Source organism: Notolepis coatsorum (assembly GCF_963971535.1).
Source record: "Notolepis coatsorum genome assembly, chromosome: 12".
In the NCBI taxonomy this organism is placed as follows: domain Eukaryota; kingdom Metazoa; phylum Chordata; class Actinopteri; order Aulopiformes; family Paralepididae; genus Notolepis; species Notolepis coatsorum.
The window spans coordinates 127566552-127638312 of record NC_140176.1 but is presented as its reverse complement, the minus strand read 5'-3'; the positions used below and the strand labels follow the sequence as shown (position 1 = coordinate 127638312).

The window sequence follows — 71761 nt, the reverse complement described above, 5'->3', positions numbered from 1 at the left end:
AGAGAGAAGAGCTGTAGGAGGATGTAGATGGTGCTGAGGTCAGAGAGAAGAGCTGTAGGAGGATGTAGATGGTACTGAGGTCAGAGAGAAGAGCTGTAGGAGGATGTAGATGGTACTGAGGCCAGAGAGAAGAGCTGTAGGAGGATGTAGATGGTACTGAGGCCAGAGAGAAGAGCTGTAGGAGGATGTAGATGGTACTGAGGCCAGAGAGAAGAGCTGTAGGATGTAGATGGTACTGAGGCCAGAGAGAAGAGCTGTAGGGTGTAGATGGTACTGAGGCCAGAGAGAAGAGCTGTAGGAGGATGTAGATGGTACTGAGGTCAGAGAGAAGAGCTGTAGGATGTAGATGGTACTGAGGCCAGAGAGAAGAGCTGTAGGAGGATGTAGATGGTACTGAGGCCAGAGAGAAGAGCTGTAGGAGGATGTAGATGGTACTGAGGTCAGAGAGAAGAGCTGTAGGAGGATGTAGATGGTACTGAGGTCAGAGAGAAGAGCTGTAGGAGGATGTAGATGGTACTGAGGTCAGAGAGAAGAGCTGTAGGAGGATGTAGATGGTACTGAGGTCAGAGAGAAGAGCTGTAGGAGGATGTAGATGGTACTGAGGCCAGAGAGAAGAGCTGTAGGATGTAGATGGTACTGAGGTCAGAGAGAAGAGCTGTAGGAGGATGTAGATGGTACTGAGGCCAGAGAGAAGAGCTGTAGGAGGATGTAGATGGTACTGAGACCAGAGAGAAGAGCTGTAGGAGGATGTAGATGGTACTGAGGCCAGAGAGAAGAGCTGTAGGATGTAGATGGTACTGAGGTCAGAGAGAAGAGCTGTAGGAGGATGTAGATGGTACTGAGGCCAGAGAGAAGAGCTGTAGGATGTAGATGGTACTGAGGCCAGAGAGAAGAGCTGTAGGAGGATGTAGATGGTACTGAGGCCAGAGAGAAGAGCTGTAGGATGTAGATGGTACTGAGACCAGAGAGAAGAGCTGTAGGAGGATGTAGATGGTACTGAGACCAGAGAGAAGAGCTGTAGGAGGATGTAGATGGTACTGAGACCAGAGAGAAGAGCTGTAGGAGGGTGTAGATGGTACTGAGGTCAGAGAGAAGAGCTGTAGGAGGATGTAGATGGTACTGAGGCCAGAGAGAAGAGCTGTAGGAGGATGTAGATGGTACTGAGACCAGAGAGAAGAGCTGTAGGAGGATGTAGATGTACTGAGACCAGAGAGAAGAGCTGTAGGATGTAGATGGTACTGAGGTCAGAGAGAAGAGCTGTAGGAGGATGTAGATGGTACTGAGACCAGAGAGAAGAGCTGTAGGAGGATGTAGATGGTACTGAGACCAGAGAGAAGAGCTGTAGGAGGATGTAGATGGTACTGAGGCCAGAGAGAAGAGCTGTAGGATGTAGATGGTACTGAGGTCAGAGAGAAGAGCTGTAGGAGGATGTAGATGGTACTGAGGCCAGAGAGGAGAGCTGTAGGATGTAGATGGTACTGAGGTCAGAGAGAAGAGCTGTAGGAGGATGTAGATGGTACTGAGACCAGAGAGAAGAGCTGTAGGAGGATGTAGATGGTACTGAGGCCAGAGAGAAGAGCTGTAGGATGTAGATGGTACTGAGGTCAGAGAGAAGAGCTGTAGGAGGATGTAGATGGTACTGAGGCCAGAGAGAAGAGCTGTAGGATGTAGATGGTACTGAGGTCAGAGAGAAGAGCTGTAGGAGGATGTAGATGGTACTGAGACCAGAGAGAAGAGTTGTAGGAGGATGTAGATGGTACTGAGACCAGAGAGAAGAGCTGTAGGAGGATGTAGATGGTACTGAGACCAGAGAGAAGAGCTGTAGGAGGATGTAGATGGTACTGAGACCAGAGAGAAGAGCTGTAGGAGGGTGTAGATGGTACTGAGGTCAGAGAGAAGAGCTGTAGGAGGATGTAGATGGTACTGAGGCCAGAGAGAAGAGCTGTAGGAGGATGTAGATGGTACTGAGACCAGAGAGAAGAGCTGTAGGAGGATGTAGATGTACTGAGACCAGAGAGAAGAGCTGTAGGATGTAGATGGTACTGAGGTCAGAGAGAAGAGCTGTAGGAGGATGTAGATGGTACTGAGACCAGAGAGAAGAGCTGTAGGAGGATGTAGATGGTACTGAGACCAGAGAGAAGAGCTGTAGGAGGATGTAGATGGTACTGAGGCCAGAGAGAAGAGCTGTAGGAGGATGTAGATGGTACTGAGACCAGAGAGAAGAGCTGTAGGAGGATGTAGATGGTACTGAGACCAGAGAGAAGAGCTGTAGGAGGATGTAGATGGTACTGAGGCCAGAGAGAAGAGCTGTAGGATGTAGATGGTACTGAGACCAGAGAGAAGAGCTGTAGGAGGATGTAGATGGTACTGAGACCAGAGAGAAGAGCTGTAGGATGTAGATGGTACTGAGACCAGAGAGAAGAGCTGTAGGAGGATGTAGATGGTACTGAGACCAGAGAAGAGCTGTAGGAGGATGTAGATGGTACTGAGGCCAGAGAGGAGAGCTGTAGGAGGATGTAGATGGTACTGAGGTCAGAGAGAAGAGCTGTAGGAGGATGTAGATGGTACTGAGACCAGAGAGAAGAGCTGTAGGAGGATGTAGATGGTACTGAGGTCAGAGAGAAGAGCTGTAGGGTGTAGATGGTACTGAGGCCAGAGAGGAGAGCTGTAGGAGGATGTAGATGGTACTGAGGTCAGAGAGAAGAGCTGTAGGAGGATGTAGATGGTACTGAGACCAGAGAGAAGAGCTGTAGGATGTAGATGGTACTGAGGCCAGAGAGAAGAGCTGTAGGATGTAGATGGTACTGAGGCCAGAGAGAAGGGCTGTAGGAGGATGTAGATGGTACTGAGACCAGATAGAAGAGCTGTAGGAGGATGTAGATGGTACTGAGGCCAGAGAGAAGAGCTGTAGGAGGATGTAGATGGTACTGAGACCAGAGAGAAGAGCTGTAGGAGGATGTAGATGGTACTGAGGCCAGAGAGAAGAGCTGTAGGAGGATGTAGATGGTACTGAGACCAGAGAGAAGAGCTGTAGGATGTAGATGGTACTGAGGCCAGAGAGAAGAGCTGTAGGAGGATGTAGATGGTACTGAGGCCAGAGAGAAGAGCTGTAGGAGGGGATGTAGATGGTACTGAGGTCAGAGAGAAGAGCTGTAGGATGTAGATGGTACTGAGGCCAGAGAGAAGAGCTGTAGGATGTAGATGGTACTGAGACCAGAGAGAAGAGCTGTAGGAGGATGTAGATGGTACTGAGGTCAGAGAGAAGAGCTGTAGGATGTAGATGGTACTGAGACCAGAGAGAAGAGCTGTAGGATGTAGATGGTACTGAGACCAGAGAGAAGAGCTGTAGGATGTAGATGGTACTGAGACCAGAGAGAAGAGCTGTAGGATGTAGATGGTACTGAGGCCAGAGAGAAGAGCTGTAGGAGGATGTAGATGGTACTGAGGCCAGAGAGAAGAGCTGTAGGAGGATGTAGATGGTACTGAGGCCAGAGAGAAGACCTGTAGGAGGATGTAGATGGTACTGAGGCCAGAGAGAAGAGCTGTAGGAGGGTGTAGATGGTACTGAGGCCAGAGAGAAGAGCTGTAGGAGGATGTAGATGGTACTGAGGTCAGAGAGAAGAGCTGTAGGAGGATGTAGATGGTACTGAGACCAGAGAGAAGAGCTGTAGGAGGATGTAGATGGTACTGAGACCAGAGAGAAGAGCTGTAGGAGGATGTAGATGGTACTGAGGCCAGAGAGAAGAGCTGTAGGAGGATGTAGATGGTACTGAGGCCAGAGAGAAGAGCTGTAGGAGGATGTAGATGGTACTGAGGTCAGAGAGAAGAGCTGTAGGAGGATGTAGATGGTACTGAGACCAGAGAGAAGAGCTGTAGGAGGATGTAGATGGTACTGAGGCCAGAGAGAAGAGCTGTAGGAGGATGTAGATGGTACTGAGGCCAGAGAGAAGAGCTGTAGGAGGATGTAGATGGTACTGAGGCCAGAGAGAAGAGCTGTAGGATGTAGATGGTACTGAGGTCAGAGAGAAGAGCTGTAGGAGGATGTAGATGGTACTGAGGTCAGAGAGAAGAGCTGTAGGAGGATGTAGATGGTACTGAGGCCAGAGAGAAGAGCTGTAGGATGTAGATGGTACTGAGGTCAGAGAGAAGAGCTGTAGGATGTAGATGGTACTGAGACCAGAGAGAAGAGCTGTAGGATGTAGATGATACTGAGGCCAGAGAGAAGAGCTGTAGGAGGATGTAGATGGTACTGAGGCCAGAGAGAAGAGCTGTAGGATGTAGATGGTACTGAGGCCAGAGAGAAGAGCTGTAGGAGGATGTAGATGGTACTGAGGCCAGAGAGAAGAGCTGTAGGAGGATGTAGATGGTACTGAGGCCAGAGAGAAGAGCTGTAGGATGTAGATGGTACTGAGGCCAGAGAGAAGAGCTGTAGGAGGATGTAGATGGTACTGAGACCAGAAAGAAGAGCTGTAGGAGGATGTAGATGGTACTGAGGTCAGAGAGAAGAGCTGTAGGAGGATGTAGATGGTACTGAGACCAGAGAGAAGGGCTGTAGGAGGATGTAGATGGTACTGAGGTCAGAGAGAAGAGCTGTAGGAGGATGTAGATGGTACTGAGACCAGAGAGAAGAGCTGTAGGAGGATGTAGATGGTACTGAGGCCAGAGAGAAGAGCTGTAGGAGGATGTAGATGGTACTGAGGTCAGAGAGAAGAGCTGTAGGAGGATGTAGATGGTACTGAGGTCAGAGAGAAGAGCTGTAGGAGGATGTAGATGGTACTGAGACCAGAGAGAAGAGCTGTAGGAGGATGTAGATGGTACTGAGGCCAGAGAGAAGAGCTGTAGGAGGGTGTAGATGGTACTGAGGCCAGAGAGAAGAGCTGTAGGAGGGTGTAGATGGTACTGAGACCAGAGAGAAGAGCTGTAGGAGGATGTAGATGGTACTGAGACCAGAGAGAAGAGCTGTAGGAGGATGTAGATGGTACTGAGGCCAGAGAGAAGAGCTGTAGGAGGATGTAGATGGTACTGAGGCCAGAGAGAAGAGCTGTAGGAGGATGTAGATGGTACTGAGGTCAGAGAGAAGAGCTGTAGGAGGATGTAGATGGTACTGAGACCAGAGAGAAGAGCTGTAGGATGTAGATGGTACTGAGGTCAGAGAGAAGAGATGTAGGAGGATGTAGATGGTACTGAGGCCAGAGAGAAGAGCTGTAGGAGGATGTAGATGGTACTGAGGCCAGAGAGAAGAGCTGTAGGAGGATGTAGATGGTACTGAGACCAGAGAGAAGAGCTGTAGGAGGGTGTAGATGGTACTGAGGCCAGAGAGAAGAGCTGTAGGAGGATGTAGATGGTACTGAGACCAGAGAGAAGAGCTGTAGGAGGATGTAGATGGTACTGAGACCAGAGAGAAGAGCTGTAGGAGGATGTAGATGGTACTGAGGTCAGAGAGAAGAGCTGTAGGATGTAGATGGTACTGAGGACAGAGAGAAGAGCTGTAGGAGGATGTAGATGGTACTGAGGCCAGAGAGAAGAGCTGTAGGAGGATGTAGATGGTACTGAGGCCAGAGAGAAGAGCTGTAGGAGGATGTAGATGGTACTGAGACCAGAGAGAAGAGCTGTAGGAGGATGTAGATGGTACTGAGGTCAGAGAGAAGAGCTGTAGGATGTAGATGGTACTGAGGACAGAGAGAAGAGCTGTAGGAGGATGTAGATGGTACTGAGGTCAGAGAGAAGAGCTGTAGGAGGATGTAGATGGTACTGAGACCAGAGAGAAGAGCTGTAGGAGGATGTAGATGGTACTGAGACCAGAGAGAAGAGCTGTAGGATGTAGATGGTACTGAGGCCAGAGAGAAGAGCTGTAGGAGGATGTAGATGGTACTGAGGCCAGAGAGAAGAGCTGTAGGAGGATGTAGATGGTACTGAGGCCAGAGAGAAGAGCTGTAGGAGGATGTAGATGGTACTGAGGCCAGAGAGAAGAGCTGTAGGAGGATGTAGATGGTACTGAGGCCAGAGAGAAGAGCTGTAGGAGGATGTAGATGGTACTGAGGCCAGAGAGAAGAGCTGTAGGAGGATGTAGATGGTACTGAGACCAGAGAGAAGAGCTGTAGGAGGATGTAGATGGTACTGAGGCCAGAGAGAAGAGCTGTAGGAGGATGTAGATGGTACTGAGGCCAGAGAGAAGAGCTGTAGGAGGGGGTGTAGATGGTACTGAGGCCAGAGAGAAGAGCTGTAGGAGGATGTAGATGGTACTGAGACCAGAGAGAAGAGCTGTAGGAGGATGTAGATGGTACTGAGGCCAGAGAGAAGAGCTGTAGGATGTAGATGGTACTGAGGCCAGAGAGAAGAGCTGTAGGAGGATGTAGATGGTACTGAGACCAGAGAGAAGAGCTGTAGGATGTAGATGGTACTGAGGCCAGAGAGAAGAGCTGTAGGAGGATGTAGATGGTACTGAGACCAGAGAGAAGAGCTGTAGGAGGATGTAGATGGTACTGAGGCCAGAGAGAAGAGCTGTAGGATGTAGATGGTACTGAGGCCAGAGAGAAGAGCTGTAGGAGGATGTAGATGGTACTGAGACCAGAGAGAAGAGCTGTAGGATGTAGATGGTACTGAGGCCAGAGAGAAGAGCTGTAGGAGGATGTAGATGGTACTGAGGCCAGAGAGAAGAGCTGTAGGATGTAGATGGTACTGAGGCCAGAGAGAAGAGCTGTAGGAGGATGTAGATGGTACTGAGACCAGAGAGAAGAGCTGTAGGATGTAGATGGTACTGAGGTCAGAGAGAAGAGCTGTAGGATGTAGATGGTACTGAGGCCAGAGAGAAGAGCTGTAGGATGTAGATGGTACTGAGGTCAGAGAGAAGAGCTGTAGGATGTAGATGGTACTGAGGCCAGAGAGAAGAGCTGTAGGAGGATGTAGATGGTACTGAGGCCAGAGAGAAGAGCTGTAGGATGTAGATGGTACTGAGACCAGAGAGAAGAGCTGTAGGAGGATGTAGATGGTACTGAGGCCAGAGAGAAGAGCTGTAGGAGGATGTAGATGGTACTGAGGCCAGAGAGAAGAGCTGTAGGATGTAGATGGTACTGAGGCCAGAGAGAAGAGCTGTAGGATGATGTAGATGGTACTGAGACCAGAGAGAAGAGCTGTAGGATGATGTAGATGGTACTGAGACCAGAGAGAAGAGCTGTAGGAGGATGTAGATGGTACTGAGGCAAGAGAGAAGAGCTGTAGGAGGATGTAGATGGTACTGAGGCCAGAGAGAAGAGCTGTAGGATGTAGATGGTACTGAGGCCAGAGAGAAGAGCTGTAGGATGTAGATGGTACTGAGGCCAGAGAGAAGAGCTGTAGGAGGATGTAGATGGTACTGAGGTCAGAGAGAAGAGCTGTAGGATGTAGATGGTACTGAGGTCAGAGAGAAGAGCTGTAGGAGGATGTAGATGGTACTGAGGCCAGAGAGAAGAGCTGTAGGATGTAGATGGTACTGAGGCCAGAGAGAAGAGCTGTAGGAGGATGTAGATGGTACTGAGGCCAGAGAGAAGAGCTGTAGGAGGATGTAGATGGTACTGAGGCCAGAGAGAAGAGCTGTAGGAGGATGTAGATGGTACTGAGGCCAGAGAGAAGAGCTGTAGGAGGGTGTAGATGGTACTGAGGCCAGAGAGAAGAGCTGTAGGAGGATGTAGATGGTACTGAGGCCAGAGAGAAGAGCTGTAGGATGTAGATGGTACTGAGACCAGAGAGAAGAGCTGTAGGAGGGTGTAGATGGTACTGAGGCCAGAGAGAAGAGCTGTAGGATGTAGATGGTACTGAGACCAGAGAGAAGAGCTGTAGGAGGATGTAGATGGTACTGAGACCAGAGAGAAGAGCTGTAGGAGGATGTAGATGGTACTGAGGCCAGAGAGAAGAGCTGTAGGAGGATGTAGATGGTACTGAGGTCAGAGAGAAGAGCTGTAGGATGTAGATGGTACTGAGGCCAGAGAGAAGAGCTGTAGGAGGATGTAGATGGTACTGAGGCCAGAGAGAAGAGCTGTAGGATGTAGATGGTACTGAGGTCAGAGAGAAGAGCTGTAGGAGGATGTAGATGGTACTGAGGCCAGAGAGAAGAGCTGTAGGAGGATGTAGATGGTACTGAGGCCAGAGAGAAGAGCTGTAGGATGTAGATGGTACTGAGGCCAGAGAGAAGAGCTGTAGGATGTAGATGGTACTGAGGTCAGAGAGAAGAGCTGTAGGAGGATGTAGATGGTACTGAGGACAGAGAGAAGAGCTGTAGGAGGATGTAGATGGTACTGAGGCCAGAGAGAAGAGCTGTAGGAGGGGATGTAGATGGTACTGAGACCAGAGAGAAGAGCTGTAGGAGGATGTAGATGGTACTGAGGCCAGAGAGAAGAACTGTAGGAGGATGTAGATGGTACTGAGACCAGAGAGAAGAGCTGTAGGAGGATGTAGATGGTACTGAGGCCAGAGAGAAGAGCTGTAGGAGGATGTAGATGGTACTGAGACCAGAGAGAAGAGCTGTAGGAGGATGTAGATGGTACTGAGACCAGAGAGAAGAGCTGTAGGAGGATGTAGATGGTACTGAGGCCAGAGAGAAGAGCTGTAGGATGTAGATGGTACTGAGGCCAGAGAGAAGAGCTGTAGGAGGATGTAGATGGTACTGAGGCCAGAGAGAAGAGCTGTAGGAGGATGTAGATGGTACTGAGGCCAGAGAGAAGAGCTGTAGGAGGATGTAGATGGTACTGAGGCCAGAGAGAAGAGCTGTAGGAGGATGTAGATGGTACTGAGGCCAGAGAGAAGAGCTGTAGGAGGATGTAGATGGTACTGAGGCCAGAGAGAAGAGCTGTAGGAGGATGTAGATGGTACTGAGGTCAGAGAGAAGAGCTGTAGGAGGATGTAGATGGTACTGAGGCCAGAGAGAAGAGCTGTAGGAGGATGTAGATGGTACTGAGACCAGAGAGAAGAGCTGTAGGAGGGTGTAGATGGTACTGAGACCAGAGAGAAGAGCTGTAGGATGTAGATGGTACTGAGGCCAGAGAGAAGAGCTGTAGGAGGATGTAGATGGTACTGAGGCCAGAGAGAAGAGCTGTAGGAGGATGTAGATGGTACTGAGGCCAGAGAGAAGAGCTGTAGGAGGATGTAGATGGTACTGAGGTCAGAGAGAAGAGCTGTAGGAGGATGTAGATGGTACTGAGACCAGAGAGAAGAGCTGTAGGAGGATGTAGATGGTACTGAGACCAGAGAGAAGAGCTGTAGGAGGATGTAGATGGTACTGAGGACAGAGAGAAGAGCTGTAGGAGGGTGTAGATGGTACTGAGGCCAGAGAGAAGAGCTGTAGGAGGATGTAGATGGTACTGAGGCCAGAGAGAAGAGCTGTAGGAGGGTGTAGATGGTACTGAGGCCAGAGAGAAGAGCTGTAGGAGGATGTAGATGGTACTGAGGCCAGAGAGAAGAGCTGTAGGATGTAGATGGTACTGAGACCAGAGAGAAGAGCTGTAGGAGGGTGTAGATGGTACTGAGGCCAGAGAGAAGAGCTGTAGGATGTAGATGGTACTGAGACCAGAGAGAAGAGCTGTAGGAGGATGTAGATGGTACTGAGACCAGAGAGAAGAGCTGTAGGAGGATGTAGATGGTACTGAGGCCAGAGAGAAGAGCTGTAGGAGGATGTAGATGGTACTGAGGTCAGAGAGAAGAGCTGTAGGATGTAGATGGTACTGAGGCCAGAGAGAAGAGCTGTAGGAGGATGTAGATGGTACTGAGGCCAGAGAGAAGAGCTGTAGGAGGATGTAGATGGTACTGAGGCCAGAGAGAAGAGCTGTAGGAGGATGTAGATGGTACTGAGGCCAGAGAGAAGAGCTGTAGGAGGATGTAGATGGTACTGAGGCCAGAGAGAAGAGCTGTAGGATGTAGATGGTACTGAGGTCAGAGAGAAGAGCTGTAGTAGGATGTAGATGGTACTGAGGCCAGAGAGGAGAGCTGTAGGAGGGTGTAGATGGTACTGAGACCAGAGAGAAGAGCTGTAGGAGGATGTAGATGGTACTGAGACCAGAGAGAAGAGCTGTAGGATGTAGATGGTACTGAGGTCAGAGAGAAGAGCTGTAGGAGGATGTAGATGGTACTGAGACCAGAGAGAAGAGCTGTAGGAGGATGTAGATGGTACTGAGGCCAGAGAGAAGAGCTGTAGGAGGATGTAGATGGTACTGAGGTCAGAGAGAAGAGCTGTAGTAGGATGTAGATGGTACTGAGACCAGAGAGAAGAGCTGTAGGATGTAGATGGTACTGAGACCAGAGAGAAGAGCTGTAGGAGGATGTAGATGGTACTGAGGCCAGAGAGAAGAGCTGTAGGAGGATGTAGATGGTACTGAGGCCAGAGAGAAGAGCTGTAGGAGGATGTAGATGATACTGAGACCAGAGAGAAGAGCTGTAGGATGTAGATGGTACTGAGACCAGAGAGAAGAGCTGTAGGAGGATGTAGATGGTACTGAGGCCAGAGAGAAGAGCTGTAGGAGGATGTAGATGGTACTGAGACCAGAGAGAAGAGCTGTAGGAGGATGTAGATGGTACTGAGGTCAGAGAGAAGAGCTGTAGGAGGATGTAGATGGTACTGAGGCCAGAGAGAAGAGCTGTAGGATGATGTAGATGGTACTGAGACCAGAGAGAAGAGCTGTAGGAGGATGTAGATGGTACTGAGGCCAGAGAGAAGAGCTGTAGGATGATGTAGATGGTACTGAGACCAGAGAGAAGAGCTGTAGGATGTAGATGGTACTGAGGTCAGAGAGAAGAGCTGTAGGATGATGTAGATGGTACTGAGACCAGAGAGAAGAGCTGTAGGATGTAGATGGTACTGAGGCCAGCCTGCCATCAGACACAAAGCTATAGTTAAATGGCCTAGAGGGCAAATTAAAGGAAATAATGGGAGACCCTTAACAGGGATTTGAAAATGGTGTTAGGTGGACTTAAAGGAACAGTGGAAAATTCAATCAGCCAATAATAGAGAAAAGAGATTTACATGTGGTATTTTTAGACCTGGCAAATGCGTTAGGTTTGGTAGCCTTATTTGGAGTGCGTTTGATTTTTTTTAGAGTGCCAGTGGTGGCACTCTAAAGGCAGTTTGGTACTTTCTCTGGTTACTCCATTAACTGGGAGAAAAGTGTGTTCATGCCCATCTCAGGGAGCCTAGACTCTTCCTTTACTGACAGCTTACCCTTTAAAATAGAATATGACCACTTCACCTATCTGGGAGTAGTTATACCAAAGGATCCCAAACTCCTATTTAAACTGAACTTTGGTGAAATGGTCTCAAAATTGAAGAAAAATATGGAGAGGTGGAGAATTTTGCCAGTGTCTTTGGTGGGGCGTGTGAATGTCATAAAAATGGTGGTTCTCCCCAGGTTCCTTTGCCTTTTTCAGAGCGTGCCTATTTTTTTGACTGCCTCTTTCTTTAAACAGATAGACACTATACTTCTGCCATTTGTCTGGGGCTATAAAGCACATCGTATTTCAAAAGCACACTTGCAGAAGCCAAAGCATATGGGGGGGCTGGCCCTGCCGGTATTCCAGCACTACTACTGGGCTGCTAATGCAAGGGCCATGACCTTCTGGCAAGATTACTTCATAGGTGATGCTACAGTAGCCATGGACGCCCCCAGGTGGCTAGACATGGAGGCGCATGTGAACCTAAAAAGCTCTCTTCCTGCAATGTTATTTTCTAAGTGTGATACGATTAATAAGATGGCTCTCAACAATTTTATCCTTCGGAACTCACTGAGAATATTGAGTCAAATCAAAAAGGTTTTCAAAGTACCTTCAACCTCGGCATATGCTCCAATATGTGATAACCATAATTTCCCCCCTGGTCAATCTGATATTGTTTTTTCATTATGGAAGGGAAAGGGACTGGCCACTATTAAAGATCTATATGTTGATCGTCACTTTGCCTCATTTAACGAACTTAAGTCTAAGTTTAATCTTACAAGCTCACACTTCTTTCGTTACCTGCAGGTTAGAAATTATGTCCGCAGTAATATCCCAGACTTTGAGACATGTCCTGCTGACTACCAGTTTTATAATCTCATGAGCCGATCACCAGTTTCAAAACACCTGATCTCTTATTTTGTTTCATATTTCTCTGTCCAATCTATGGCTTCCTCCGACCACATTAAAGATGTATGGTCCACAGAGCTTAGTATGGAAATTTCTGATGAGATGTGGGAGGAGGGACTTAGCAGGATACATAAATGTTCTATTAATGCCAGAGTCCAACTTATACAGTTTAAGGTCATTCACAGACTACATTACTCTAAAACCAAACTGCATAGAATCTATCCCTCTGTATCGCCTATCTGTGATCGTTGCATGTCCGCAGAGGGTAATCTTTCACATATGTTTTGGTTTTGTCCCAAGCTATTTAAGTACTGGGTAGACATTTTTGACTGGTATACCAAGGCGTACAAAAGAGAGATTGCCCCAGACTGCCTTCTAGCTTTACTCGGCTGTTCAGCTAACACTGCAGAATTACCTTACAATGAGCAGGAGGCCCTGATGTTTGGTATGGCTGTGGCCAAAAGAATTATCCTGAAGGAATGGAAAGATACGTCGTCTCCAAATTTTAAAAGATGGCTCACTGAGATGGTCTCCTCTCTGCAGCTGGAAAGCATTCGTCACAGTAGGTCTGAGACCTTGAACAAATTTGAAATGATATGGGGTCCCTTTTTGGAATGCTTAGCTAGAACATAAGTGCTTCTCAATGTCCTCCTGTGTATTTTCTGTACTATGTATTGACAACACTACTATGTATGTGTGTATATATATATGTATATATATATGTATGTGTATATATGTCAGAGAATCAGCCCCTTGCGCCCTTAGTGTATAGCATTTGACATGGTGTATGTTTGTTCATTGATGTGACAGTGTCTGGCAACATACTGTTTGTGTTCTTTTTATTTATTTTTTTATTTTTTTTGTGTTTGTGATTTGTCTTGATGTATGTTTGTGAAACTATAAAAGCTGAAAATAAAATATTATAGAGTGCCAGTGGTGATTGTAAACAAGTCTCCTGAACACGGAGAGACCAATCCCAAGTCGATCGGCACTTTCTCGGCCGAGCTATAGTCACTTGGGATTGGTCTCTCCGTGTTCAGGAGACTCAGGCGTATAAAAGTCTATTGGATCATGTCTCTAGCACCCCCACAGCCGTAGCTACAACCACTTACACCAAGGCTCTCATCCACATTCATTGTTGCGGTGGTCTATGTTTCATTGGTCGCCATGCTGTTTAGTGGTGTAATACATAACTTGACCAGCGAGTGGCAGCAAATCCCCCAGACCCACCCAGGCCGTCGGGGTTGAAGCAGAACGAGTCGGACGGCGAGGTTTCAAAAACAGTTCTAGACGGTTTTGATTGATTGATTGATTGAAAAGTTTATTAACAGATTGCAGAATGGGTACAGTACAGTACGGCTCAATACATACAATTGTTAAGAGGATGCAGACCTGAGAAAGACTTTCGTCTTGTTTACATCAGGGTCCTCGGCAGGGGCGTAGCTGGGGGGGGGGGGGGGTAGCTTAGGATGATTCCAAGGGCCCAGCACTGGAAGGGGGCCCCAAACATTTTTTTTTTTACTAGACATCACTCAGGTGTATTATTGATGCTCTCATTGATACTATGTTTGTTTCTGAAGTGTGTGTGTGTGTGTGTGTGTGTGTGTGTGTGTGTGTGTGTGTGTGTGTGTGTGTGTGTGTGTGTGTGTGTGTGTGTGTGTGTGAGATATATATAGAGAGAGGGGGGGCTTTGGTAGACTATTGCATTGGTCCATTCATTGAAGATGAACGCAATGCGACATCCTTTACTAGGCTCACCCACCAACAGTGCAGGTGCTGAACTCCTGATCCGAATGTATAGGTAAAAACCATATTATGCGTTTTCATCAAATGACAAAAAAAAATCCGCTTGCGCGCTTACATTCACTGGGGGCCTACAAATACATTCTTTCATGGGGCCCAGAATCTGGAGCTACACCCCTGGTCATGAGTGCGTGGTTTTACTCGCCTAGTCGCCTGTAACCTCGTTCCCAGCTTTACCCGTGCCGAGGGTGTTTTATAGCCACAATTTGAATGGGTCCGAACAGAGAAAAGTGGAGTCTCTGACCCTCCGAACAAGTGCTTGAAAATCCTACATTGAACATTCCGGTGTGAGTCTCTCTCACAAGTGCTGTAAAGGCAGCAATGGGAATATTTTGTTTGATAAAACAATTGTCATCATCACCTCCGTGTGTGTCTGTGTTTGTTTGTTTTCCCCCATTCCCTTTTGCATAGCAGCAGCTATTCTTCCTGGGGTCCAATATTTTTCATGGTGATGCACCAAAATATCCATTCTCATCACAATATATTGACAATGTGTGTGTGTTGTGTGTGTGTGTGTGTTGCAGCTTGTGAAAGGAATCCGATACCTCATCACAGTGGAGCTAAGCAACACTCAGTGTAAGAAGTCTGCGTTCTTGAGTACCTGTGACTTCTCCCCCGAGCTCCACAAACTGAAGGTATGGTGGTGTGTGTGTGTGGTGGGCGGTGAGTCAAGGCAAGTGTCAAGTGTTCCTTGGAGAAATTCAGGTGTCATAGTAGCATATGGGGAGGGGAGAGGGGAGGTACAGGCAGAAGAGGTAATAATAGTAATAGTAATGAACATAGACATAGTAATAGCACATAGTAATGATCAGAGGTGCGTTGCTCATGGGACGGGGTCGTGCAACCGGCTCTGTGAGCAAAAGCACGCGCCCGCACAACCAGCTTTGATAGCAATGCAACACTGGTAATTATGATAATAGTAGTGGAATGGCAGGATTCAATCGGTCAATAATAATAGTGATGATAGTAGCCTACATGGTCCATAACATAGCAGCACACTGCACCAGAGTCCGTGCAGTGTTTAGTAAGAGTCAGACAGTCCTAACAGGCCAAGAGAGAGAGAGTTCAGTATTTTGTGATAAAAGCTAACCATTTCACAACAGAAAGTTAACAAACTGGCTAGTGTGTGTGTGTCAATCTAAGTTAAGCATGCATTTGTTCAGCTTTAGTCTTGGCAATATAATGTGACCTTGATCTTGTGACGAAGGCCTTCTCATGACTTGGATTGCCACACACACACACACACACACACACACACACACACACACACACACACACACACACACACACACACACACACACACACACACACACACACACACACACACACACACACACACACACACACACACACACACACACACACACACACACACACACACACACACACACACACACACACACACACACACACACACACACACACACACACACACACACACACACACACACACACACACACACACACACACACACACACACACACACACACACACACACACACACACATTTCTCTTTTTACTCCCATGTTCTCATGATATTAAGGGAACTTGCCCCCTCCAAAACATGCCCCTGAGGTCTAAACTGGTGAACATTGTGTTAGTCTGGAGCTGATGTCAGCAGACAAGGAAGAAGAAGAGTTTCAGTCTAAATTGAGATATGAGGCTGCATTCGTTCATGGTTCATAGGTGGGAAGTTGGAAGTCGGTAACATGCCATCTCCGACCTACGTCTACAAAGTCTGAAAAACATGGGTGTTCACGCTAAGCGCTTTATTGAAATGTTCTTACAATTTGTCTCGCATGAACTACAACTCGCAAACGTTTGTACGATGTGAGTGGCCATGTTGACATGACGTCAAATGATGCTGAGGCTTGAACTTTGGGTTAGGAACTCCAAGTTGACATTTATTTAATAATTGACAATTATTCTGTATTTTTTCGGACTTTTCTTCAACAGTTTGTATTTATTAGGTATCATAAGGCATAGGGTTTAAGGCCATTGTTTGGATTTAATACATTCTACTCAGGTAATTTGTAATTGTGAAATATATATATATATTTTTTAATTTTATTATTATTATTATTATTATTATTATTATTATTATTATTATTATTATTATTATTATTATTATTATTATTATTATTATTATTATTATTATTATTATTATTATTATTATTATTATTATTATTATTATTATTATTATTATTATTATTATTATTATTATTATTATTATTATTATTATTATTATTATTATTATTATTATTTTCTTTTACCTTTATTTAACCAGGCAGGTCAATTAAGAACAAATTCTTATTTACAATGATGGCCTGGCGAGAGGACACAGGGATCTCTCGAAGAAGGGTATACAGACCAAAAGCAAAAACGAAATACTGTAGACCAAAAAAACAAAAAGAACAATCCAGATAAGACTATTGGACAAAAACGATACATACATTGCAGACTAGAGGTAAGGGAAATAATTAAAACACCAAACAAACAACCAAATAACAAGTTCAAGTTTCTTTATTAGTTGTCATACAAGAATACAGAATACTTTTATATGAAATGCTTTTTTCTGTTTTGCAAGGTATGTAAGACATGAAGCAGAACAGACTATTTACATAGTCAGATAAAAGGCTGGGTGACAATTGCAGGTGTGTGTACAACTCTGTGATAGAGTCCTAGTCCTTAAAAGTAGTGAGGGGGGGTCAAGTTTATTTTTATTTATTTTCAGCAACGTGTATGTTTTTATGGTTCAGCAAAGCCTATTAAGTTTGAGGGTCTGAAAAAGCCAAATCAAATTACAATTGAAAGTGGAGTTTTCAAGCTCTTGATCAGTTAAGATAATACCTTTATTGTCTCAGGGGAGAAATTGTCTTCTTGTGGACGGCACCACAGGGCAATGAATAAATAATAATAAAAATAAGCAATAAGATAAATTACACATCCCTACTCCATTTCTGACAAAGTGATGGCAACTCATGATGGAATATTACTGACCATATTAGCCTGATAAAGACATTTAGGAAATCACTGTCGTTTTTTGAAAAAGCAATAAACAGGATCAGGTAAAGTCATTACAGCAATTAAAAGGATTGTGATCACTATCAGGATAGTAATTTGGAGTGACTCATTACTTTTGGCTGCAGATCCAGGATGATGATGTTTGATATTCGTTTTATAGACACGTTATCCTGTGTGTTATTATCTTCACAATGTTTCCAACATTCTTATGGACACCTATATAATAGTAATAAATAACATTAATAATAACATAACATGGTGATGTGTGTGTGCGTGTTTGTGTGTGTGTGTACCAGACAGAGGTTTGTGTGTTCGAGGTCTGGGATATTCCATGGCAGGGGACCTCTACTCTGCTGAAACAGAAATGCCAGCCAGCAGGTCAGTCAGTGGGCGGTTTGGTGTGGTATGGTGCCGTGTGGTGCGGTCTGGTGGTGGTATGGTGCTGTGTGGCGTGGTTATGACTCATCACATAAACACTAAGACCCCCAACAAGGAAGGGTTTTAGTGGGTTTGTACTGCTGTGTTTAGTCTTGCCACAACGATACAGTATGTAACGAGTTGGTTAACCTATGTTTACATTTGTCAGTTCAATCATGTCTGACAGGGTTAGGCAAATTCTAAAATACCTGCTACATTAGTATTGTTTATTTGCTCTGACACTCATGATGAATTCAGATCTGTACAGTAGCTGTTATGTTAATTCGCAGTTACTTTGTCTTTTTCATTGCTTCTATTATCAGTTGAGCCTCAGTCCAAAGAGACCAACAGTGTCGGTGACCTGCCTCGCTCCACCAGCCAACCACAGGAGGTAATACTGAGATTAATTAATTTGTTCATTCATTCAATCTTTATTTTGAATGTACACTGAGGGGCAACCTTCATTTACATGTTACATAGTCATCATAAATGTCATCAACAATCATCAATTAATATGCAAAGTACAAGAAAGAGAGATAGATTATTTGTATAGATTAATTCAAAACATTACACACTCTAACACAATTGAAAAACCATTACAGATTGTGGTGACCTGCTTGGTCACCACCAGTGCTCTAAATCGACCCACGGACACTAGTGCACCTCATTTCAATGTTCCCTGCAGGGAATTCCATGATTCAGGAGCAGAGAAGCTAAAGGCAGATCTACCAAGTTCAGTACAAACTATGAATATATTTATCATATTATAGTTTGACAGCAACACTGCTAATAAACTACACTGTTATGTTGTTTTATTTCCATTGTATCTGACAATCGAAGATGAAGTATGACTGATATATATTATATTTGCACTGAAAAAAAAACACAGATTTGGATGTACTTGATGAAAAAGACTGCACATCAGTTCAACAGTGCAACAATATTCAAATGTTTTATCAAAACAAATGATCTTTAATAATTTGTGCTGATAAAAACACATTCTAATGCACGCAATTATCTTCGGTAAATTCAGAGGTTTTTTTCTCAGCATAATAACAGTATAGTAACATGACCACTGGCGGACACAGTGAAGTCACATATTTTACTTCCTTTTTGTGTTCTTTTATTTACGTGCATTGTAAAGCTTTTTTTTTTCTTTTTTTTGTTGCTGTGTAAAAGCTGCCGTAATAATAAACTCCCAACATGAACTTGATAAGATTTGTGTTTTTGATGGTGAGTCTGTGTGATGTGATCTGCAGGAGTGTGTGGTGCTGCTGGGCCAGTTCAAAGAGTTCATGGTGAAATACAACAAGCTCTACAGCAGTCAGGAGGGTGAGTTATTGAGACATACGATATCATATTTATCAAGGTTGGGATCTACTTACTTTCAACGGAGACCTTTAACAGAACGTTTAGAACATCCATTCGTCCTTCATGTAGGAAGAAACAATGGTTGCTATGTGCAAAGCAACAGTTGCTATGTGTTGATATGAGAAATGTATCAACAAAAACTTTATAATTTGTTCACGTATTTTGATTATGAAATTATGAAAATAAAACTCACAGTGGAACAGTATTATCATCTGTGTTTTACCTATTCTACCACTGCACAGAAATGAGACATTTTCTTTTGAAAGTGGCAGCCATGTTGGAAGGTTATATGTTGTGGTTATACTGGGCAGCTCCCTGGTGTGAATATATGTAAATGTTTGAATGTTAACCAGGGTGTTGCTGAAAAAGAGCATCTGTGCTCAGCGAATCTATACTGGGTAAATAAAGGCAAATAATGTTGTCCTATGAATGCTAAATTCAAAGGACAAATCCACCATTGCATTTTTTTTTACTTTCAGTACAAGAGCTGATATGTAACAGTTATACACACGTTATTAATGTATTGTATGCTGTTAAATGTTACTTAAATTACCTTAGTAAAACATAGCTAATCAAGAGACAAACGAACAGGCACAGAAAGAAGGATTCATTTGTTAGTAAATGGCAGATAAGACATAACCAATAAGTCAGTATGAGATAAGGATAAGAAGGATGTCTAGCTGAGAAAATGGATAGGAGGTTGGATTAGTTCTCTAGTTGGAATGAAACCCCTAACCCTTGCAGTGTTGGTACCATGTTCTCCCTTTAAACCTGGCAGTGTTAGTACCATGTTCTACCTTTAACCCTGGCAGTGTTCATGATTAACAACAACTGATGTGATCCAGGCAACGTGAAGGAGCTTTCAAACCACTGCTCCCCAAACCTGGAGAACATAGCCATAAAGTGCAGACCATTCTTTCTCCCGAGAGAATTAACGTCGGCCATTTTGATTGGAGTGTATATTCCCCCCCACGCAAACACGGGAGCGGCACTTTCAGTTCTTCACGACGAGGTAAACAAACTCCAAACAGCTAACGTTGACGCTGCTATTGTGGTTGCGGGTGATTTTAATAGCGCTAATCTGAGGAAAGTGTTGCTAAATTTCTATCAGCATGTGACTTGTTCCACCAGAGGCGGGAATATCCTAGACCATTGCTACCGGTACTCGCAATTTAAGAACAGGTACAAGTCTCAAGCTGCTAGTGCATTCGGCAAATCAGATCATGACGCCATCTTTCTTTTACCGGAGTACAGACAAAGTCTCAAGCGCGCCCCTGTAGTAACGCGAGAGGTTAATCGCTGGACTGTGGAGTCAGAAGAGACGCTCCACTCTGCACTTGAATGTACAAAATGGAGTGTGTTCCGCGACAACACAGACAATATTAATGACTACACAGAAACAGTGCTAGACTTTGTTTGTACTTTGGTAGAAGAAACAATCCCCTCTACCACAATTAGAGTACCAAAACCAAAAGCCTTGGCGAGATACAACGTAAGGAGGACAGTAATAGAGACAAAACGGCGCTACAGGGATACAATTGAACTTCAATATGAACAGGCTTACTCTAGAGGTATGTGGCTGGGCCGCCTGAATACTTTCCACAACAAATTCGTGTTTTCCGCTTCTCTGATTGGCCACGCGCGTGTGACATGTGCGCCAATCGTGGGACCGCACGTTTTTGGATGGTTAAGCTTAGGCGCTCTTTCGAAGTTGGTTAAGGTTAGAGTTTGTCTTAGAGCAGGGCGATAGAACGCATGCCCTGATTCCAAACTCTAACCTTAACCAACTGCGAAAGAGTCGCCTAAGCTTAACCAGTGATAAACTAGGCGTTAGGTAGTTTGCAGGCTGTTAGACCCGGAAATAGGCGCATAACTTGCCATCCCACGATTGGCGCACATGTCACATGACCTGGCCAATCAGAGCGCAAAACTCGAACGCGGAAACACAAATTTGTTGTGCTTGGCGTAGACGCGGCAGGGCCTCAGAGCGATGACAGACTACAAAGGCACCTCCCTCAAGCTGAACAGTGACATCTCCTTAGCAAATGATCTCAATACCTTCTATGCGAGGTTTGAGGCTGTGAATAACAACACCAGCCTACAAACCACTGCAATGGAGGGCGGGGGGGCACTGCCGATGGAGACTCAGTGTTCAGGATAACAGAACATGAGGTGAGGAGGACCTTTAACACTTTGAGTGTCACAGACGCGTTTTGTCGTTAGTTCATGCCGACTGTAGTGCCACCAACGCTATATAGCGTTTGTTTGTCGTATTTTTTTTTATTAGCGATTTGAATTCATATTTCATCAATCGAGCCTCACGCTAGTACTGCAGACTCTCTGAGCTCCATTTGGAAAATACCGCCCCCTATCGTCTCCGGACGGTACTGCACCCCATTGGATTAGACTGATGGGGGGGGGGGGGGGGGGGGGTCCAGCCTCCTCATTTTACTTCTCCGGCGAGGCATCCGAAGAGACCCAAGTGATCGCCGAGCCGGAAAACGCGTGGAATACATATTTACAGTACCCGGCGCTGAATCAATAAACGCAATTTATTTGACCAGTCTTGGGGTAATCGGATCTATTTTCACAGAGATATCAGCGTTTGCCCCATGTGTGTGTGTGTGTGTGCGATCAGGAAATTAGAGAATATATTTTTCAGATCGCTTCTCTAGCGTGCATAAGTACACTATACTATCGATCATCTAGCGTTTATTTGAAAACTATTCATAAATAGGCCGAAAAATGACAACGTTTTTTGTGTATTCCAGAATATTCCAGTAAATGCCGTTTATCACGGAAAAGTTATATTTTCCTGAAACGTTCAAGAAAACAAGGGCTTTTCAAAATGCTATAAAACGGAAATTAACCGATTTAAAAAAACAATCCGTTTCGACAATGTTGACTGCAAACAATCATTGATAAGCGACGGGCAGATTAGACACATAGCCATAATTTAAGACAGAGATTATGCGTTCACAAATATGAGAACGCTATCATTGAAGTGGGTGGTGGCATTCAACCATGTTTTACCATGTTAACCAATGGCAACCAAAGTGTTAAAGGGGAACTATTTTACTATTTCTTTCACTATTTGGGCACTTTTACACAATTCCTGTGAGTCTATGGAACACCTCTGTAATATATATATATTTTTTATTCATTGTTTTGTATTTCTAATCAAGTCCTCAAAAACAGCATTTTTCTACCTCAAGATTTCGAGCTGTTTTGAGCCTGGGCTTCTAAACCACTGTGTGTGGCCGTGTTCGCCTGAACATTAACATGCAGCAGTGACTATATGACATCACATATAGGCACATTTTCAAACGACTCAGTTCAGTGAGGGTGAATATTGTGAGAGGAGAATTGGAAGAATGCGCCAATATGAGCATTTTGAGACATAGATCATATTAATATAAGTTCACATAGCCATGGCCGCCTAGTTATAGTTGAAAGTGGGGGTGCAAGAATATTATTTTGATAAATTTTTTTTTTTTATTAATTTTTTTTTCTTTTTTTTTTGACAGGCAAGGGGTGGTTTGGAGGGGGTCCGGCACGAGCCCCTCCATGGCAGACTTTTTTTTAAATGTAATGAACCTGTACGTGCAATTTCCTGCAATATAGAGCCTTCAATCTTGACCAATAAAGCTGCTCTTTTCACTATAAAACTCAGTTTATATTGCAGTATGATAGCCAATTACTATAATAATAATATATTATACTGTATATACACTGTATATTGATTTTTCGCTCATTCATTTTTATTAAATCAATCTCCTTTCAAATAGGCCAAGTTTTTAATAAGAAAGAGAAAAAAGATATATTTCCATTACCTGTAAATCTTGTGTCTCTTTCTCTCCTTCTCTGCCTCCTCCCTGAGTCTGCAGTGCACAATCATGACATCGATCTCAAAAAAAAAAAAAAGTAAAAAAAAAAAAAAAAAAAAAAAAAAAAAATGGAGGGCCCCCGTCACTATAGGCCCACGGGCCGCGGCCGTCGTTAATCCGGCCCTGCTCGTCTGCCATATAGATAGCGTTAACGTTTGCAAATGAAGTCAACGTCATCCAGCTCACACCACATATCTAGATAACGTTAGCTAGCGGCTAGCACTAAAGCTAATGCCAACCAGAGAGGGAAACGTTATTATTATTTATTCGAGGAAACCGTATGACCAGATCGCAATTCGGGACCGTGAAACACTTTTATTGTATTGCGTGGTAGAACCGTAGAAGTTCTACTACCACTCAATAGTAACTTATGTCTAACATAATCCTTTTATTTGAACAACTTACTGGAAAAGCCTGCCTGCCTGGTCTGCCACCAATATTATGACACACTCTGTGCGCTTTGATATTTACACTCAGCCTACCTGCAGCCAGACTGCAGCGCTGTGTGCCAAAAGGTCTACGCGCTGGAGATGGGAGGCACTGGATCAAACCATAATGGGGCAGGGGGGGGGGGGTTCGCAATCTTTGGAAACTTAAAAACTTGTTATTAAGTGTCATTGCGTATTATTAATTTGATTGAAATTACGTAGTTATGGTTAGATAATATTGATATATTGGGGGGGGATATATCAATGATCAAAAAGTGAGGGAGCAAAGAGACAAGCTTGCTCCCCCAAGTTCAATACTGGTAGAGCACCCGCTTCGCCTGCTCAATTACGTAGGCGCCTATGCACATAGCTAGGAAACAATGCTAAACACTCAAAAAGGCCATTTATAAGTTGTTCCCCTTTAAGAAAGTGAATATCAGGAAGGCAGCAGGACCGGACGGTATCCCCGGCCGCGTCCTAAAAGTCTGTGCCGACCAACTGGCCCCGGTATTCACTGACATATTTAACCTGTCCTTAGAACAGGCTGTCATCCCCACCTGTCTGAAGAAGTCCACCATTATCCCTGTACCCAAAAAACCCAAGCCTGCTTGCCTGTAGCTCTCACCTCCATAGCCATGACGTGCTTTGAGAAGCTAGTGAAGGGCTACATCTGTTCCTCCCTCCCCAACACCCTGGACCCCCTGCAATTTGCATATCGCCCCAACAGGTCCACGGAGGACGCCATAGCCCATGTGCTGCACACAGCAGCATCACACCTGGACAAGAGGCAGGGGAACTATGTGAGAATGCTATTCATCGACTACAGCTCAGCATTCAATACCATAGTCCCCTCCAAACTCATAGCCAAGCTCAGGGACCTGGGCTTGAACTATGACCTCTGCCAGTGGGTCTTGGACTTCCTGACGGCGTCTATTTTTTAACCAACGGAGTTCCAGTTCCGCGTTCTGCGATCTGATTGGCCACTGACGTTTCTGGTGCGATCTGATTGGCCACTGACGTTTCTGGTCATGTGACATGTGCGCCCAATCGCGTGACGCCTGTGTCTTTGCCCATTTCCGCCTCGAACGGCATGCAAACTACCTAACGCCTAGTTCAGGGGTCGGCAACTTGCGGCTCCGAGGTGGCATGTGGCTCTTTAGCCAATCAGCTGCGGCTCCATGGCCTAAACTTTTTTTTTTTTTTTTTTTTTTTTTTTTTTATTTTTGGAGATCGATGTCATACTGTGACACTGAAATGAAAAAATATTTCATCAACTAAGATATTTAGTCAACAAAAATATTTCATCAACTAAAATATACAGTACGTCACACCCCGCGCCTCTCCCTGCCGTCTGCAAGTGGCTAATCTTGAGTTTCCGACCCCCCAGTAAGCTAACCATGGATAAATCCAAAAAAAGGAAAATCTGAGGAAAATAGAGGGATTCATTTGCTTTCACGACTAACGATGCAGGCTTACCTGTATGCCTGATATGTGGTGCGAAATTTGCGAACAACGAAAAATTAACTTTTTATTTTATAGATTTTTCACAAATAAGGGAAGGACTCTAATAGAGCTGCATAGTTCAGGGTTTTATTTCAAAGTAGGTCTACAGATGCCAGTGTTTTTTCTCCTTTTCTGTGTTTTATTTAAAAGTAGGTCTACACATGGTAGTTGTTTTTCAAAGTGGACTACTTTTTATTTGATAAATGTTCCACAAATAAGGGAAGGACTCAAATATACCTGAATATTTCAGGGTTTTATTTCAAAGTCGGTCTACAGACACCAGTGTTTTGTCTCCTTCTGTGTTTTATTAAAAATAGGTCTACACAGCCAGTCTTTTTTCTCCTCTTCATAAGAGTTTGAGGTTTTCCTTTGTTATAACAGGTAAAAACAGCAATAAAAAAACATTTTTCTTTTTGTTGCTTTATAATCCCATTAATGCAACAAACTGTGTGCTATAAGTATAAAGTATAATAAATCACAAATTACTTTGGGTATGCAATTGTCAGGTGTTTTATGCTAAATGTGGGGTATGCTTGGGGATATATAAAACGTTATACACTGTGTTATCTTCATTTTAAGGGTAAATAGGTTGTGCGGCTCCCTGAGCATTTTATTTTGTGGGACGGGGGAAAAGTGGCTCTTTTGACAATAAAGGTAGCTGACCCCTGGCCTAGTTTATCACTGGTTAAGCTTAGGCGACTCTTTCGAAGTTGGTTAAGGTTAGAGTTTGGAATCAGGGCTGGTGTTCTATCGCCCTGCTCTAAGACAAACTCTAACCTTAACCAACTTCGAAAGAGTGCCTAAGCTTAACCGGTGAAAGAAACAGGCGTCACACGATTGGCCGCACATGTCACACGACCAGAAACGTCAGTGGCCAATCAGATTGCAGAATGCGCACGCGGAACTGGAAATCCGTTGGTAAAAGTATTGACGCTTCCTGACGGGCAGACCCCAGGTGGTGAGAGCAGGCAACTGCACCTCCTCATCCATCACTCTCAACATAGGGGCCCCCCAGGGCTGTGTTCTGAGTCCCCTCCTCTACTCCCTGTACACACATGACTGTGTGGCACAGCGGAACAACAACACAATCATCAAATTTGCTGAAGACACAGTCGTGGTGGGCCTGATATCTGCAAACGACGAGAGTGCCTACCTGGAAGAGGTAAAGGTTCTAGCGGGATGGTGTCAAGAGAACAGCCTCTCCCTGAAGGTCAGCAAAACAAAAGAGATGATTGTGGACTTTAGGAGGTCGGGGGTCAGGGACTACAGCCCCCTCAGCATCGACAGGGCACCGGTTGAGAGAGTGAACAGTTTTAAGTACCTCGGAGCCCACATATCCGAGGACTTGACATGGACCACACACATTAACAGTGTTATCAAGAAGGCACGACAACGCCTCTACTTCCTTAGGCGCCTAAGGAAGTTCAAGGTGAGTCAGAAGATCCTCAAGAACTTCTACTCATGCACAATAGAGAGCATCCTGACTGGCAATATCACCTTCTGGTTTGGGAATAGCACTGCACAAGACCATAGCAGACTACAGAGAGTGGCCCGTTCAGCCGGACGCACAATTGGAGGGGGGCTTCCCACCCTCCAGAACATTTACAACAAGCGGTGCAGGGGTAAGGCTAAGAGAATAATCAAAGACCCCAGCCACCCAAACAACTGCCTCTTTGAACTGCTGCGATCAGGCAAGCGATACCGGAGTCTCATGGCAAGCACAGAGAGACTCAGAAGGAGCTTCCATCCCCAGGCCATCAGGCTGCTCAATGAACAATAACAAACCATCAAATACACCCACAGCACACACATCCACACATCCACACACTCACTTTAAATAAACAACACACTGTAGCACCCACTTTACCCACTTTAGACACTAACACACTTTATATTTATTGGTAAGGACATTTGCACATCAATCTCATACCTCATTGCACCTCACCACCACAAGGTGGCACCACAAGCTAAGCTACCTCACCATTTCGACACTACTGTATATTGCTGTAACTCAGTTACCTTCTCTACTCTGCATTGTATGTATTGTATATACTGTACATATACTGTATATATGTATATTGAACATTTTTGGGTTGTTTACACTTGTTTACGTACTTGACTTTCTATTTTATACTTATATTATACTTATTTTATACTATCTTTTTATTTTATCTAGCACACTCTCAGGAGCAAAACAGAAAGAAGCATTTCATGCAAAAGTATTCTGTATTTCTGTATGACAACTAATAAAGAAACTTGAACTTGAGTGTACCATGCTCTATACCTTTAACCCTGGCAGTGTTAGTACCATGCTCTATATACCTTTAACCCTGGCAGTGTTAGTACCATGCTCTATACCTTTAACCCTGGCAGTGTTAGTACCATGCTCTATATACCTTTAACCCTGGCAGTGTTAGTACCATGCTCTATATACCTTTAACCCTGGCAGTGTTAGTACCATGCTCTATATACCTTTAACCCTGGCAGTGTTAGTACCATGCTCTATATACCTTTAACCCTGGCAGTGTTAGTACCATGCTCTATATACCTTTAACCCTGGCAGTGTTAGTACCATGCTCTATATACCTTTAACCCTGACAGTGTTAGTACCATGCTCTATATACCTTTAACCCTGGCAGTGTTAGTACCATGCTCTATATACCTTTAACCCTGGCAGTGTTAGTACCATGCTCTATATACCTTTAACCCTGGCAGTGTTAGTACCATGCTCTATATACCTTTAACCCTGGCAGTGTTAGTACCATGCTCTATATACCTTTAACCCTGGCAGTGTTAGTACCATGCTCTATATACCTTTAACCCTGGCAGTGTTAGTACCATGCTCTATATACCTTTAACCCTGGCAGTGTTAGTACCATGCTCTCTATACCTTTAACCCTGGCAGTGTTAGTACCATGCTCTATATACCTTTAACCCTGGCAGTGTTAGTACCATGCTCTATATACCTTTAACCCTGGCAGTGTTAGTACCATGCTCTATATACCTTTAACCCTGGCAGTGTTAGTACCATGCTCTATATACCTTTAACCCTGGCAGTGTTAGTACCATGCTCTATATACCTTTAACCCTGGCAGTGTTAGTACCATGCTCTATATACCTTTAACCCTGGCAGTGTTAGTACCATGCTCTATATACCTTTAACCCTGGCAGTGTTAGTACCATGCTCTATATACCTTTAACCCTGGCAGTGTTAGTACCATGCTCTATATACCTTTAACCCTGGCAGTGTTAGTACCATGCTCTATATACCTTTAACCCTGGCAGTGTTAGTACCATGCTCTATATACCTTTAACCCTGGCAGTGTTAGTACCATGCTCTATACCTTTAACCCTGGCAGTGTTAGTACCATGCTCTATACCTTTAACCCTGGCAGTGTTAGTACCATGCTCTATATACCTTTAACCCTGGCAGTGTTAGTACCATGCTCTATATACCTTTAACCCTGGCAGTGTTAGTACCATGCTCTATATACCTTTAACCCTGACAGTGTTAGTACCATGCTCTATATACCTTTAACCCTGGCAGTGTTAGTACCATGCTCTATATACCTTTAACCCTGGCAGTGTTAGTACCATGCTCTATACCTTTAACCCTGGCAGTGTTAGTACCATGCTCTATATACCTTTAACCCTGGCAGTGTTAGTACCATGCTCTATATACCTTTAACCCTGGCAGTGTTAGTACCATGCTCTATACCTTTAACCCTGGCAGTGTTAGTACCATGCTCTATATACCTTTAACCCTGGCAGTGTTAGTACCATGCTCTATATACCTTTAACCCTGGCAGTGTTAGTACCATGCTCTATATACCTTTAACCCTGGCAGTGTTAGTACCATGCTCTCTATACCTTTAACCCTGGAAGTGTTAGTACCATGCTCTATACCTTTAACCCTGGCAGTGTTAGTACCATGCTCTATATACCTTTAACCCTGGCAGTGTTAGTACCATGCTCTATATACCTTTAACCCTGACAGTGTTAGTACCATGCTCTATATACCTTTAACCCTGACAGTGTTAGTACCATGCTCTACCCATTGAGCTACAGGAACACCTGTACAATTGACTAAAACACAGTTCTTCTTCAGTCTTCTTGTGTCGAAATGTTAGTGTGCTCCGGTACTTTTTTTGGGTTCAGTGGTGGAGAAGTGACCCATAGTCCATAGAACTGTGTTTTAAAAACAAACATAAATATTTTATATAAATACACCAATTACATTATACGTGGTCTGCCACATGGGCTGGATACCTATTATGGTGGAAATGGAAGCCAATCTTGAGACACAGAGTATAGTAATCCAATAGCTTTCAATATACCCATAGATTTCATCAATGTGTTATATTGACCTTTGACCCTGCAGAGGCGGACCATCGCCTGCGTATCTTCCACCAGAACCTGAAAACAGCCGAGAAGCTTCAGTCTATGGACCAGGGATCAGCTGAGTATGGGGTCACCAAGTTCAGCGACCTCACTGGTAGGCCTAGCTAGTGTGTGTGTGTGTTTTCAGCTTACTTGACATGACTGAGTAAATACAATACTTGCTTTGTAATGTATATGACCCTGATATATATGATCTCCCTTCATCTCTCTCTCTCTCTCTCTCTCTCTCTCCTAACTCACTTCTTCTTATACAGAGGAGGAGTTTCGCTCCACATACCTGAACCCCATGCTGAGCCAGTGGACTCTACATCGGCCAATGAAACCGGCCGCTCCTGTCAGTGGTCCCACCCCCCCCAGCTGGGATTGGAGGGAGCATGGAGCAGTCAGCCCTGTTAAGAACCAGGTAGAGGTCTTAAGAGAGAGCTGAGCAAACACATGTTGATTGATCTGCTGATAGATCTGTTGATAAAGCCGTCTCATTTTCAAAGGGAGCTTGTTGACAACGCACACACACACACACACACACACAAAACAATCAAAAACACTAATGCTATTCTAAGCATGAGCATAAGGGCCCTGCTAACTCAATGCAACACGGAGATAAAACACACAGAATGTATACCAGAGACACTCTATATAATGAGGAGACAGAGCTCAACCATTCAGGATGGACTCATCATCATTCGTGTCCAACAAAAGGATACTCTTGGATGAATGTAGCCGGGCCCTAAGGGTTAAAGGAACACGCCAACATTATGGGAAATGTGCCAGTGTTTCCCCTGATTTTTATTATTTTTTGTTAACATTTTAAAGTTAAATGCATCAATCTGGTGCACTTTGAGAGCAAAATAAAGAGGCTAGATCTATGATGAACTTTGTGCTCAAAACACAAAATCGACTAGATTGCAGTGCTTTCTCCCTGCAGCCTTTTCCTCAGGTCAGTCTTTTACATTAAGCACCCCCCCCCCCCCACAGCCCAAATGAAATGACGCTCACAGCACCGAAACTGCACTGGTTAAAGTCATCAACGACCTCCTCATCTCCGCTGATTCCGGTGCCCTCAACATCCTGATCCTACTCGATCTCAGTGCAGCCTTTGACACAGTGTGTCACTCCATCCTCCTCCAAAGGCTGCACCAACTGGGTGTTGAGGGCACAGCACTTGGCTGGTTCTCCTCCTACCTCACAGACAGACACCAATTCATCTCCCTCTCCGGCCACACCTCCTCCCCCTCCCCAGTCACATTGGGGGTCCCCCAAGGCTCAGTCCTTGGCCCCCTGCTCTTCATTTGCTACATTCTCCCCCTTGGTCACATCATCCGTAAATACCACCTCAACTTCCACTGCTACGCTGATGACACCCAAATCTACATCAGTACACAATCCCCCCACAGTCACATCGAATCCTGCATTACCGAACTCCAAACTTGGATGACTCACAACTTCCTCAAATTGAACAGTGACAAGACTGAACTTCTCATTATTGGCACCAAAACCACCCTCACCAGATCCGGACCCATCACACTCACCATCAACGACTCCACCATCACCCCCTCCCCCCTAGTCCGAAACCTTGGTGTCCTCCTTGACCCCACCCTCTCATTTGACCCCCACGTCCGCTCCATCGTAAAAATATCTTACTTTCACCTCTGCAACATTGCAAAAATCCGTCACTGCCTCTCCCCCCCTGCTGCTGAATCCCTCATTCACGCCTTCATCTCCTCCCGCCTGGACTATTGCAACTCCCTCCTCACTGGTATCACCTCCCGCTCCCTCCATAAACTGCAAATGGTCCAAAATTCAGCCGCCCGCCTCCTCACTAACACCTGGTCCCGCGAACACATCACTCCTGTCCTCCACTCCCTCCACTGGCTCCCGATCAAACACTGCATAAACTTTAAAACACTACTCCTCACCTTCAAAGCCCTCCACAGCCTGGCCCCCCCCTACCTGACCGATCTTCTTCCCTACCGCCCCACCCGTTCCCTCCGGTCCTCCTCCACTGCCTCCCTCACTGTCCCGACATCCAAGCTTAAAAACTTTGGAGATCGGGCCTTCTCTCGTACTGCACCCCGACTCTGGAACTCCCTCCCCCAGTCCATCAGAGACTCCCCTACACTCTCCACCTTCAAAGCTCGCCTCAAAACCCACCTGTTCTCCCTTGCCTTCAACCCCCCCACCCATAAACCCCCCCCCCCCTCCAACCTGATTGATGTCTGTCTCCAGTCTTTTTGTGCTATCATGCCGTCTTCCCTGTTCCCCCCATGGTCTCATGTTCCTTTTGTTTTTGTTTCTTTGTTGTTTCTTTGTTTTTGTTTCTTTGCTTTTGTTTCTTTGTTTTTACTTTTGCTCCCAACTATTGTCAGCGACTTCTGGTTATTGAGAAGCGCTATATAAATTAAATTAATTATTATTATTATAAAAAAGAAAAAAAAATATTATAATTTTTTTTTATTTCTTTTTATATATAATTTCTTTTAATAGTCTAGTAGTTCATAGCAGCGGCGGTCCTAATTCAGCAGCGGCGCAGTGCCGCTGCTGAATGCATATAGGGGAAATACTGTGTGCTTATTGTCGGTAAGTGCATTTCCCATAATGTTGGCGTGTTCCTTTAAGTGAGCCGCACACGGCGGGCGATTTTTGCCAGGCGACCGACTTTTTAAGCGAGGCGACTGACAGAATTATAACGCTTCCATTGTTATGAATGAGACAACCCACACGGCAGCAGATTTTCGATTGACGATCGCACAGCAACTTCTGTCGCCTGGCTAAATATCGCCTCAATCCTATTTTTTTGAGGCGACGGCAGGCGACACAGCAAGGACAATGAGGAAATAACATGACTTCTACTGGTGTATCATTTGTAATATAAATTTATTTATCAATACATTCATTGATCAATAACCTACGTATTATTACCATGCTACTTATGTTAATTATTAATTAACAGGAACAATTTGAATAAATAACATTAGTTGGAGAAGCTATAGTAACCGCTTGTCATTAACTAATAAATTGACAATGCGCCACGGTGCACCTACTTAGATGTTTTTATACTCGGGTAACAAAAGAAGTTGTGGATGTTGACAGAGTTGAATGTCCAGGCTGCAACTGATGTATTTTGTAAGGTTTATTGTCCAAAGAAAATTATGGTTGAGAACGGAACAGTTTGTGTCTTCCGTGAAAAAACTCTCTCAGCAGCTGCATAACATTACTTGTCCAATCGGTGGTAGTGAACGTATCGTAGCGATCAGGCATGCAGTAATGTCAGGAAGAATGAGGAGAGGTTGTATTCGTATATGGTGGTTTAATTCCAGCTCAATATGGGTTTTACAGGTTAATACTTTCCCTTGTAATGCACAATGCAGCTACCTGCTAATACGCTTGCTTCACGACAACCTAACGTCTGGTCCGTCCTCCCATATCTTCCGGGGGGAAACAACACCCCCAGCTAAACAGAGCGACACATATAGCTTATTATACCTGAATGGTCGGGTCTGGTGTGGGGTGCTAAGCGATTGTCGTTGAGCGACAGCCGATCGCATCGCCAGGCGACGTCGCTTGCCCTCCGTGTGCTTTTGACTTTAAGGTTAGGGGCTAATGAATTAATTCATATATATATACATTAATGTAGTCATTAGTCCTCTGAAGTAGGTGGTAATACAATAATATGTGTGTGTTTTGCAGGGCATGTGTGGGTCTTGCTGGGCGTTCTCGGTCATAGGTAACATCGAGGGCCAGTGGTTCCTTAAGAACGGAACACTGCTGTCACTGTCAGAACAAGGTAATGCACACACACACACACACACACACACACACACACACACACACACACACACACACACACACACACACACGCACGCACGCACAGAGGGTTGATTCAATAACTTTCTCCTACAGCATGACACATGCTGTTAACCTTTGACAGATCCAAGCCTTTAATTGACTGGTTAATTGGTTTGTTCTTCACAGAACTGGTTGACTGTGATAGGCTCGACCAGGCATGCGGAGGCGGGCTGCCATCAAATGCTTATGAAGCGATCGAGAATCTGGGTAAGAAAGAGGAAAAAGGGGTGACTGGTGTTGACAGTGTGATGGTGTTGACAGTGTGATGGTGTTGACAGTGTGATGGTGTTGACAGTGTGATGGTGTTGACAGTGTGATGGTGTTGACAGTCAATTCAAGTCAAGTCAAGAGTTTTAATTGTCACGGCATACAGGTATACAATGAAATGCGGCTGGTCTTGCCCGCGACGATGTGCAATACAGTGGTACAACATATAATAGAATCCAATAAAATACAGTGGTACAACATATTAATAGAATCCAATAAAACAGTGCAATAAACAGGTACATGGTGTGCCATCTCGGTATCTGTACATTAGTATTTACAGAGCATATAGGACATGCTAGGTAGCTTTAGTAGTGCAATACACTGTTCCTGATGTTATACTACTTTAAGTGGCCTTTCCTCTGGCCATAAGTGTGCGTGTGTGCGGCATGAGTGTTAAAGTGGCTGCTAGTGTGTGAGCGTGCTCAGCGTGCGTGTCGTGTATGTGCTTGTGTGTGGATAGTTCAGTTTCTGTGTCTCTCAATGTTCATTGTTCAAGGCTCTGATGGCCTGGGGGAAGAAGCTGAGCCTAAGCCTCTCCGTCCTAGTAGCTGGAGTTCGCAGGCGTCTGCCTGACCTCAGCAGCTGGAACAGGCTGTTATTGGGGTGGTGGGGGTCTTTCATTATCCTGCAGGCTCTGGATTTGCATCTCTTGTTGTATAGAGCCTGCAGGGGAGGTAGCGCAATACCCGTGGTACGCTCGGCTGAGCACACCACTCTCTGTAGGGCCTTCTTGTCCTGTGCCGTGCTGTTTCCATACCAGGCAGTGATGTTTCCGGTCAAGATGCTCTCTACAGCTCCTGAGTAGAAGGACTGGAGTATCTTCCCCGATACTCTGAACTTCCTTAACTGTCTCAGGTGGTAGAGGCGCTGCTTCGCTTTCTTTACTACTGTGTCTATGTGTGTTGACCATGTCAGGTCCTCTGAGATGTGGACCCCCAGGTACTTGAAGCTGCTCACCCTGTCCACGGTAGCCCCGTTAATCGTCAGTGGTGTGTGTGTCTCCTGCTGTCCTCTCCTATAATCCACGATCAGCTCCTTGGTTTTACCAATGTTCAGGAGCAGGCTGTTGTCCTGGCACCAACGTTCCAGTACCTCAACCTCCTCTCGGTAGGCCTTCTCGTCGTTGTCCGAGATCAGCCCCACCACCACCGTGTCGTCGGCGAACTTCACAATGGAGTTGGAGCTGAACTTGGCCGCACAGTCGTGTGTGTAGAGTGAGTACAGCAGGGGGCTTAGAACACAGCCCTGGGGGGACCCGATGCTCAGGGTGATGGTGTTGGAGGTCTGACCCCCCACCCTGACCGCCTGGGGTCTTTCACTCAGAAAGTCCAGTACCCAGGCGCTCAGGGCGGAGCTCAGGCCTAGCTCGATCAGCTTGTCCACCAGTCTGGTGGGGACTATGGTGTTGAACGCTGAGCTGTAGTCAATGAACAACAGTCTCACATAGCCCCCCTTCTGACGGTCAAGGTGGGAGAGAGTGCTGTGCAGTACCTGGGAGACCGCGTCATCAGTGGACCTGTTTGTCCTGTATGCAAATTGCATAGGGTCCATATCACTGGGGAGAGAGGCACAAATGTGGTCCTTGACCAGCCTCTCGAAACATTTCATGACCACAGAGGTGAGTGCCACCGGTCTGTAATCATTTGGACATGTTGGGGAGGGTTTCTTCGGTACAGGGATGATGGTAGACATCTTGAAGCAGGCAGGGACTACTGAATCCGCCAGGGATTGATTAAATATGGCGGTGAACACCGGGGCAAGCTGGTTTGCACAGAACTTAAGTATGCATCCTGTTATACCATCTGAGCCTGCAGCCTTCCTGGTGTTCACCTGCATAAATGCTCTTCTCACACTGTGTTCCGACAACGAGAGAGCGCCCCCGCCCCCCCGCGGTTGCCCCCCCCCCCCTCCACAACAGCCGGTGCGCCAGTGACGTCACTAGCCAGAGGGCTAGCGGCGACACTGTCTACACCGAACCGAGCGTAGAAGGAGTGTGATGAAGTGTGATAGAAGTGTGATGGTGTTGACAGTGTGATGGTGTTGACAGTGTGATGGTGTTGACAGTGTGATGGTGTTGACAGTGTGATGGTGTTGACAGTGTGATGGTGTTGACAGTGTGATGGTGTTGACAGTGTGATGGTGTTGACAGTGTGATGGTGTTGACAGTGTGATGGTGTTGACAGTGTGAGGGTGTTGACAGTGTGATGGTGTTGACAGTGTGATGGTGTTGACAGTGTGATGGTGTTGACAGTGTGATGGTGTTGACAGTGTGATGGTGTTGACAGTGTGATGGTGTTGACAGTGTGATGGTGTTGACAGTGTGATGGTGTTGACAGTGTGATGGTGTTGACAGTGTGATGGTGTTGACAGTGTGATGGTGTTGACAGTGTGATGGTCTTGACAGTGTGATGGTGTTGACAGTGTGATGGTGTTGACAGTGTGATGGTGTTGACAGTGTGATGGTGTTGACAGTGTGATGGTGTTGACAGTGTGATGGTGTTGACAGTGTGATGGTGTTGACAGTGTGATGGTCTTGACAGTGTGATGGTGTTGACAGTGTGATGGTGTTGACAGTGTGATGGTGTTGACAGTGTGATGGTGTTGACAGTGTGATGGTGTTGACAGTGTGATGGTGTTGACAGTGTGATGGTGTTGACAGTGTGATGGTGTTGACAGTGTGATGGTGTTGACAGTGTGATGGTGTTGACAGTGTGATGGTGTTGACAGTGTGATGGTGTTGACAGTGTGATGGTGTTGACAGTGTGATGGTGTTGACAGTGTGATGGTGTTGACAGTGTGATGGTGTTGACAGTGTGATGGTGTTGACAGTGTGATGGTGTTGACAGTGTGATGGTGTTGACAGTGTGATGGTGTTGACAGTGTGATGGTGTTGACAGTGTGATGGTGTTGACAGTGTGATTGGAGCATAGAGCCGGATGGCGTGTCCTGTTCCTCACAGATCTGCACCATTCAGTCAGATGATCTTCTACAACATGTGTAGCGGAGATTGAATTCTCGTGTGTGTATACTACTATACTATACTTCAGTATACTATATTACTGAACCACATCATTCTTTCCACTAAGTGGCATTAAAGTTCAGTTTTCCAACCACCATTGGCAGTTCACCCAAAATAACGGAACCAGTTTAGCCTGTGAAACTAGATTCTCTCCACGTGATCTCACGGTTTAAGACCCAACACCTGTGACATGGTAGGCCAGCTATGATATATTATTCTGGCCAGCCCTCCTCTGTCCCTCAGGTGGTCTGGAGACGGAGACAGACTACTCCTACACCGGTCACAAGCAGGGCTGTGACTTCAACACGGGGAAAGTCGCTGCCTACATCAACAGTTCCCTGGAACTGTCAAAGGACGAGACCGGTGAGTGTTAGGATTTCTTGGATATTTTATCCAAAGCGACTTACAAGTTCTGTACAACAAGTCAGCAGGAAGGGTACAACTCTAGCAGCTAAGGGTAAGTAACATTGCTCGTCAAACAATGTTGAACTTGAGTGCTACAGACTTGAGTGCATATTAGCATAGTAGGTCATATAGGCAAGGTCGATTCCTTAGTAGCAGAGTGCATACTAGCAAAAGACAGTAAAAAGGTTAGTAGTTAGGTAGTTTTTTTCTTAAAATCTTTTTTTCCATTTCAGATATTGATTGAAGAAGTGTGTTTTTAGTTGACGATGTAAACTTGGACAGAGCTTGGATAAGAGTGGGTCTGACCCCCCAGAGCTTGGATAAGAGTGGGTCTGACCCCCCCAGAGCTTGGATAAGAGTGGGTCTGACCCCCCCAGAGCTTGGATAAGAGTGGGTCTGACCCCCCCAGAGCTTGGATAAGAGTGGGTCTGACCCCCCAGAGCTTGGATAAGAGTGGTTCTGACCCCCCCAGAGCTTGGATAAGAGTGGGTCTGACCCCCCCAGAGCTTGGATAAGAGTGGTTCTGACCCCCCCAGAGCTTGGATAAGAGTGGTTCTGACCCCCCCAGAGCTTGGATAAGAGTGGGTCTGACCCCCCCAGAGCTTGGATAAGAGTGGGTCTGACCCCCCCAGAGCTTGGATAAGAGTGGGTCTGACCCCCCCAGAGCTTGGATAAGAGTGGGTCTGACCCCCCCAGAGCTTGGATAAGAGTGGGTCTGACCCCCCCAGAGCTTGGATAAGAGTGGGTCTGACCCCCCAGAGCTTGGATAAGAGTGGTTCTGACCCCCCCAGAGCTTGGATAAGAGTGGGTCTGACCCCCCCAGAGCTTGGATAAGAGTGGGTCTGACCCCCCAGAGCTTGGATAAGAGTGGGTCTGACCCCCCCAGAGCTTGGATAAGAGTGGGTCTGACCCCCCCAGAGCTTGGATAAGAGTGGGTCTGACCCCCCAGAGCTTGGATAAGAGTGGGTCTGACCCCCCAGAGCTTGGATAAGAGTGGTTCTGACCAGTGGTGCAGTCGTAATATGGGAACTGGTCACACGCCACGCCACGTGCACGCGCACGCGGGTACGTGCATGCGCACAGAACTGATTTATACACACACACACACGCACACACACACGCACACACACACACAAGCGCATATACGCAAGTGCAATCTTTCTATCATACAAGCTCTTCTTGCTCTCTATTTGTGTGAATGTGCGCGTGGAAAGCTGGCGCGCAGCACAGACGCTTGATTCAATATCATAAGCAGGTAGACCCCCATCACGAATTCCGAGCCACATTAGTATTCACCTCCACTGCCTGTGTCACACAGAATGAAGGGGGAGATGCATTCAGATAGCCAACACCCAGACACTTAGTCTACCTGCGCTTTTTGTTATGTAAAACGGTGGCCGGGTACTTAGTCACAACGAATGGATACAGCGCATTTTTGTGTGCGCGTACACGCGATACACATCCGTGCGCGATCGCGCGTACTTCTGCCTCAGTGATCTGGTAACACGGAGTGTAACCTAGTGTGAGCACGACTGCACCACTGGTTCTGACCCCCCAGAGCTTGGATAACAGTGTACCTCTCCATGATACTTGATAGTGGTTGTCAAGGTAGGATGACAGCCATGACAGCACAGAGCCTACAACTCCCAATCCTGCAAGGGATGCGAGGAGGATCTGGTGGTTGACTGTCGAAGGCTGCTGACAGGTCCAGGAGAATCAGGACAGAGGAGAGGCCTTTCACTCTTGCTGAGTGAAGAGCCTCTGTGACCGCTATGAGGGCCGTCTGTGGAGTGACCAGTCCTGATGCCTGACTGATTAGGGTCTAAGAGGTCGTTCTGTAAGATATAATCAGTGAGTTGGTTGGATACAACACGTTCAAGTGATTTAGAGAGGAAGGAAGGAAGAGAGACAAGGCGATAGTTATCTATGTCGGTGGGGTTCACGGTTGGTTTTTTGATGAGCGGTGTGACTCTGGCTTGTTTTAGGGAGGTGGGAACCACCCCGGAGTTGAGAGAGGAGTTGATCGTTGCAGTTAGGAATGGGAGGATGTCTGGTGCTCTGGTCTGGAGGAGTGGGGAGGGTATCAGGTCCAGCTGGCATGTAGTGCGACGGTTCAACATTACCAGTGTCAATGCTTCGGCGTCTGTAATGGGAGATGAACGATGAGGCACTTGATTCAGCAGTAAGTGGGTGTTGGCAGAAGCAGCTGTGGATGTTCTCTACCTTTTTCTCAAAGAATATGGCAAAGTCTTCCGCAGAGAAAGAGGAGGGGGAGTGAGGGGAGAGTCCTCTGGCCCACTCTCTGTTTTTCTTCTCCCTGCATCTGACTGGTTGGTTAGGAGGGAAGCGGGTGGATATTCAGATTAAATTATACTTGGATTGCTTTTAATTTGCCTTCTGACTTAGTGAGATGGTTTGGTGTTTGGGGGTTTGGGAAAGAAACACAGACAATGATAATGTGGCTGAAAGGAGTTCTGGAATATAATGATTTTGAATTTTCCTCCCCGTCAGAAATGGCTGCTTGGTTGGCTGAGAACGGACCTGCTTCAGTGGCCCTGAATGCCTTTGCCATGCAGGTGAAATAACAGATTGTGCACGGCTGTCAAATATTAAACATTTATTATTATTATTATTTTATTTAACCTGTATTCAACCAGGCAGGTCAAAAGGTAACAGGGAAACAGTTATTGACAATGTTAAACCATTTTGCAGAAAAAAGCCACATGTGAACAATCATTTGGTTGATCATGAAAAAACTAGGGCTGTCAGTTTATCGCGTTAATTAGATTAATTAATTACACAGCAAATTATCGCGTTATGAAAATTAACTCACATTTTTTTTTTTTTTTTTAATACTTTTTTTTTTTTAATACTTTTTTTTTTGTATCTCATTCATTCCATAAGAATGTAGAATACACATTTACAGACTTTTTTTTTTAAATGGTCCATTTGCATGTTCTTGGTATCTGATTCTATGAATCTCAGGGAATGTATTCCCAGTGTCAGAAATACTGTGGGCTAGATCCACAAAGAATGGATTGCACTAGGGCTGGGCGATATGACGATATTATATAAATATCGGGTACAGTTCATTAACGATACACTTTTTTAACGTATCGTGGATATCGTGATGTTTTGCCCAAGAGGATTGTGTCGCGTCAATCTGGTCCACACGTTCAAACTTTTGAACAACACACTACTGCATCAAAGTTACTACTTATGACTAACAAATGCATTCGTTTTGTGGCATTAACGTTATATAGTTACACGTTCAATAACATCAGCGTATTTACCCGAACATAGCAACGTCCGAGGACGACATAGATAGCAAGCATTACTCTCGAGTTGTGCCCATTCTGCGGTCTGTTAATAAAGTTTTCAATCAGACAGATGTATGGAAAGGCTTTTATTATAACATTTGTTGCAGTAAAATCATAATGCCTCGTTTAGTCATGCTGCGGTGCGCTGGTAATCTAACTCGTCGGCCGCGGCGAGCTAACATTGTTGTTGTTCAGCTCTCGTCAAAATCAATGGAGGACATTCTGGAATGTAAAAAACGAATAGCGCTTGCCGATTGGTGCTAAGAACAGCAGGGCGGGTGGAAGCGGTGTGACGTAATTGGCAGACTCGACTGTCAATCAAAATTATTCTGTTGCCGGTTGAATGATTGAATGAATGAAAACTTTATTAACAGATTGCAGAATGGGTACAATACAGTACAGCTCAATACAACAACAGTGGACTGGAGGATGAAGACCAGAAAAAGACTTTCGGCTTTTTTACATAAGGGTCCTCCATTTTCAATTCATCAAAACATTTAGAGACATACAAATATACAGTAGTTTCATAAAAATGCTAAAATGCTATTGATTGATTGATTGATTTAAAACTTTATTAACATATTGCAGAATGGGTACAGTACAGCTCAATACATACAATTGTTAAGGAGATGCAAACCAGAGAAAGACTTTCGTCTTGTTTACATCAGGGTCCCCCATTTTCAATTAATCATATTTCATATCTAAATCATATAATATCTCATTGCTAAATATATGCAATATATAATCTAATAATCCAATAATCTAAATCTAATATATAATATAAAAATGCTAAATGCATGGGTATTTTATTTAGTCTTTAATGTTAGCTTGCAAACTCAAATTGTCTTGGTAAGCCTCATAATGAATTGTTTGGGGGAAAAAAAGAAAAACATTGTGATGTGTATCGTGTATCGCCGAAAGGTCAGAAAATATCGTGATATCATATTTAGGCCATATCGCCCAGCCCTAGATTGCACGGTGCAAGTTGCACCCTTACTTACAATTCATTATGAATTGAAAATGGGGGACCCTGATGTAAACAAGACGAAAGTCTTTCTCTGGTCTGCATCCCCTTAACAATTGTGTGTATTGAGCCGTACTGTATTGTACCCATTCTGCAATCTGTTAATAACATTTTCATTCAATCAATCAATCTGCGCTGTGATTGATTGAATGAACATTTTATTTTGAGTAAATTGTAATGAACCAAATGAGAATATCAATACAATTGTTTTTATCTTTGACTGAATAACACCATGCTCAAATTGACCAGACCTGAAAAATCTAAACAAATTAATAGATGGAAGATGATTAAACAGAAGGTTTTGTAGATACAGTACTGAATTCTGCCATCCGGACACATGCAATTTGAAATATGATTATAGAATATAGAATATCAGGCATAAAATGGTTATGCGATTAAAATGCGATTAATTAGATTAATTAATTACAAATCCTGTAATTAATTAGATTAATTTTTTTAATCGCCTGACAGCACTAGAAAAAACATTTAGTTGATGAAGATATTGTTAAGGAGAACTTTAAGATGTCTGCATAACCAACTCTTCTTCACTGGTGCAACTGGAGGCACATTATTCAGACTTAAATGACTGTATGTATGCATTACCGCATGCTGAGCACTGCATTTATTTTCTAAGCTTTCTGCACTCATCATTAGAGAAGTGTGCCAATTTTCTCATCTAAAATAACAAATATAATTTTTGATATTAACACTTTGAGTGCCAACGACGAGATTAGTCGTCCTAACTCGCCATGTGTTGAGTGCCAATGACGAGTTTTCTCATTATTTAATCGCTATTTTTTTTATTAGCGATATCCATTAATTTTTCATCCATCCAGCCTGACTTTATCATTGTGAATGGGTCTGAGCTCGAAAAGGGCAAATACCGCCGCCTATCGTCTCCCGGATGGTAATGCACATCATTGGATTGGATTGGGTGGCCATGTGCATCAGAAAAAAAGTCCGGTCCAGGGTTTTCCCATCTCTGGCATGCAGTATCGTGTTACCAGATTGACTGAGGACCCTCAGAGCAGCGTCGATTATGTGTTTCGGACTATAACGTTGGATCAATAAACACGATCAATATTTGGAATGGCGATCAGGAATTGGATGAATCTTTTTGCAGAATATCTGATGTGAGGTAAGGACTCTATTTTACCAGTATTGGGTTAATCAGATGTTTTTTTCATAGCGATCACAACATGTCTGTGAGTGTGTGTGTGTATGACGTTAGCGCTGACCAGGTCATGGATAATATATTTTTCAGCCCGCTTCTCTAGCGTGCATAAGTACACATATACAATCGATAATCTAGCATTTATTTGAAAACGATTCATAAATCAGCAGAAAAATTACAACGTGTTTTGTGTATTCCACTAAAGGGCTATTATCGCGGAATTTCTCTGAAATTACTAGAACTCTCCGAAACTACTCGTATTCAAAACGGTATAAAACGGAAATGTACCAATGAGAAAACTATCTGTTTCGTACATGTTGACTGCAAGCAAGTCATTGATAAGCGAGGGGTGTTTTAGAACCATAGCCGTATAGTTTAAGCGTTCGCAAATATCCCGACCTCCCATTGACTAAAGTGCTGGCACTCAAGGGGTTATCTGGGCAAAGGGGCGTGGCACCCAATGTGTTAAGAAAATGACACAAGGTGCAATAATGTAAGGACCTGTGGAGTCAAGTATCATGTATCAGGACTTCAACTGGAAACACATTATGTGAAATTCATCTGACTTTTCTGTAACGATTATAGATCGAATTTAGTCCATATTTTTTACTTCACAAGGTATTTCTCCTCTCAGGTGATCAGCTCTATAGTCAATATATCCATATTTTCAACAAATTTATTTTTGTTTGTATTTTTGTTTGTTCTTTCTTTCTATCTTTCTTTCTTTCTGTAACCATCCACAGTTCTACAGGAAGGGTGTGTCTCACCCCATGAAGATATTCTGTAATTCCTGGATGATTGACCATGCTGTGCTGCTAGTGGGATACGGAGACCGTAAGACTACTACATTTCACCCTGTTCAGACTACACATGTCGACCTACACCCTACAGTTCAGACTACACATGTCACCCTACACACTAACAGTTCAGATTATACATGTTGTTGAGCGACTATTTAAAAGTGACAACTAAAAGCCGCAGAGAGGGCTTGGGCAGGGATATCTGTCCGACACGCGAGTCGAATGAATGAGCCTGAGTCCGTAGCTGCAATTCAAGGGTGTTTATTTTAGCAATCGGTTACATGCTCTTGCAGATGGTATATGGATTTCGATGGTTAATGAGTAACGTAGCGCGGTCAACAGAAATATAGGCACCCTGCCTCACCCTCTGTAACAAACAAACAGGTGAATGGTTCCTAGGCACAGGTGATATTAATTACCCTTCTTCCCACTTCCTTCTTCACTAAAGAAACTTGAAACTTGAAACTTCCCAGGTGACCCACCCACACCTCCAGACAGACACACCCACACCTCCAGGTGACCCACCCACACCTCCAGACAGACACACCCACACCTCCAGGTGACCCACCCACACCTCCAGACAGACACACCCACTACCACTGGTGACAAAGTGACATACACCTCCCTGCTCCTACACATGTCACCCTACACCCTACAATTCAGACTACACATATCTTTGCTGATTTCAAAGCTGGTTGCACTCTGTTTTAATGACACCACGTGCACGCGCGCTCCCGAGCATGCGCATAAATGTTCCCTCGCATACGCACAGACTAAAGACAATGCCTAATTGGAACGAATGGCATGTAACACAAGTTTTGTGTGAATGTATCTGAGAACGTATTTGAACACACCTGACGACCTGCGCTATTGTTATGCAAAGTAGCTAGGTGGGTACTTAGCGAGTTGGTGCATCAGTCGAGTGCAGAGCATTCCTGTGTGCACGCGCATGCACATCCGTGCATGTGCGTGCTTCTGGTCACAGAGCCGGTTGCACGGCGTGCAACCCCGTCCCATGAGCAACGCACCCCTGCACATATCACCCTACACACTAACAGAAGTCCAGAATCACAGCTGAGATATAAGTAAGCGTTATTTATAATGTGTCACTAATACCACCAGCTACATTCATCAAACAGCATGCCTGTGTGACAGAGTTGGAGAAGTCTGTGAAACTCACTTGTGTTGCAAAGCACATGACTGAGGGGATTTCCACCGCAAGCCCCACGGTCCAGCAACGCACTGCATTCTATTCATTCCTTAGAAGAGAAAATCAGGAGATGCAGCTGAAAGGAATCCCCTCATAGTTCTTTTATTGAATGTCGGCGAGGCGAACAGAGAGACGAGACAGAGTCAGATGGCAGTCTGCAGAGTTTTACTGAACCGTCACAGCACAAGTAGACCACAATCCGGACCACGCACCTCCGCACACCGAGCGAGCCAGTGCCAAGTGGTGGTCTCGTCAATACATCGTCACATCATTTATACATTTCTCGTCAGAATGGTGTGTGTATTTCTCTCTGTGTGTATCCATGAATGTCTGTGTGGTGTGTGTGTGTGTGTGTGTGTGTGCTGGTGTTTGCTTAGATGGGGAAAAGGAGGGGCTGTATTCCTCCGCTCTCCTTATCAGATGGTGTGTGTATGTCTCTCGGTGTGTTATGCATTGATGTCTGTGTGATGTGTGTGTGTGTGTGTGTGTGTGTGTGCTGGTGTTTGCTTAGATGGGGGAAAGGAGGGGCTGTATTCCTCCGCTCTCTTTATCAGATGACGGCATATAATTTGTGTGTGTGCATGTGTGTTGGTGTGTGTGTGTGTGAGTGTGTGTGTGTCGGTGTGTGTGTGTCGGTGTGTGTGTGTGCTTTTGCATGCTTCTGATATGATCATGCACCTGTGTCCAGAACTGTTTCATGGGGCCCTATGTTTACACAGAGACCGTTTCATCGGGTCCCGTGTTTACACAGAGACATCTGACGTCAGTGTACAGAAGATATATAAGATATTGACAACAGATCAATGAATTAAAACTATCAATCCCCCTTTTGACATATAAATCTATATGTCAACACAACAATTCATTGTGCACCCAACAATATGACACAACCATCAATCATCAAGACATACACTAAGCATGGACCTGTCAAAAGGCCAAGGTCAGGAACAAATAGAGTACATTTCCGGACATATACCTACATATCGGATGACCACCAATACTGCCATCAATACATCAGACCTGCACTTAATCCAAGAGGGCGTGTATATCATATAAGCGTGAAGCTTAACTATACGGGGGCCCAGAGGCAAACATAGCACGAAGCGTATGGTATAGCAGAGACACGTGACACTTAGATGGTCCAGTGGTCATCCAGTAGCGTCCAGTGTCGTCAGGGCCGTAGATGGGCAGGCCATAGATCAAAACACGTGTAATACTAATTACAATCACCCAATATAACCCAATATACCCCAGGAAACGAACACGAGGATACACTCATCAAGATTCACTGTATATTCATAGAGGAATGAAAACACAAAAGAAAATAACAATAAACTGACGTTGATTTAACCCTAACCAGGACCTGTAAAATATGGAAATGATGCTTGACCGCTCTCGCATAATGTACATGCCTGAAATACTATGTAAGACAGCTCAGACAGTTCAGTCTTATTTTGCACAATATCAATCATATTTTAAGACAGTCCAGTTTTAGTTCAGTCACATTTTGCATAACTTCAATCATATTTTAAGACAGTCCAGTTTTAGTTCAGTCACATTTTGCATAATTTCAATCAATTTACACTTCCTCATCTATTATTCTAATATTCTTATTTCAATTAATTATTTAAATTCAGTAATTTATTCAGTTGTTGAGTCCACCATTCAGTTGCTGTGTGGAGTCCACACAGTCCACAGATCTCGCAGACGCAGGCATATTTCATTCAAATGACAAACCTATTTTAAATTTGGAATTTCCAATTGCAGAAACTTGGTATTCTGCTCACCTTTCGTCATTGAAGAAACAGCCCCGGGGTCCGTCATCCGATCTGCCGCACACAGCCATTCAACTCGTCAGTCCGTCCCAGGAGAAATGCACGAAACGGACAAGAAGACAAACAAAAAAATAAAAAAATACAGATTATGATCTACTCATCCTGTGCCAACTCTGCAGATAATCTACTCGGTCTCTGCTCACCTCTTTCCGATCACCAATCCCGGACGAGCCCCCATTTGAAAGGAATCCCCTCATAGTTATTTTATTGAATGTCGGCGAGGCGAACAGAGAGACGAGACAGAGTCAGATGGCAGTCTGCAGAGTTTTACTGAACCGTCACAGCACAAGTAGACCACAATCCGGACCACGCACCTCCGCACACCGAGCGAGCCAGTGCCAAGTGGTGGTCTCGTCAATACATCGTCACATCATTTATACATTTCTCGTCAGAATGGTGTGTGTATTTCTCTCTGTGTGTATCCATGAATGTCTGTGTGGTGTGTGTGTGTGTGTGTGTGTGTGCTGGTGTTTGCTTAGATGGGGAAAAGGAGGGGCTGTATTCCTCCGCTCTCCTTATCAGATGGTGTGTGTATGTCTCTCGGTGTGTTATGCATTGATGTCTGTGTGATGTGTGTGTGTGTGTGTGTGTGTGTGCTGGTGTTTGCTTAGATGGGGGAAAGGAGGGGCTGTATTCCTCCGCTCTCTTTATCAGATGACGGCATATAATTTGTGTGTGTGCATGTGTGTTGGTGTGTGTGTGTGTGAGTGTGTGTGTGTCGGTGTGTGTGTGTCGGTGTGTGTGTGTGCTTTTGCATGCTTCTGATATGATCATGCACCTGTGTCCAGAACTGTTTCATGGGGCCCTATGTTTACACAGAGACCGTTTCATCGGGTCCCGTGTTTACACAGAGACATCTGACGTCAGTGTACAGAAGATATATAAGATATTGACAACAGATCAATGAATTAAAACTATCACAGCCACGCGGTGCATGACGGAAGTGGTGTGGCGAGTTGGGAGGGGTCGGTGCGGTGCGTTCACCAGACCTCATTAGTATATAAAGTGAACTTTAACTTCACGCAATTGCATCCGTCCAAAGCAACACACCTGGCCCCCGAAAGTCTGATCAAACTGTCAAACTAGGCATTGCATACAGGCATTAAAGCGTTCCGTCTTGAGACGGAATTCCGTCAATTTGATTCGGAGTTCCGTCAATTTGATTCGGAGTCTGACGGATTTCCCGTCAATTGGCTACCTGGTATAATATGATTTGTAGATGCATACAGATTGAAATTTTTTTTTGCCAATCGGAGGCGTCAAATATGAAAAGGGGCTTTTTTTTCCTGCTGCGCCAAGCAGTCATGGCGAGCAATAATGGCAGGACGCACGCAGCGACTCGAGAGAAATGTATAATAATCGCAAGATACATTCAGACTGTTGGATCTAAATAAATGGATTTATGGACACATTTATGCCCGGACCACAAAGTTTATTGAAGGGTTAGCGGAGGCGTGACGGCTCTACCGGAGTCCGCCTGTTATTTTTTTTTTATTTATTTATTTTTTTTATGAGGGTGTAACGTGTGGAAGGATCACACTACCCCCCTTAGATCCTTTCCTCGCTGAGCAGGCGCCCCGACCGACCTGTAGGAGTCGCTGTTTACAACGACCAGGACCCACCCACCAGCTTTCCCACCCCTAACACTACCAATTGTGTTAGTATGAACGACCAGCCAAGCTGGTAGCAATGCCGAGAGCTGGGCTCGAACCCAGCATCTCCTGCACTAGTGGCGAGCGCCTTGCCCACTGCGCCACTTAGCCGCCCCCGTCAGCCTGTTATATGAAAATGTAATAATACTTAATAGTAGAAACGCATGTCAGAAAACACAAGTCTTACGACAGTCGCCTTTTTTGCAGCCCTCGCGCGTCAATTCTCTCCTTGTTTACCGACGTCACATCCACCACCTGCTTGCACTAACATTACGCACGCCTGCTATACCGATTAGCTAACGTTAGCATAATAACGTTAATGGAAGGAGTAAGCCGGCCACTAAAAAGAAAACCCACCGCGGTGTTCTCAGACGAAAAGGATGAGCAGCACCACCCAACAAAATAAAGTTTCGAGAGGAATGGAAGTTTGAAGATAGCAGTGTTTCAAGAGACTGGCTAGGCTACAGTATGATGCGGGGGCTGTAGACGGTGGTGAGTTGTTAACTTGTTCCGTGTTCTGCAACTATGTCAAAAAGAAAAACCGAAACAACACATTTGTCATTGTCGTGTTACTTCACAGTACAAATACGTGAGTCCTCTGCTGTGGTTGTGACGAGTATCCTTTATTAGCTTAACTCCGTAGCAACATCACACAGGTGTATCTGTAGACAGTCTCCTCCCCACCGTATATTCTCTCCCCACCGTATGTATCTTTTTTCTCCCACCCACCCACCCCCCTTAATGTACAGTCTCCTCCCCATCATAATGTATATAATCTCTGTTAGGATCTATGGGTAACAGTACTGTATATTTTCATATCGTATATGTCACAAATTTAACATTACTATATACCTGTAGTATGTCATGTATGTCCCTATGCCATAAATGTTGTGTATGTCATAAATGTCACTATGAATTGAAAATGGGGGACCCTGATGTAAACAAGACAAACGTCTTTCTCTGGTCTGCATCCCCTTAACCCTTTCCCCGCCAATAACGTCGCACGACGGGTTTCAAGTTCATGCGAATTCTGCCAATAACGGCGTACGACGTGATTCTGATCATAATTTCATATTTTCGCCATGGTATTCATATTTCCATCACGGAGGCTGGTCTGATGCTGTGTGAGCCAGCACAACTCTGCAACGCTTCAATACTGCCACCTGGTGGCTGATCGGCGAGTTGCAACTGGAAGTGGATCTCTTGTGATCCCGGTGCGTCTCCCTATTCCGTCCGGCCACTCGTATATCGTCGCGGTACTCAATACACACACCGTGGATATGGATCTTTGCCATAACTCAATAATCGACATGATTTGGGCGTGTATTAGTAATATACAAACCGGAAATGGATCGCCTAGATCCCCACCACATAACTGGGATCTTGTTTGCTCCACTCTCATCGCCCAACGGTACGAGGAGACTGACATGAGTTTCAGCGTTTTTGTTTGATACAAACTGCTCTGATCAATATATCACCCATACTACATGAAGCATCTAACGACTATCATGGAATTATAAACGACCCCCCCCCCCCTCCGTTCACCCGCGCATGATCAGTCATAACCCTTAGGACCATGTACAGTTGAAATTTTTAATATAGCGTCTATTGGTATCAAACTGCATTTGATGATCTAATATATGCATTTGTGCCTATATCTCACGTTCTGGGAAATACTGCAGAAAATGATAAAAACATATTTATACTCTAGACGGTATTTTCGTATGAATGTGTGAATGAAAAAGTAAAACGTTCCTACATCCTGAACGATAGATACTCGATGTTGAATGGGCCATAGTAATGTCAATTTAGCAATACAATTTAAAAAGTTATAGCCCTGCAAAGAAGGTGAACATCTCCATAGACTTACAGTGCTGGCAGAGATCAAACGGCGATGGATATAAGCGTGGCAGAGAATGGGTTAACAATTGTGTGTATTGAGCCGTACTGTATTGCACCCATTCTGCAATCTGTTAAATATTGATTGATTGATTGTTATTAACAGATTGCAGAATGGGTACAATACAGTACAGCTCAATACACACAATTGTTAAGGGGATGCAGACCAGAGAAAGTCTTTCCTCTTGTTTACATCAGGGTCCCCCATTTTCAATTCATCATAACATATATGACATACATGACATACAGATAGACAATACTGCTACATCTATACATTTATGACATACCAGATTTACAAATACAGTATTGTTTGTGATACAATAAGAGTCTAAAAAAGAGAGTATATACATTTGACGAAGAAACTGTACATTGGAGGAGGTTGGGTAGTAGGCTTGGGCGGTATGACGGTATTACGGTATACCAGGGTATTTCGAGATCCCGCCGGTATGATTCTCAATACCGTGACGTCACAGACTGCTATTACAGTTGATTGTAGTGCACAGCACGCGCCAGCAGAGGGTTACGTGGCTACCGTTCTGGGAGCTAACGTTAATACCTGGATGGTGCTGGCTAACTGGCTACCGTTCTGAGAGCTAACGTTGATACCTGGATGGTGCGGGCTAACTGGCTACCGTTCTGAGAGCTAACATTGATACCTGGATGGTGCAGGCTAACTGGCTACCGTTCTGAGACCTAACGTTGATACCTGGATGGTGCGGGCTAACTGGCTACCGTTCTGAGAGCTAACGTTAATACCTGGATGGTGCTGGCTAACTGGCTACCGTTCTGAGAGCTAACGTTGATACCTGGATGGTGCGGGCTAACTGGCTACCGTTCTGAGAGCCCCCCCCCCCCCCCGCTGATGAAAATGAAAGTCATACCGTCGTATACCGTATACCGGGGTATTATGTCAGCATGGTATGACGGTATGAAAAAAATGATACCGCCCAAGCCTATTGGGTAGGTTGGGTGGAGGGGGGGGGGACTGTACATTGGAGGTGGTTGGGTGGGTGGGGGGGGGGGGGTGTGGACAACTGTACATTGGATTATCGACCAAAAACGAAATGAGTAGGCTCCCTTAAAACGCTAAAAACTATTAAAAAAAATACAGTGGAGGTTAAAATAAGAATATGACTTGGCCTGAAAAAAAGTTCACTCAGGAGATTTTTTTTTTGCTTTAATCCCTGTGCATATATTTAAGATCCAGCAATTGCATGGCCCATTTAGCCTAAAACATGAACCTGAACCGTTCTGGTGGAAAAAGATAATGTAAGCCACCATGTTTTTCCTGTTTGAGAAACGGAGACACATAAAGTCAAGGACAATTAGGCGGTTGCGTCTAAGATCAAGAGGTCAGCGTAGCGGAAACATTGCTGGCTTTTTTACAGTGTAGCCTCTTCATGTAAAGAGTCATGTTCCCATTGTGTGGACATTCCTGTGGTTGCAGGTAAAGGCATTCCATTCTGGGCCATCAAAAACAGCTGGGGTGAGGACTACGGAGAACAGGTAAGACAATGCTTTACAGAACAACCTACTATACTAAACTCTCAAGTTTCAAGTTCATTTTGAAACACAAAGACCGCTTTAATTCATCGGCTTGTAACTCACCTGTAGTTAAATAAATCTCAGGTGTTCATTAAAAAAAAAAAAAAAATCTATTTTCTTCTTCCCCTCTCTTTCTCTCTTGCACCTATGATGAAAATGAATGTTTTTTCTTTCCTGTTTACCTGTAATTTTGTCATAATAATGGTGCAGTTGGAGTGAGAAGGAATATTAAGTTTTACAGAAGGATTATTTGTGTTTTTTAACTAGCCTATTTTTAAGAGCCACATTGCTAACACTAAAGGAGTGAAGGTTGCGCTACGAGAGTACACTGTGGCGGTGACGGTGACGTCTGGGAGCCTGAGCTGGAATGAAATGCTGCCTTATCAAAGAGAGAAATCGATATTAGAAGACTTAATTTAAGGTCAACAGGCTGTGTTGAACCACAGGCTGAAGCTAGCTTGTAATAACCCATTCCCATTCGTTCTCCCATCACCACGGGAGAGAGGCAGAGGTGGACTTCCTTATTTGGGCGTAATAGATTACGATGAGATGGTCTATGCACATGAGAGGTCTATGCTTACTCATGTCTATACTCAACAATGCAACACACAGCAGAGATGCACACACCCAAATGAAGCAACACAAATTTGAACATAATATTGTTTGAACATGAATACGATATTGATGATATTTCAGTTGCTTCGTTGAAAGGCTGTAATCAAATGTACACCTGTGGGCGGCTGGGTGGCGCGGCGGTCTAAGCGCTCGTCACCAACGCTGTCATACTGACTCAATTGGCAGAGTCAGCGGGAGGGAAGTCGATGGGTGGTAATCTGGTCGTTGTAATCAGCGACTCCTACAGGTCGGTCAGGGCGCCTGCACAGCAAGGACAGGAGATGGCGAGGGTAGTGTGAGCCTCCCACACGTTACACCTCGCCAATGAGAGTCCGCGCTGGCAGGTGAAAAGAAGTGGCGGGCTGACTCCGCATGTATCGGAGGGGACATGCGATGGATTCTTCAACCCTCCCTACCACCGACCAGTGGGGGGCACATGCGAGCAACAATCAAGATGGGAGGGGAGGAATTGGCACGACTAAAATTGGGATGGGAGAAAAACAGAAAAAGAAGGAGAAAAAGTGGATCAAGAAAAAAATGTACTCCTGTAAAACCAACACTACTCTGAGATCCTCATCCACAGCAACAACATTGGGGGTGTTGGCAGCAATATTAGAGAACACATCTGAATCATTACAAAGCTGTTCCAAGATCATAACAAATCAGCTAATATTCCTACTCATACTGTAGCTCTACAGTATACTAACATGCACACACACACACACACACACACACACACACACACACACACACACACACACACACACACACACACACACACACACATACACACACACTTTAAAGGGATTGTTCTGATTTTCGAAACACTTAGGCTCCTTGCCTATGATGATGTTGATCGGTAGAATACTTTCTCAGCACAAGCCATGCTGTTCCTCATACTAGCTCTGGATAGTTGCCATAAATGAATGCAAAGTCAATGGGGTCGAGCTCCTATCTGTACAAGCTGACTGAAACCAACTGAAATCTACTTTGTGTGCACTGTCTCAGTGGTCTTCAGTCAGCTTGTACAGACAGGAGCTCGACCCCATTGACTTTGCATTAATTTGTGACTGATAATAATAATAATAATGATAATGATAAAAGATAATGATAATGAATGAGCTAACATTATATTTGAGCTTCCCTTGTGATGATGCAGCAGGAAGAAATCTACTGTCTCTCTCTCTCTCTCTCTCTCTCTCTCTCTCTCTCTCTCTCTCTCTCTCTCTCTCTCTCTCTCTCTCTCTCTCTCTCTCTCTCTCTCTCTCTCTCTCTCTCATATACAGGGTTATTATTACCTGTACAGAGGATCCAGACTGTGTGGGATCAACAAGATGGCCTCATCCGCTGTGGTCAACTAAACTACATATACACACACAGACAAACACACACACAAACACACACACATGCACGCTAAGACCAACTGACCACACCGTCACACACCTTTTATCTATCTAGAACACTGTTTCTCAAACTCAGGGTTGGGGACCAGTGTCAGTCCCTGGTATGCTGCAGAGTGGACCCTAGCCTGGTTTTGCTGACAGGTTTTGGCTATTTTCCTGTATTTCAAGTAGGGGCCTATGATTTTAATGTAAACCTAAATCATCTTCAACGGATGGGGTCCCTGGACATAGCAATATCAATACGTACTGGTCCCCCGGTTTAAAAGTGGTTCCTGAGATTGACAACTTTGAGAAGCACTGATCAAGAGTGCATGAATATAGGGATCAGATGGACCAAGTCCCACTGATTGCACACACATACACTGTAATGTGTCCCACCATTATACCTCTAACCCCCCCCCACCCCCCCCCCACCCCGGATCCAAAGCGCATGAATAATAGGGGTCAAGTCCTGCTGATTTTACTTTTTTGTTTAAAGCTGCAGAGGGTAGTTTTGAGAAGGAAAACGTACCTCTACAATAACTAGTTACAAAAGAGGTCTAAGCACTCGCCTACCACTGCAGAGACCCAGGTCCAATTCCCGTCAGCAGTACCGCCGGCTTGATCAGTCTGCCAATACACAAATGGCAGTATTCACAGGTGGGAAGCTGCTGGGGGGAGTCTTGGTCATTGTAATAGCGACTCTTGCTGGTCGTTCGGGGAACCTGTTCGGCAGGGAGGGGATTTGGGGTGAGATAGTGTGAACCTCCACATGTGTTATGCTCTCCCAGTGAAACTCCTTGCTGTCAGGTGAAAAGAAGCGGCTGGTGACTCCACAGGGGAGGCATGTGGTAGTCTACACACCCTCCCCAGTCCGACAGTGCAACAACAGTGCAACAACCAAGAAGGGAATTGGCCTTTTGAAATGAAGTGAACCAACATTGACTTAGAGGATACTTCTTTGTATGGTAAAGGTGGTTGGAGGGTAGGTGCACCCAGCCACACAGATCATGTATAGTTTCAAACAGAGTGCCAGGGAGCCTAAATATTAAAGGCAACCAACTTGTGTCTAGCCACGCCCAACTTGCATCTAGCCACGCCCCCGCGGCGACGCGGCAGCACTATGTAGCAGTAATCCCCCCTTTTTTAACATCCAGAACTAGCTCAATTGGTAGCGCTGCCTTGCTGTGGATCCTGCGGTTGGTGAATGTGTTTTTTAACGTGCATTCTTTCGCCGGTTAAGTTTAGGCATGTTAACTTTAAGCATTGTTTCGGAGTTGGTTAAGGTTAAGGTTAGGCATTGTTTCGGAGTTGGTTAAGGTTAGAAGGGTTAAGTTTAGGCGCTGTTAAGGAGCTGGTTAAGGTTAGAGTTTGTCTTAGAGAATGGCAATATTCTTTCGGAGTTGGTTATGGTTAAGGTTAAGGTTAGGCATGGTTTCGGAGTTGGTTATGGTTAAGGTTAAGGTTAGGCATTGTTTCGGAGTTGGTTAAGGTTAGAAGGGTTAAGTTTAGGCGCTGTTAAGGAGCTGGTTAAGGTTAGAGTTTGTCTTAGAGAATGGCAATAGACAGCCTATTTCCGCGCTGCAGCTCTCTCGCGCTGCCGCGGTCACATGGGCGTAGTGGCCAATCAGAGAAACGCTAAACACAAGTTGGTTGCCTAAAATATTCACGCGTCCTTGAGCAAGACGCTTAACCCCAATAACTGCTCCAGATGAGCAAGTTGGCACCTTGCATGGTTGCCTCCACCATCAGTGTGTGTGAATGGGTGAATGTGAGGCGTAAGTTGTAAAAACGCTTTGGATAAAAGCGCTATATAAATGCAGTCCATTTACCATTTACCATGCAAGGTGCCAACTTGCTCATCTGGAGCAGTTATTGGGGTTAAGCGTCTTGCTCAAGGACACTGACACACAAAGTGGGAGAAGCCGGAATCAAACCAGGAATCTTCCGATTACCAGACGACCGCTCTACCTCCTGAGGCACTGTCAACCTTTGTAACACTTTATGTATTCAATACAAGAAATATCCCATACTATATTTGGACCTTTTTAGAGGTTAGTTTTCTTCCCCCCAAAACTACCGGGTGCAGCTTTAAACAAGGTTAGGTGTTTCTCTTCCATTACCTCACTCACCTCACAGTGGTTAAAACATACCAGCCCCTCGCTAAGCTAGTTTCTCCTCAGATATTGCTGAAGTTGTATTGTGATTTGAATATACTGTAGATTCCTTTGTGTTTAATTCCATTGATAGGTTAAATTGTGATAATGAAATTGCTGTTTATTTTTAAACTAACACATCTTTGTTGTAACTGAGCCTCTGTTTGGGCAAAGGGATATGCACTATGCTTCTCATGCTGCGTTCAGACTGTGGCAGTAGATGGTAAACAGCAAATGTCCACGAGAGATGTTGGTGAACTCTGCATTAACGGCAATGGCAGAATGTGCAGCAAGTAAAGTTTAAATATGATGCAATATTTCTACTTTTTCCTTAAAGATTCAGCTCTTATTTTACCTGCACAACAAAACTAGTTTTTTCATGCATGTAATTTGCAGGAATAGTTTTATTATCATCACAATAAAGTTTAAGGTTTGCAAATTCCCCATCTTTGAATTTGTAAAATACAAAGCAAACGTAAAGGTGCTATAGATACCTTTAGTGCCACAGCCTGAACAAAGCTTTAGACTTCTGTCCTCTTGTAGCTGTCTGTTAATGATCTGTGTAAACCCAAGCTATAGCATTTATTCTACAGATTCTTGTAATAATTGTGTGCAATACCACCTTGTGATGGAAATTCTGTTCGTTTGCGAAGTGCAACAAAGTGGTTTACAGACCTGTGTACAAAAACAGGTTTTGCACGGATTCTCTGAATTGTAGAATGATTTGTGATTGAACGGTTACAATGCAGTGTTGAATGAATGGAGGTTGAATAAAAAAGGTCTAATCCTATTATTTTACTGTTGTTTTTTCATCAAGGAGAGAAAATGAAGTAGCAGAACTACAGGTGAATTGGAAAAAACGTTATGAAACTACCATTCAATCAATCAAAAATCAACATAGGCATACAATTGGGGATTGGTTGCAGTCCGTTTTCTTTTAATTGGTTGAATCGGATTCTCATGAAATCTTGATTTCAAAATTTCAAAAATAATTTTTTTAACAAACTTACATCAACAAATGTCCTTTCCAAGCACTATAAGCCAGGTCTGGAGTATATGTTAACACTTTAAGTGCCAAAAACGTGTTTAGGCGTCCTTCCCCGCCATGCTCAAGTTGCCGAGGACGCCGTAACTCGTCTTTAATATCAATATTTCAAAAATCTGTGATCGGAATCATATTTTCGCTCATCATCCAACGGCGCGAGGAAGATACGGTAAGATTCAGCGTTATTTTTGAACGTGTTCGATATAAACTGTTATGATGAACATATCACCCACACTGGATGAATGATATAACGCTGCCCACGGAATTATAAACGATCCCCTGCCCATCCGGTCATCATCAGATGATACGTAGAAACTTCTAGAAGTACGTCCAATTGAAATTTTTGATCTCGCACAGATTCCTACCAAACTGTATTTCATCATCAATATAATGCATTTGGGGCTATAAATCACGTTCTGGAGAAAGCTGCAGAAAGAGATGAAAACATACTTATACTTTAGACCATATTTTACTATGAATATGTGAATGAAAAAGTTTAACGTTGCTACACAATGAACAATACATATAGGACCTTGAATGGGCCCTAATAATGGCAATTTAGCAATAGAATTTAAAAAGTTATAGCCCTGCAAAGAAGGGGAACTTTTCCATAGACAAATAGAGCTGGCAAGGGATGGTATATCATGAATTTAGCCTTAGGCAATCAAAGTGTTAATAATAATTAGAAAATATTTATTTACAATTTAACACCCTTTTGAACACATTTTCCAAAATAAGTCCTTCAAATTCTCATTACCGCAACAGTCTTAAAACTTCAAGACAATAAGAAAAGGGTATACATTTTCACAGTTTTAAGAATTGATTATTAACAGTCATAGACACATACCTGAAACTATGAAATAATATATATCTTTAAATAATCATTTTTAGAATAGTTTGTCATATTATTCTCATTACCGCAACACCTTCTGCAGTCGACAACCTAATTTTTGTGATATTTCATGGAAGCCTGAATTTGTCTTAAAATGTCATTGTAAACCTGAAAGCACATAACAAATAGATCATGTACATGCTTTTAGAATCAAATTATAATTGTTCACTAAATTAAATAAACATTAAATTAACAGCTGTTGTGGTAATGATACATTGGTTTCGGAAATTAGATTAATCATTTCGGTAATGATAATAAGTATGCTAAGTGTTGCCAGACACAACTCGAGGCTTAAGAGCAAGCCTGTTGGTGAATGAATGAATGAAAACTTTATTTAACAGATTGCAGAATGGGTACAATACAGTATGGCTCAATACACACAATTGTTAAAGGGATGCAGACCTGAGAAAGACGTTTGTCTTGTTTCCATCAGGGTCCCCCATTTTCAATTCATATAGACATTTATGACATACACAACATACATGACATTTATGGCATAGGGACATATAGGTATTTAGTACTGATACATTTGTGACATAAACGGTATTCAAATATACAGTACTGTTACCCCTAGATCCTGACAGAGTATATACATATGATGGGGAGGGGACTGTACATTAGGAGGGGGTGGGTGGGTGGGAGAGAGAGATACATACGGCGGGGAGGAGACTGTCTATTAGGAGGTGGTGGGGGTTTTGGGCATTTACGGTGGCCAGTTTCGAATTGCAGCCTCCTGTAGGTGCTCTTTAAGAGCGGTTTTGAATGTGGGTAGGGATTCACATTCCTTTACAGCTTTGGGTAGGGCGTTCCACATTGATGTGGCATAATTGCAAAACGTATTTAGTCCCTTTGAGCCGAATCTGGGTTTAACATGATTTGTTGAGCTTCCTCTGGTGTAGTGGTTGTGGTATTCACTGACCTTTGGGAAGTATTTTGACATGTACATGGGTACCTTAGTCGTATAGTGTATCTTGTAGATCAGGCCCATTGCAAGTTGCTGTACTCTGTCGTCTACTCTAAGCCATCCTAGGTTGTCAAAGTGGGCAGGGGTGAGGTGGGTTCTGGGGGTAAGGTCAAGTAGTAGTCTGACCAGTTTGTTTTGTGATGTTTGTAATTTTGTTTTAAGCGCCTTTGAGGTGCTTTGGTACCATGAGGTGCACGCATAGTCGTAGTACCCTTGAATGAGTGCTCCTGCCAGAGTCTTCAGGGTATTCTTGTTAACCAGAGAGGAGATCCGGTACAAGAATCTAGTTTGTTGGTTGACTTTTTTTATTACATTGGATGCCATTTTGTCACAGGAAAGATTTGCCTCTAGGATGGAACCCAGGTAGGTAATTTCGTCTTTCCTTGTGACAATATTGTCACCCACTGCAACTGAGAAGCCGTCGGTCTTGCTGAGTTTGTTATTTGAACCGAAGAGAATGGACTCTGTTTTGCCCATGTGTAATGATAGTTTGTTATCAGCGAGCCATATGCAGATTTTGCCTAGTTCCGAGCTGAGGGTTTTTTCAACCTGCAACTTGTTCTTGTCAGAGACCAGCAGGGCTGAGTCTGATTAGCCACAAACACCAAAGCAGTCAATTACATTTGTGTAATTTTACTTGCATCACAAAATTTAGGTAACACAACAAATTACATAATTATGAAAACCTCTAATTTACTGTCTATTTGTCAAGTTAACAGTGAACCTTTTTAATGAGAGATTATTTCAGGGCTTGCCAACGCTCACTGACTGCAGTGACTGGATGCTTTCATAAAATTGCATATCCTCTCAATCAAATTAAGAAAAAAATGCATTTGTTCAGCTCAACTCACAACTTTATTCTGTTTAACAACATTCTGTTTAAAAATACAATAAGATGCAATCAATATACAGAATAATAACAAAAACAAATAAAACCTTTTCCATAGAAGAATCATTGGTTCAGGTCATATACTTCAAAAAGTGCTTTAAATACCAAAAAATAACTCAAACAATCACACTATATACATACATTATAGGCCTGATAACGCAAAATGTGCAACTCTGAACCTTGCTTAGATAATACAATCCATATAGGCCTCAGATAAATGTGTATATTCTGGTTAAAAACAAGTAGGCCTGTACAAAATGAAATAAAAAAACAAGGACACAATCATGACAAACTGGTTGTCATGTATAAAACATGCTTAGACCTGTAGAACCCCCCACCCCACAACACGCATTTACACACACCAGTGTTTTAGACACTTCTTTGTGTATTCAGATCTCAGCTGAAACACTAAAATGACGTGCAGAGGATGTGGCAGGTAGTGGCTCCGGGATGACACATTTGATGTCGTCCAAGTGATACCACACTTTCTCTCCATCGAACCTCCGAGATGGAATGTAGAATTTGTTCTCTCCAGCACAATTCATCGTGTCAACCTCATATTGATCATCCACAATCTGTAAAGGACATAGATAAAAGAAAAAGTACAAAACAGGACTCAGGATTTACCATTAACAAGTAACCTAGTGTCCATATCTAAAACTAGTTCTACATATACCTGTGTGATGGTGCCAGGGAACAACTCTGCATCATACTCCACAAGGACCCACTTTCCCACTTCCAAAACAGGTCCTGGCTCTGCATTCTCCGTATCTGACTCCACATTCGCTCCTATGAAGGAGCACTCTTTTGGGAGAAAGCATCCGCATGCACTGCCGCAAAAGCAGGATACGTCCCGGGTCTGGATTATCCCTGGTTTTGTAGATGTCAGCTATAAGCAGAAATTAAATAATAAATGTATTAAAAAAGCATATGAATCAATCAAGTTAAGCCAATTTATGACAATTCATTAATTAATTAAAACACTCTTAACAGGAGCACTCATTCAAGGGTACTACAACTATGCTTCCACCTCATGGTACCAAAGCACCTCAAAGGCACTAAAAACAAGATTACAAACATCACAAAACAAACTGGTCAGACTACTGCTTGACCTTACTCCTAGAACCCACCTCACCCCTGCCCACTTTGACAACCTAGGATGGCTTAGAGTAGACGACAGAGTACAGCAACTTGCAATGGGCCTGGTCTACAAGATACATTACTACACCACTAAGGTACCCATGTACATGTCAAAATACTTCCCAAAGGTCAGTGAATACCATGACCACAACACCAGAGGGAGTTCCACAAATCATGTTCAACCCAGATTCGGCACAAACAAGGGTCTAAACACGTTTCGCAATTATGCCACATCAATGTGGAACGCCCTACCCACAGCTGTAAACAAATTTGAATCCCTACCCACCTTCAAAACCGCTCTCAAAGAGCACCTACAGGAGGCTGCAATTTGAAACTGGCCCCCGTAAATGTCCAAACCCTCCCATCCCATCCCATCCCACCCACCCCCCCCCCACCCACCACCTCCCAATGTACAGTCTCCCCCTCGTATGTATATATTTTCTGTTAGGATCTTTGTTTAACAGTACTGTATATTTGCATATCGTGTATGTCACAAATCTGTATGTCATGTATGTCATAAATGCCATGATATATCTGTATATCTGTATGTCATAAATGTCATTATGAATTGAAAATGGGGGACCCTGATGTAAACAAGACGAAAGTCTTTCTCTGGTCTGCATCCCCTTAACAATTGTGTGTATTGAGCTGTACTGTATTGTACCCATTCTACAATCTATTGTGTTCAATCAATCAATCAAACTTGTTCAACCTCATGTCACATTGACTTACCTGGTGAATCTTCATAGTCTCGGGCACTGTATTCAGGGATGGAGGAATCAAATCCTGGGCCGAAATGATCTCCTCCTCTGTTACCATGTATAGCCTTACAGATGAGTGTGTTGCCAGTTGCTCATGCAGTGTGTTGGTGTCTGGGATGCTAGTTCCATAAGCAACAAGCCGGTCTGCTAGGTTCTTGAGTGCACCCCCTACCCCATCAGGGGCACCCTTGCCATGAGATGCCTCTGAGAAGTTCCAGGTGACATACCGTAATTCCTCTAATAGTAACCCCGGCTTGTATTTGTTTCAACTGTAGCGGGTACCAGGCTTGTATTAGGAGGAGGCCTGTATAAGAGGGAGGCCTATATTTCAAATTTTCAAACGGATCATAATGAATAAATCAACATTTTGTGTCAGTTTGAACCCAGTAAAATGTACTGGGTTCATTTATTGAAACCAAGTACTGTATGAAATAGTAAACAGTGCAATTACAGGTGGTCACTGGTCATTTCAACGTTTTCAAAGTGAAATCAAGTAACTAGCTCAGTGTGCAGCTCAGTATATTAGTAACCCGGCTTGTATTAGGAGGCCGGCTTATAATTGCTTAGCTCAAGAGCGCACCCGGCCATTAATAGAGACCCGGCTTGTATTTGAGACCCGGTTACTATTAGAGGAATTACGGTATTCAAACCCTCTCATGAAAGGCACTGTCGAGGCCAGATAGAACGCTGTCTTGTTGCGGTACTGGGAGGTGGGTCCATCTGAAATAAAATGGATGTGCTTCACTTCTGGATGTTCCTCCCGGATGGACTTGAGCACTGGATTAAGATGAGCCCACGTTGCAACAGCATCATGCTTTAGGGACGCTGACAGAGAGGCAAAAGACTCCACACGTCCCCCACTCAGGTATTTGACCCCAGTATGAAGCGTCACTTGCTGGTTTCCGCCACCAAAGTGGGTGTCTTTCACTTCCCTGGTGTACTTACAGCTATAGTTAGTGTGGGTGACCACCCACACTATTGTAATCTATAGGCCCTATGGGTCTGTTATCAGGCTAAAACACAGCATCAGATATGGGTCTGTTATCAGGCTAAAACACAGCATCAGATATGAGTCTGTTATCAGGCTAAAACACAGCATCAGATATGGGTCTGTTATCAGGGTATCTATCAGATAATTTCCCCAATGCTAAAATCTGATACCTGATACCATATTATTTATCTCTAATGGAGATAAATGTATCATATATCTCAAACACTTTTGTCCAATGACCCCAAATTGTCTAAGTCTAAACTGTTCAGTAATAGCGGTGGATCAGATCGGTACTCGATACTAGTGGCTCTGCATGGACATAACTAACTTTAACTCTAACCATAACCCTAACACACACACACTAACTACTGAAGTAAATATCAAAGTAGTTGTGACTACACACACATACACACACACACACTAACTACTAAAGTAAATATCAAAGTAGTTGTGACTACACACACACACACACTAACTACTAAAGTAAATATCAAAGTAGTTGTGACTACACACACACACACACACAGAATGAAATATTCAGACTGCTCCTCTCCTGCTTATCCCTGATATTAGTGACGTTTGTGTGAGATGCCGGGAGGAAGCTGGCCCGCCCCGCCGGTGCAGACAGACGGATACCCTCAGACTCTCTCACTGTCCTGGCGTGGCTGTGGCAGAGCGATGCGAGGGGGTGTGACCCCGGTAAGAGACTGTCTGCACCAGGCAGGAAACGGTCAGCGCCCACTTCTGACACCAAAGAATGTCGTGGATTTCGACTGGTCATCATTGGTTAATGAATGCAGAATAACACAGGACAGGCCTTATGAGCGCATCTAAATGTACAGACCACGATGGTTCTCGCCCGGCATTATAGCAAACAGTAACAAGGTCAGACAAGAATCAAGTAATCAAATGAAGCAAGGAGATAAAGGTTCTGAATACTCACGTGTTGGTTTATTTGAAAAAGGTGTACAGTACATATCACAGGTTTGTCAGAGCAAAAGTAAAAACAAAAGCTAAGTGTATTAGTTTATAAACATATGGAATAGAGATGTATCATTGGTTCGTTTAGTTTTGGGAGGATAGTTCTGATTGGGTCAAGTTTTATATGGGCATCGAGAAGACAGGTTTCTGATGAATCGTGGCCCCTCTCCCAGGAACATGCTGACCTTGGATGTTGCAAACCTTATCACCCCTGCTTTGTTGTAAGTTTTCCCCATGAAGTCATGCTTATGCTTGCTACAAGACTTGCTACAAAACACTGCAGCCATTCATTATACTCAGAAAATCATGAGCAGGGGTGATAAGGTTTGCAACATCCAAGGATAGCATGTTCCTGGGAGAGGGGCCCCGGATCTTCCGGATGCCCATATAAAACTTGACCCAATCAGAACTATCCTCCCAAAACTAAACGAACCAATGATACATCTCTATTCCATATGTTTATAAACTAATACACTTACTGTAGCTTTTTTTTTTTTTTAAGTTCTGTGAGTCATGTAACGCCTTCCGTTTTGTAGGAGACGGGGGCAGCAAATATATATCTGAAGTAAAAATGTTCTCCAAGCTGCTTTCTCTAAACAAGAAGGCTGTACACGTTGCCTTGATGTATGTGATTACAAAAAAAACAAAAACAAAAAATTAATTAGAGGGAAGTCATAACTTCATGGGTTGCTTGTAGAAGGCATTTTGAATGTGAGACGCGGCGCGATCAGGAGAGGTGGAAAGACTGCTGGCCCTCGCGGACCGCGATTAACAGTTTATCACGCATGATCTCTATGCTGGAGTAGTCTGGGAGCTTCAGGTAGTTGAAACAGGTCATGACTGAAGGGAGGAAGTCGTCTGGGTTCTCCGTGGACTCGAATGTCTTCCTCACGATGGTCAGAGGAGGGTTGAGACTCCGGAATCCTCCGACAGGCAGCCTGGGGCTTCCAGTGACGAACTGCAGGAAGAGCCTTTGCTGCTCGGCGTCGAAGCTGCTCAGCACTTCAAACAGGAACCTCACCATGCGGCTGTCGTGTGTGTAGCCGTGGTCGGGCCGACAGCATTCCATTAACGTCTTGACGTCCCACGTCTCGGACTTGCTGCCACACAGCAGCTGGTCCAGCTCCTCTGGATAGAAGTATTGCAGATGGTGCAGGGGGAAGACAGACTCGAACCCTTCCCTGAACGACTCAAACTGCCTCGACACGCCTTCATTGAGGGTCCAGTATACCACCAACCTGAGGTACTCCTCCAGGTTGTAGATGGTGACAGGGACGTCTTTGCCCCCCTTCTTCAGATCGATGTTGGGGAACCCAGGTAAGATAAAATCCAAGCCCAGGTCCTCCACTGAGCATCCATTCATGTTGAGGCTCTCCAGGGCCTGCTGCAAGGTCTCCCTCGTCTGTGAACGGTCTTGCTCCAGCCTCTTCTTCTGGCAGATGATGTCCTCCAGGTGCTGGATGGACTTGGCCACACCAGGGTCGATGTTGACCAGGTCATGGGAGCTGATGGACGTCTCATGCCTCAGCATCCACTTGTAGAAGGGCAGCCCCAGGGGCAGGTCCAGCAGTCTGAAGTCCATAATGGCTTTGGCCATCAGTTTCCCCAAGAAGCGGAACTTCATTTTGATTTTGGCAATGTGTGCTGGTTTGGTCGTCCTGCCAAAGGGAACAGCAAACAGTCCTCTGGAGCTGAACATGTACTTGGTCCCTTCTTGGCTCCCTTTAGGATTGGCCAGGGTGACCTCTTCACCCCTCCACAGCCCGAGGTCGGCCCGCTGCAGCTCCTGGGACACCAGAGCGTAGAACTCCAGGGTTGGGCCCAGACCCGTGCCCACCTCATTCTCATACTGGATCTCTAGCATGGCCCTGGGGCTGCCCAGGTCCTGCATGACCGACTCCGCCTGCTTCAGCAGCTCCTCGCGGTTTATCGTCCTCTTTTTCCTGTCGAGACGTGGTGCCACCCAGCTGTCCTGAGAGTCTGATTGGTTGATCTCAGGGTTGGTGTTGAGCAGGCGCTGCATGGCCCTGTCGCGGTCGAAGGCGGTTACATAGAAGAGCATCTGCCGTGTGTCGAAGGGGAAGAAGAACGGGCAGGTCTTGCCCAGCTCCGTGAGCCAGGTGGGGATGTTGCCGGTCATGATGACAAGCGGGTCCTGCAGCTGCCGGTTGGCCTTGGTGGTCAGCTTACTGTTGATGAACTCACTGGTGGGGATGATCTCCTTACAGGCAGCACTATCATACAGGTAGAACCAGTATCTACTGATGGAGTACAGGACCCTGAGCAGCAGGTTGACCTCTAAAGAGGGGTCATCAAAGGTTATGGTCTCTGGTGGCTCCGAAATGAGGTACGTCTCTAAAGGACTGGCGACACTGGGACACACACCATTGTGCCACAGCTCATCCTGCTTCTTGGCGTTGCGAGGCGAGGTCTTGGTGGGGGCGGTCTGCGCTCGGCCACGCTTCCCTCCCACTGCGTCTTTGCTGCCGTCCTCGTCTTCTCTCACAGGCTTATACCATATGGTGTGTGTTTTGGTCCAGATGGCCGCTCGTCCGAGCGGGTTGGCCTCGGCGTCTGTGGACTCCCTCTCCTCCTCTGCCTGGAGGCTGAACTGCTGCACGGCCTGGTACACAGTCATGTTGTAGGGCAACAGGTGGTCACCGATGTAGAACTGCAATCTGTGGCGCACGCTACCTGAATTCAGGAACTGGGCGGCCAGCGACTCGTCAATTTCATCATCGGAACCATCATCATCGCTGTCTTCATCTTCCTCTCTGATTCGCCCGTAACGGTATCTCTCAATGGCCTGCACCAACGCCAGGGGGTTGATCTTCACTGGACCGCCCTTCCATTGCTTCACATTAGTGCAATCTGGGTGCCTTTGTAGCTGGCACTGCAACTGGTGTGTGTTAAAGAACTTCAGTGCCTGAGAGCCTCTGCTACCATTGCCGTTGCCGCTGGGGAAGTCATGCATTTTGACAGGGAACTGCTCCATTTGGCTCAGGCAGTTGTTCATCTTGTGCACCAAGGCCAGGAGAGGACCGTTATCAGACGGATCCAGGCGACCTGCAGGCTCCATCCCAGGAATCGGACAGCCAAAGAAGACGTGCAGGAACCTCTTGAGCCGCACATCGCGGGTGATCAAGTCCCTGTCCGTGTTGGAGGTCAGGTAGATCAGCAGCTGTTTGACCAGCCCACTGTGCTGGATCTCAAACAACGACACGTCAGACTCTGATACGATACTGCAGATCTCCACCAGGCACTCCACACCACCATCCACCTGCAGGCTGAGCTTCTCGGTGGCTGTGCAGAGTCTCTGGAGTACATTCAGGGCAGGGTTGGTGCCGTCCATGTTCTCGGAGTTAAAGTAGCATTCCAAAAATTTACTGGCTGTCTCTTTGATCCAGGCCTTGATCTTGTCCCTGTTGTTGGAGATGGAGTCCTTGGGTGGGGCCTGTGCCAGGCCACTCACCCCTGCCGTGCGAGAGGGCTCAGAGTTGGCGCTGTTCGTCTGGGATCCCAGTTTACCCCATGTCTTGGGATTGAGACTGGCCAAGAAGGATGATTTGGGGGACTGAGTAGTGGTGGGGCTCTTAGCCTGATTGTCTACTTTGTCGTCATCCCTCGGAGGAGAGTACTTGGGCCGTCTGGGTCCTCTCTTGGGCAGCCGTTTCCTCTTCAGGACGTCACTTAACCGCCCCTGAGGGCTGAGGTCCAGTGAGTCGTCCATGCTGTGCTGGAAGCTGGGCGAGCCCAGGTCAGGAGTGGCGTTAGACGCTGCTGTAGTGGTGGCAGTGCTGATAGTTGTGGTACACAAACTGGCAGTGCCACTGGTGCAGGCCTTGGGGGGACTGGTGACCAAGAAGGTCTCCGACTCAGACAGGTTCTTCATCTGGTGCATCACGCCTTCTCTTCTGAAATAGACACTGAAGACACCAGGCAGCTTCTGCATTAGGATCTCAGCCATCTGCAGAGAACCCACTACAATCTTCAGGTCTTGGCTGGACAGCATGGAGGCAATGTGACTGTAAAGGGACACATGGGAACTGGACACAGCATGGTTCGTCAGCACATCCTTCAGCAGCTCTGCGTCGGCAAAGAAGATGATCCTGAGGATGGCTCTAAGGCACTTATGTCTGACGGCAGGGCCAGCCGAGGAGCTGTACACCTCGTACAGGACCCCAAACAGGGTCTTGATGAAGCACTTGGCCAGCTCAGGGTCCTCCTTCATCAGCTGGGCCAGCGCATCCTCCCGCCGTACCTCCTGGTGAGCCCCTGGATTGGGGTTGGCTAGAGGATTAGGTTTCCTCTGGATACCTCGTGTCGTGCCTGTGTCCTCATTGATCTGCTGCATAGAGTTGAAGTCGATGGTGTAGACTCGACTCAAGGTGGATAAGCTGATCTCGTCCTCTCCATTCTGGTGGGCCGTCTCAATAATGCGGCTGTCGATGCAGTTGTAAGGGTGCCACAGAGCCCGGTCATCCCTCCACTGCCAGATGGCTCCCTCTGTGGTCTGGGCACTGCCCTTCTTCAGCATCACATCCACAGCAAAGATGCCTTCTCTGGGCTGACAGGGCATCAGCTCACATATGAGGGAGGTGAGTTCATAGAGCTCCTGAGGGCTCCAGGGAACCAGATCAATCTGCTCCTGGCAGCTACCATTTGATGCACCGCACAGGAGGTAGCGCAGAGTCTCCGCTATGTTCTGCTTCATGAGCTGCACGGCCAGGCAGGGGCAGTTGGAGCACATGAGGGAGAACATGCGGACCACCATGATGAACATCCCAGAGCTCAGCACAGGAGGGGTGACCACAAACAGCTGCTGAATGTTGGTCAGCAGGTCCCGCGAGGCCACCTGCTGCAGAAGGTTCTCCTCGTGCTCGAAGTTGTCCACCAATCTGGCGAAACAGAGACAAGTGCTTTCGACGGATTTCTTATCCTGGTGAGTGAGTCTCTGAGTCAGCAGTGGCAGAGAGTCAGCAACAAAGTGGAACTCGTCTGGGGTGATGCTCTGGCAGCAGTTGGCTGCGATAGCCAGGGCGTTCCTCTGGGCGTTGATGCTGAAGAACTCCAAGTACAGCAGACAGACAGCAAGCCCACCAGCCTGCAGGATGGCTTTGCTGTGTCGCCTTGACAACATCTCCAAGGCAGTCAGTGCCTGCTCCGCTACGTCAATGACCTGGATCACCTGAAGCTTTTCCAGGAAGACAGGAATGGCATCGACCACCACAGCAGAGGATCGAGGAAGTGCCTCCATCATGTATGTGAGAGCGCGGGAGGCATGATTCATAATGTCAAAATTATGCTCCATTTGTAACAATGTAATCAGAGCAGGCACCACGCTCTTGACCGGGAATCCCCCCAGTGTCTCCTCGTTGCCCATCACCAGCAGCTGGCACATCTCAATGGTGGCTTGGAGCTGCTGGGACTCATCGCCTGTGGCCTGCAGGCTCTGCAGCAGCTGCTGAGCCTCGGAGCTGGCTCCGCTGCCTATGGTCCTGTGGAACAGCTGTGACATGCCAGGCCCAAAGAGATGTGGGGGGAGACCCCTGGCCTCCAACAGGGCCTGGAGCCTGCCCATTTCAGAGTCATCGGATTCACTCTCTCCAGAGGTGGTCATACCTACAGCTCCAGCAACTGAGCTAGACGCTGAAGCCCCCTGCGGTGCCTCGTCAGTGCGAGTGGCTGATGAGTTGGCCCCATCCTGGTTGTTGTCGGAGTCTGCCATTTTCTCCTGTCGGCGAGCTTCGGCTGCCCCGCACTTGCCCAGGCCTGAGCCGCGCTGACTGGCGCTGGCACAGGAGCCTGTGGTCTTCTGCCGCGTGCTCCGCCGAAAGCTGGGGAGCTCTGCTGGAGGAGACTCGCTGCACTTCTTAGTGGACTTCCTCAAACTTGCTAGTTTGGCCTGTAGTCCTGAGGGCCCAGGTTTAGAGGTTTCAGTCTTGGAGAATCCAGGCAGGGACAGTTTGGGCTTTGGCAGGTTGACTTTGGGGCTGAATTTTGCCCACTCGAATTTAGAAGATGCAGCAGCTTTGGCCTGCTCCTTGTCACGGGTGCTGCGGCGGGGGGAGGGGCTTGAGGCAGAGCGGGACCGGCGCGCCTTGTTCTGGTCTTTTCCCTGCTTGACCCGGGCACCCTGTGGGGCAGTGCTGTTGGTGCCTGTGGAGGAGGAAGAGGAAGAGGTGGAGGCAGAAGAGGAGGAGTCCGTCACGGTGCTACACCCAGCTTTGGCTGAGGCGGCCGATTTAGATGCCAGCTTGGTGGGTTTTGCTGATCTTCCCTCGGTGCGGTTGGGGAGGGACCCAGTGGCGCTGCTCAGACCGGGGAGGGAGTCTGCCTTCTTCCGTTTCTGGGTGGGAGAGGCCCCAGAGGCCCCGCTCTTCTTGCTCTGGCCTCGGCCTGTGGGCACAGGCGGCTCCGATGCCAGTGGTCTCTTCTTGGACTTAGCTGGGCCCTTCTTAGTCTCTGGGGTTTTATCACTCATTGTGCATCTTGAAACAGTAGCCTACTGAACAGTACTGAACAGATAGACTAAACAACATAGATTGAGTATGATGTCATAATAGAACATTCTAGAACATTTTTGATGTCACAGTATGATGTCATAGTCAAACATTCTAGAACATTTGTGATGTCACAGTATGATGTCATAATAGAACATTCTAGAACATTTGTGATGTCACAGTATGATGTCATAATCTAACATTCTAGAACATTTGTGTATCTATTCAACAATTCTCTATCAGAAGATCTCATTGTGCATCTTGAAACAGTACTGAACAGTACTGAACAGATGGACTAAACAACATAGATTGAAGCCTGCATTTCTCAACCAAGGTGCCTTGCCTACCGTTTTGATGTGGAAAGAGACAATACAGAGACAATACAGACCCTCTCCCATTGGCTGGCGGTGTGCACAGTGTCATGGATTTCGACTGGTCATCATTGGTTAATGAATGCAGAATAACACAGGACAGGCCTTATGAGCACATCTAAATGTACAGACCACGATGGTTCTCGCCCGGCATTATAGCAAACAGTAACAAGGTCAGACAAGAATCAAGTAATCAAATGAAGCAAGGAGATAAAGGTTCTGAATACTCACATGTTGGTTTATTTGAAAAAGGAGGTACACAGTACATCCATGGAGGGACTTTTAGTCTGCCAGAGTGTATATCACAGGTTTGTCAGAGCAAAAGTAAAAACAAAAGCTAAGTGTATTAGTTTATAAACATATGGAATAGAGATGTATCATTGGTTCGTTTAGTTTTGGGAGGATAGTTCTGATTGGGTCAAGTTTTATATGGGCATCCGGAAGACAGGTTTCTGATGAATCGGGGCCCCTCTCCCAGGAACATGCTGACCTTGGATGTTGCAAACCTTATCACCCCTGCTCATGATTTTCTGAGTATAATGAATGGCTGCAGTGTTTTGTAGCAAGAGTCTTGTAGCAAGCATAAGCATGACTTCATGTGGAGAACTTATGAAATTACACTCACATTTCCCCCCTTTGTGCCATTCTTGGCACACACCTTGGTAATTTAAAACATCAACATCACCAAACTACAGTCTCAAGTACTAGGTAGAACAATAAATCAATCATTAATACACCATAATTTCATACTTGGCAGAAAGTAGCATGATCATTCTAAGCATTAATATCCCTAAACCACAGTCTTAAGACACCATGCACATATGCAGGTAGGCCCCAGTTGATTGAGGTGACTGTCTCTGGTGGTCGATGGATTCAGAATACAGTGTCCAGGGCCCTCATTTATCAACAATTCTTAGAAAGTGTTCTATTTTCATACGTAATCACAGAATTTAGAATGTGTGTACGCACAGAAATATTGGGATTTATCAACTGTGCGTACACGGGTCCTACGCTCCTCCGTGTTGATAAATACCTCTTTGTTCTTACCGCCAATGCTCGTGCATGATTATCCATATATGGTCATGAAACACCCCCCATGGGATGTGAAATAATGGACTGACCCGAGCGAACTATGAGAAACTCCACGAGCGAGATTGTTTACTGAGGCACTGTCAAACAAGAAGACACAACGTGTGTTATGGGATAAATAAAAGGCTGGCGGACTTGTACATGGTGATGGTCAGATATCAACGACTCCCTGTCACATAGCAATGTCACAAAACAATATAGAATAAGCTGGAACGGGCTGTATGTGAAAACCAGCCCGTCCAGTAGTGCTTTTAAAGCACCGGTCCCAGGCAGGTAAAGAAAATAACACAAGGCGTTGTTCCAAATAGTAAATGATATTTATTAAAGCAGGGATTTAAACCCACTGTTTCCAAATAGTAAATGATATTTATTATCGTGGGGCTTGAAACCCACAGCACAAACACAAAGGGGAACGGGTAATTGGAGAACAAACAAAGTGAGGTATAAGAGAACTAAATCAAAAGGTACCCAAAGGTACAGTTCCACTCTCAGTGGAACTAGGCCTAAAGCCAACAAGAGAATACTTGCTCCAAGGAAGGAGTAGCGCAGAGGCCAACAATATCTACGTACATGTACTAGTACTTTAATCCACACAAAACAGTAGACAAGCACAGTATCAATTCCACCACAGTGGCAAGAATTGGCCACCTCACAAAACTCTATCAGTGTCAACTGACAGAGTGAGGCGCCCCGATGTTGTGTCATCTCCACTCTATTAACCACCCATCTCCCCTGCATGTTCCAAGGTGCACCAATCAGATGCAGCCAATCCAATCAGGGAGATGAGTGGCATCTGTGAATAGAGACAGAAATTAGGAGATGACACAGCACCACACATAACAGACAACACAATAAATATGCTAACCTGATGTTCAGATGGTGTCATAAATACAGGAATAATGGTAATGCTCAACCCACGTACCCAAGTACGTCACACCTCCCCCCATAAGAGCGAACCTGCAGGGTGAGCAAAACATTATTACTTATTACCCAACATGAGGTTAGTACACACACTAGGGAGAACAGAAACAACAACAAAAAAATTCTCCTCCCACAATCAAAGCATGTA

The 71761-nt window shown here is 45.1% G+C and overlaps 2 protein-coding genes across 2 annotated transcripts; one reads left to right on the top strand and one right to left on the bottom strand.

Annotated features, from left to right (window-relative positions):
* Positions 1–11568: 11568 nt before the first annotated feature.
* LOC311238049 (cathepsin F-like) lies at positions 11569–53739 on the top strand (the record flags this gene model as incomplete). Its single annotated transcript, XM_084326013.1, has 14 exons — positions 11569–11649; positions 14409–14519; positions 17207–17308; positions 17662–17718; positions 18587–18659; positions 28898–29011; positions 29172–29320; positions 32605–32701; positions 32890–32970; positions 36293–36412; positions 38966–39030; positions 42716–42806; positions 50816–50874; positions 52815–53739. 14 exons carry the CDS (start codon positions 11569–11571, stop codon positions 52887–52889), a joined length of 1275 nt encoding a protein of 424 aa, XP_084182139.1. The 3' UTR covers positions 52890–53739.
* A 9717-nt stretch (positions 53740–63456) lies between these two features.
* Positions 63457–69213, bottom strand: LOC311238048 (E3 ubiquitin-protein ligase TRIP12-like; the record flags this gene model as incomplete). The annotated part of the gene is made up of 1 exon (XM_084326012.1): positions 63457–69213. One exon carries the CDS (start codon positions 69211–69213, stop codon positions 63457–63459), a length of 5757 nt encoding a protein of 1918 aa, XP_084182138.1.
* Positions 69214–71761: the final 2548 nt, after the last annotated feature.